This window comes from Salmo trutta, chromosome 14, assembly GCF_901001165.1.
Source record: "Salmo trutta chromosome 14, fSalTru1.1, whole genome shotgun sequence".
Classification (NCBI taxonomy): domain Eukaryota; kingdom Metazoa; phylum Chordata; class Actinopteri; order Salmoniformes; family Salmonidae; genus Salmo; species Salmo trutta.
In genome coordinates this window covers 20,615,698-20,686,992 of record NC_042970.1, presented here as the reverse complement: position 1 = coordinate 20,686,992, position 71,295 = coordinate 20,615,698, and the positions used below count along the sequence as shown (strand labels likewise).

At 42.5% G+C, this 71,295-nt stretch overlaps 3 protein-coding genes and 1 pseudogene across 9 annotated transcripts in view; 3 read left to right on the top strand and 1 right to left on the bottom strand.

Annotated features, from left to right (window-relative positions):
• The window catches only part of LOC115207603 (protein NDRG3), a 56,549-nt gene extending 47,262 nt beyond the window's left edge, over positions 1 to 9,287 (top strand). For 2 of the 3 annotated variants that reach the window (XM_029774854.1, XM_029774856.1), the window contains 10 exons: positions 71 to 157; positions 283 to 339; positions 500 to 603; positions 728 to 793; positions 1,023 to 1,074; positions 1,232 to 1,279; positions 1,410 to 1,445; positions 1,553 to 1,604; positions 7,237 to 7,275; positions 7,841 to 9,287. In XM_029774854.1, the coding sequence (XP_029630714.1) occupies positions 71 to 157; positions 283 to 339; positions 500 to 603; positions 728 to 793; positions 1,023 to 1,074; positions 1,232 to 1,279; positions 1,410 to 1,445; positions 1,553 to 1,604; positions 7,237 to 7,275; positions 7,841 to 8,013 (714 nt within the window). In that variant the 3' untranslated portion in view covers positions 8,014 to 9,287. The remainder of the gene's footprint in view (positions 1 to 70; positions 158 to 282; positions 340 to 499; positions 604 to 727; positions 794 to 1,022; positions 1,075 to 1,231; positions 1,280 to 1,409; positions 1,446 to 1,552; positions 1,605 to 7,236; positions 7,276 to 7,840) is intronic. The other variant, XM_029774855.1, reaches the window with a different exon arrangement.
• A 2,728-nt stretch (positions 9,288 to 12,015) lies between these two features.
• On the top strand, positions 12,016 to 19,377 carry LOC115207601 (src-like-adapter 2). 3 transcript variants are annotated; one of them, XM_029774837.1, is made up of 8 exons: positions 12,016 to 12,661; positions 12,995 to 13,110; positions 13,238 to 13,337; positions 13,418 to 13,504; positions 17,069 to 17,172; positions 17,355 to 17,504; positions 18,241 to 18,373; positions 18,574 to 19,377. In XM_029774837.1, the coding sequence occupies exons 2-8, from the start codon at positions 13,038 to 13,040 to the stop codon at positions 18,707 to 18,709; spliced, it is 783 nt and encodes a 260-aa protein (XP_029630697.1). In that variant the 5' UTR covers positions 12,016 to 12,661; positions 12,995 to 13,037; the 3' UTR covers positions 18,710 to 19,377. The 3 variants fall into 3 exon arrangements, with proteins under 3 accessions (XP_029630697.1, XP_029630698.1, XP_029630699.1); XM_029774838.1 differs by having other exon boundaries at positions 12,964 to 13,110; XM_029774839.1 differs by lacking the exon at positions 12,016 to 12,661 and having other exon boundaries at positions 12,804 to 13,110.
• Positions 19,378 to 19,558: 181 nt separating this feature from the next.
• LOC115207600 (short transient receptor potential channel 4-associated protein) lies at positions 19,559 to 34,861 on the top strand. Of its 3 annotated transcripts, none has more exons than XM_029774836.1 (17): positions 19,559 to 19,885; positions 22,368 to 22,496; positions 22,615 to 22,731; positions 22,934 to 22,991; positions 23,255 to 23,310; positions 23,417 to 23,545; positions 23,695 to 23,896; positions 24,251 to 24,439; positions 25,276 to 25,370; positions 25,524 to 25,655; positions 25,787 to 25,845; positions 25,926 to 26,027; positions 26,188 to 26,509; positions 26,716 to 26,827; positions 26,983 to 27,095; positions 32,312 to 32,518; positions 34,396 to 34,861. In XM_029774836.1, exons 1-17 carry the CDS (start codon positions 19,760 to 19,762, stop codon positions 34,531 to 34,533), a joined length of 2,286 nt encoding a protein of 761 aa, XP_029630696.1. In that variant the 5' UTR covers positions 19,559 to 19,759; the 3' UTR covers positions 34,534 to 34,861. The 3 variants fall into 3 exon arrangements, with proteins under 3 accessions (XP_029630696.1, XP_029630695.1, XP_029630693.1); XM_029774835.1 differs by having other exon boundaries at positions 25,276 to 25,418; positions 26,188 to 26,503; XM_029774833.1 differs by having other exon boundaries at positions 25,276 to 25,418.
• A 4,051-nt stretch (positions 34,862 to 38,912) lies between these two features.
• On the bottom strand, positions 38,913 to 70,420 carry LOC115207189 (myosin heavy chain, skeletal muscle-like; annotated as a pseudogene).
• Between the last annotated feature and the right edge of the window lie 875 nt (positions 70,421 to 71,295).

The following is a 71,295-nucleotide window of genomic DNA, read 5'->3' as shown; positions in this document are numbered from 1 at the left end:
TGAAGACTGGGATGCTCCTATACTACTTCACCTCATGTTGGGGACTGACATGTTGTTCCTCTCGCTGCAGCTGAACAACCCTACTCTGGTAGAGGGCCTGGTTCTGATCAACGTGGATCCGTGTGCCGAGGGATGGATTGACTGGGCTGCCTCCAAGGTCAGTAGTCCTCTAACCAATCACCCATCTCTGAATGCAAAGCCATAGATCCTTGTGATCTCCCAGAAGACTGTCACTTTAGCTATGCGTTATTTATAGACCTTGTCCTGTTTGTTTCTCAACAGCTCTCTGGGTGGACCAGTAACATTGTGGACACGGTGATGGCTCATCACTTCAGCACTGTAAGTATGATGGGTTGGCATCTGCCCACCTTTGACTAGGAGTTCCATTCACCTTTGATAACCTGGTTTGAAAGTGAACATTTGTATAGTTTTAAAAGTGATATAAGACGACATCATGATACCATCCACACACATTCTGACGCCTTGTGTGTTCCTCCAGGATGAGCTGACAGACAACCAGGAGCTGGTCCAGACCTACCGCCTTCACATCGCCCAGGACATCAACCAGGACAACCTGGCCCTCTTCTGTGCCTCCTACAACGGGTACGCTGGGCAGGAGTGGAGAGGGGGCAGGGATTCACTCCTGCCCACCATAGTCGTTGGCTCTACTACTGGCTGGATGAATGTGGCTTTAACCTTGTCTTTTTTTCTCCTTTTACAATAACAGTCGTCGGGATCTGGAAATTGAGAGGCCAGTCATTGGTCTTAATGAGGACACAGTGAACACACTGACGTGAGTTTCAACTGGTTTTACTGTGTTTTCGGCAGTATGCAGAGACTTCATGCCGATAGGGGGCACATGGGCGCGTGCCCCCTCAGATTTGTCCTGTTTAAAATAATTATTATAATAATACAATAAATAAATACTACTAGCCACCTAGCAGCCTCTGATGTTTGGGGTGAATGGCACTACTGGCAGTATGCATTTGTATGCTCAAGCAGAACCTCCTCTTCCCCTCCAGGTGCCCTTCTCTGTTGGTGGTTGGAGACACATCTCCTGCAGTGGAGGCAGTGGTGAGTTAGTTAGGGTGGTTGTTGTTTGGCTTGTGATTATAGATCATGCACTTCTACATGCCTGTGTATATATAGTAGGATGATGGAACTAAATGTTGAATATCACTTCCTTTATGTAATGAATTTTGTTAATTTTCTCTCTTTAAACTTGTTTCAGGTGGAGTGCAATTCCAGGTTAAATCCAACCAAGACTACACTGTTTAAGGTGAGGCGTGGCATGTTATATCCTGTGTGTGTTATGCATTTTCCTCCTGAATAATCAATATTATATGCTAAGCTATTGCATCACGTGTAGCGACTCAGAAGTTCTCTCTTTCTCCCCCTTCTCTCTGTAGATGGCTGATTGTGGAGGCTTACCTCAGGTTGTGCAGGTGAGGTTTGATGATCTGAAAGTTATTATATGCTTATATAGCTTTTTAAATCATTATCATAAAAATATATATTTTTGATAACTAACTTACTGTAATCTCCTCCACAGCCAGGGAAATTGGCAGAGGCCTTCAAGTACTTTGTTCAGGGTATGGGTTATAGTAAGTACATAACTCTCTTACTTTTCATTCTAAATGTGTGATCTCAATAACCACTCCTTTCTAGCATACAAAAAAAAAATATATATATATATAGACTCTGGCCACTTTACTCTCTGGAACTTTACTCTTATTGATTATCCACTAACAAGCTGTTGTATGTATTTGTGGTTAAGATCTGTGTTCTCTATGTATTTCCTGTTGACGTGAGAAAAATAACAACTATTGCTCAATTAAGTATTGTTTTTATCACGGTTTCCCATGAGCCTTTGCCAGACCCCCTCCTGGGTTTGGAGTGTAGCCAATAGTTTCTGAAAAGACCCTTTGTTTGTCACACTGGTCACGGAGAGGAGGCCGCCCCTCACGCCTCACAGCTGCCAATTCCTCTTTCATCTTTGCAGTGTTGCATAGCCTCAGTTGTCAGTAGGTGAGAAATTGTGATTGTAGCATGAATGACTAGCACCAAAGACATGCTGAACAGCAATTGACTTCCTGTTCAATTCTGCGTGGGAGAGACTCTCTCGACTTGCCTTGTGTACTTTTCTTTTCTACCCAAACTGTTTAAGATGCATCTCCTCCTGTGACACAAAGCAAAGCGCAGACTTAAACAGGCTCTATGTACTCTATAAATCTCAAATTAACTTAAAATTGACGGCACCTAAACGTGCCTTACAATCAGCGATTTCCCCTTCTAGAATGCTAGCACAAATTATGGTTTAGTCAGGAATAGCCATGGACCAAAAGAGAAAAGCTAACTTTTTGAAAGATGAGATCACGTCGATGGTAGAGGAGATTGAAGGCAGGCAACACGTATTATTCGGTGGACTAAATGGTGGGTTGACAAACAAAGAAAAACAGGTAGCTTGGGAGTGTGTCGCCGCTGCAGTGAACGAGGTGGGGCAGCAAGACAGAGCTGTGGCTGATGTGAAAAAGAAATGCTCTGACCTTAAATTGCAAGGGAAGAAAAGAATATCCATACATAACCAGCAGGAAAATCACTTAGGTCAAGTCTAGACTTTTTTATTTTTTTAAATGTTATTTCACCTTTATTTAACTAGGTAGGCCAGCTGAGAACAAGTTTACATTTCATTTACAACTGCGACCTGGCCAAGATAAAGCAAAGCAGTGCAACAAAAACAACAACACAGAGAAATACAATAGAAAAAGTCTATATACAGTGTGTGCAAATGTGTGAGGAGGTAAGGCAATAAATAGGCCAAAGTAGCAAAGAAATGACAATTTATCAAATTAACACTGGAGTGATAGATGTGCAGATGATGATGTGCAAGTAGAAATACTGGTGTGCAAAAGAGCAAAAAAGTTAATAAAAACAATATGGGGATGAGGTAGGTTGATTGGATGGGCTATTTACAGATGGGCTGTGTACATGTAACAGTATAGCTTCCGTCCCTCTCCTCGCCCCTACCTGGACTCGAACCAGGGACCCTCTGCACACATCAACAACTGACACCCACAAAGCATCGTTATCCATCGCACCAGAAAAGCCGCAACCCTTGCAGAACAAGGGAAACAACTACTTCAAGGACTCAGAGCACTATTAGCTCGCACCACCACTAACTAGCTAGCCATTTCACATCGGTTACATACAGCTGCAGCGATTGGTAAGCTGCTCATATAGCTGATGCTTAAAGTTAGTGAGGGAGATATGTCTCCAACTTCAGCGATTTTTGCAATTTGCTCCAGTCATTGGCAGCAGAGAACTGGAAGGAAAGGCGGCCAAAGTAGGTGTTGGATTTGGGGTTGACCAGTGAGATATACCTGCTGGAGCGCGTGCTATGGGTGGGTGTTGTTATGGTGACCAGTGAGCTGAGATAAGGTGGCCCTTTACCTAGCAAAGACTTATAGATGACCTGGAGCCAGTGGGTCTGGCGACGAATATGTAACGAGGGCCAGCCAACGAGAGCATACAGGTCGCAGTGGTGGGTGGTATATGGGGCTTTGGTGACAGAACGGGTGGCACTGTGATAGACTGCATCCAGTTTTCTGAGTAGAGTGTTGGAGGCTATTTTGTAAATGACATCGCCGAAATTGAGGATCGGTAGGATAGTCAGTTTTACGAGGGTATGTTTGGCAGCGTGAGTGAAAGAGGCTTTTTCGCGAAATAGGAAGCCGATTCTAGATTTAATTTTGGATTGGAGATGTTTAATATGAGTCTGGAAGGAGAGATTACAGTCTAGCCAGATTTGTAGTTGTCCACATATTCTAAGTCAGAACCGTCCAGAGTAGTGATGCTAGTCGGGCGGGCGGGTGTGGGCAGCGATTGGTAGAAAAGCATGCATTTAGTTTTACTAGTGTCTAAGAGAAGTTGGAGGCCACTGAAGGAGTGTTGTATGGCATTAAAGCTTGTTTGGAGGTTTGTTAACACAGTGTCCAAAGAAGGGCCAGATGTATACAGAATGGTGTCGTCTGCGTAGTGGTGGATCAGGGAATCACCCTCAGCAAAAGCGACATTATTGACATATACAGAGAAAAGAGTCTGCCCGAGAATTGAACCCTGTGGTACCCCCATAGAGACTGCCATAGGTCTGGACAACAGGCCCTCCGATTTGACACACTAAACTTTATCTGAGAAGCAGTTGGTGAACCAGGCCAGGCAGTCATTTGAGAAACCAAGGCTGTTGAGTCTGCCGATTTAGAATGCGGTGATTGACAGAGTCGAAGGCCTTGGCCAGGTCGATGAAGACGGCTGCACAGTACTGTCTTTTATCGATAGCGGTTATGATATCGTTTAGTACCTTGAGTGTGGCTGAGGTGTACCTGTGACCAGCTCGAAAACCGGATTGCACAGCGGAGAAGGTACGGTGGGATTCGTGATCTGTTTGTTAACTTGGCTTTCGAAGACTTTAGAAAGGCAGGGCAGGATGGATATAGGTCTGTATCAGTTTGGGTCTAGAGTGTCACCCCCTTTGAAGAGGGGGATGACCGTGGCAGCTTTCCAATCTTTAGGGATCTCGGACGATTTGAAAGAGAGGTTGAACATACTGGTAATAGGGGTTGCAAAAATGGCGACAGATCATTTTAGAAAGAGAGGGCCCAGATGGTCTAGCCCAACTGATTTGTACAGGTCCAGGTTTTGCAGCTCTTTCAGAACATCTGCTATCTGGATATGGGTGAAGGAGAAGCTGGGGAGGCTTGGGCAAGTAGCTGCGGGGGGTGCGGAGCTGTTAGCCGGGGTTGGGGTAGCCAGGAGGAAAGCATGGCCAGCCGTAGAGAAATTCTTATTGAAATTCTCGATTATCATGGATTTACCGGTGGTGACAATGTTTCCTAGCCTCAGTGCAGTGGGCAGCTGGGAGGAGGTGCTGTTATTTTCCATGGACTATACAGTGTCCCAGAACTTTTTGGAATTAGTGCTACAGAATGCAAAGCTAGCCTTAGCTTTCCTAACTGACTGTGTATATTGGTTCCTGACATCACTGAAAGTTGCATATCACGGGGGATATTTAATGCTAATGCAGAATGCCACAGGATGTTTTTGTGCTGATCAAGGGCAGTCAAGTCTGGGGTGAACCAAGGGCTATATCTGTTCTTAGTTCTACATTTTTGAATGGGCATGCTTATTTAAGATGGTGAGGAAAGCACTTTTAAAGAGCAACCAGGCATCCTCTACTGACGGGATGAGGTCAATATCCTTCCAGGATACCCGGGCCAGGTCGATTAGAAAGGCCTGCTCGCTGAAGTGTTTTAGGGAGCGTTTGACAGTGATGAGGGGTGGTTGTTTGACCGCGGACCCATAGCAGGTGCAGGCAATGAGGCAGTGATCGCTGATATCCTGATTGAAAACAGCAGAGGTGTATTTGGAGGGCAAGTTGGTCAGGATAATATCTATGAGGGTGCCCATGTTTACGGATTTAGGGTTGTACCTCGTGGGTTCCTTGATCATTTGTGTGAGATTGAGGGCATCTAGCTTAGATTGTAGGACTGCCGGGGTGTTAAGCATATCCCAGTTTAGGTCACCTAGCAGAACAAACTCTGAAGATATATGGGGGGCAATCAATTCACATATGGTGTCCAGGGCACAGCTGGGAGCTGAGGGCGGTCTATAACAGGCGGCAACAGTGAGAGACTTGTTTCTGGAGAGATTCATTTTTAAAATTAGAAGCTCGAACTGTTTGGGCATAGACCTGGAAAGTAAGACAGAACTTTGCAAGCTATCTTTGCAGTAGATTGCAACTCCTCCCCCTTTGGCAGTTCTATCTTGACTGAAAATGTTGTAGTTGGGGATGGAAATCTCAGAATTATTGGTGGCCTTCCTAAGCCAGGATTCAGACACGGCAAGGACATCAGCGTTGACGGAGTGTGCTAAAGCAGTGAGTAAAACAAACTTAGGGAGGAGGCTTCTGATGTTAACATGCATGAAACCAAGGCTTTTACGCTTACAGAAGTCAACAAATGAGAGGGCCTGGGGACACGCAGGGCCTGGGTTAACCTCCATATCACCCGAGGAACAGAGGAGGAGTAGGATGAGGGTACGGCTAAAGGCTATCAAAACTGGTCGTCTAGTGCGTTGGGGACAGAGAATAAAAGGAGCAGATTTCTGGGCTTGGTAGGATAGTTTCAGGGCATAACATACAGACAGGGGGTATGGTAGGGTGTGGGTACAGTGAAGGTAAACCTCGGTATTGAGTGACGATAAGAGAGGTTGCATCTCTGGACACACTAGTTATGCTGGGTGAGGTCACCGCATGTGTGGGAGGTGGGACAAAAGAGGTATCTGAGGCATGTTGAGTGGGACTAGGTGCGCCGCAGTAAAAAAAACAATGATAACTATCCTAAACAACAGTATACAAGGCATATTGACAGAGAGAGACATAAAGCGAGGTATAAAGCAATCACGTGTTGATTGGGAGAGCTAGCTAAGACAACAACGGGTAAGACATCAGCAGCTTATCTCTACTTTGCGTAGAGATAAGATAATTTCCACGTCAAAGTAAGGTTTTATAAATAACTACTTATACTTGGTTTTCTGCGTAAGTCATACTTAAGATCAAAATTGATCGTAAGTCTGTTTTATAAATGAGGCCCCAGCACAGTATTTCTATGGTACTAGGCTCTTCTGTTTCCTCCCCCAGCCTTCCTCAGTGGGAGCACAGAATCACTCCCTACAGAGGAAATGTCACAGCCAGAGTAGAGTTGATTAAAGCCTCTTCTCATGCAGAGAAGGGTTCTGAATAGAAATAACAACTCAGCATGACATCAAACACCTTTCTGTGGTTACAGTTTCTCACAGTCGTGTAGCACAATAGATATCAAGACGACATTTTTACATAGCAGTATGAATGAGACAAGATGCTGTTTATCTTTCATCATCATCTTAGTATGAGTAATTCTGCTTTGTCCCTTTGGGCTATCTCTGTCTCTCCTCTGTCTCTCCTCTGTCTCTCCTCTGTCTCTCCTCTGTCTCTCCTCTGTCTCTCCTCTACCTACCCCAGATAGAATCTGACCCAGGAAGAACACATATTTTCTTTCCTTTGTCTCTGTGGTATACAGCAGTTGTCTTTCCCTTAAAAATTACTTATATTCATTACTTGCTCTTTCATGAACCTTACTCCCTTTCAATATGTTCTCCTTTCTTCTTCTTTCAATCCTTTCCTCCCTCCATCAATGCTAACAGTTCCCTACGTTATTCTCAGTCACCTGAGCAACGAATCAGGTACCAGGTTTTAAAGCAGTAGCAGTTGTAGACCAGTTGGCCTCGTACCAGTCTCCATTCAGCCTAACACACATTAGATGAATGTCAAGGTATGCTCAGAAAGTCATGACATATTGGTATTTTCAGTCATCTGTATTGTTCAATTAAGTGGAGAACTGTCTGCATACTTTGACATTTTGTTAGGTGGTTATGTTGCTCCTGTAAGCATCGATCTGCTTCTGACTGCCCTAAGTTTGATATGTTTTTCCTATTGTTACACAAGGTGCTAGTTTTGATTAATTTTGTCTTCATTTATATGTTTTTTCTGTGCTTTATGCTCTTATTGTATTGCCTTAATTGCAAGGCATTCTTGTCAGCGTCTTTGGCTTGCATACTGTATTTAAGCTTTTTCTTTATTTTATCGGTGCCTTTATTTCCTCAGATTTGTCTGCATGGTGAATATCTTCCGTATTTGTATGATTTATTAATGTAATTCCCAAACAGAGGGAACACATCATAATGCTTCCTGCATTGCATGAAGTGCTCTACATTGTGACTGGAATGTTAACACCGTGTTGTGTTGTAGTGCCCACGGCTGGAATGACTCGTCTGGCCCGATCCCGCACCACCTCCTCTACCAGCATCACCTCCATGGACAGCAGCCGCAGCCGCAACCTCAACAACCTGCTGGAGGGAGCCAACACCACCGGGGGCCTGGACAACCAGCCTGGGCCCCAGACCATGGAGGTCTCCTGCTAAACCTCCTTATCTCTTCCACACTCCACACTGGGTAGCAGCCCTCAGTGGTGCCCCTATCCTCCTCCAGTAACTTATGTCTCCCTGTCTCTCTCTCCAACCCTGCTCCAAAGCTACTCAATGCCAGGGGGTTCTGTGATGAATTGTGTGATTAATATGAGAATATATATACAAATGCATATTAAATATTATACTGTATACACGTCAAACTTCTAGTCACAAGCGGAGGGGACAAAATAAAGAATGAGTCAGATATACATATACTGTATACTCAAAGGGTCTAGAGATGGTACGATTCCCCCACCCATCATTTGATATGTGTGCATGTCTCCTTGTGCAAAGTGAATATGGAGACTTACTCTTCCAGATTCAATTACTATATGTCCCTCCTCTTATTTTGTTTTTCCCATTATTGCCTTTCACCTATTTTATTTATTTGGTTACCCATGTGTCTGTGTGTAGAGGATTGGTTCCCGCGTCACAGGAGGGGTTGAAGAGTCCCATCTCTCACATCCACTGTAGCCCAAACACACACTCCCTCCTCAGTCCTTCTCTATTCCTCTTATCTAGAACACATTTACACTAAATACCTACATTCATTGCACATATTTAGACCACTTTTTTAATTGATATTTTTTACGTTGTGAACTGTGAACACACGCCTCCTTTGATTGTGTGGCAAAGTGTAGATGTGTGATATACTGTACTGTACCTTGCTGCACTGCTTTGTTCTGCCGAGTCACTCCATTCACACTGTAGAATGATCACTCAAGCTGGGTACAAAACATAATATTCATGATTTTCAATACATTTCTCTGCATTGTGTTCTTTTCCCAGGTGTATGTGACAAAAAACACATTAACAAATATATAGTGGCCCAAATGACAGAATGAATGCACTGTATTTTGGTTGGACTAGGACATTATACTTGCTTTTTAGGAGGAATATGGAAAAGCATAAAGAAAGGCAATAGGAAAGAACTGTGGGCCAATGTGATTGTGTAGATTAAATTCTCCTTTCATCTGTGTGTTTTAAAAATGCTTTTTCTTTTGTAATTGATGTCATCTTTTTCCTTTTTCTGTTTTACACTTTTGTAGTTTTTTTAGTCTGTTGACTCATCTCTTGAGTAGACATACACAATGAATAACAACTTCAGCCTGTTATGATGTGGAAATGTGTGTTCAGTCTTCACTGAGGTCAGTGGTGCTTCCCACTGTCTGCTGATTCAACTCATTTATACTAGTGTACTACTAAATAAAGCTAGAAGATGAAAAATAGTTCCTTTTCTTTGTTTATACCTTGTGTTTCCACGATAACACTCAATCTAATACTAGCAAAGGGTTAAGAAAAATAACCTGCATTTCAGATTAAAACAGGTGACATACTTCTGTTTTGTCTTGAATTAATCAAATTAACTACCATCTAACAACTCCAGGAATCGCATGCTGTCCAGGCTTTTGTACCTCCGTGCTATCCGAGACTTGATGTTATCATAAATTAAGGCAAACCGTGCCTTGTACAGTAGGTGTGCCTTACATCCTGAGTCGGAACTTTCCCTCTCTTTGTTGTCCTCTAAAAGTTAATTCTTGCATACCCAAAAATGCAGTGTCGATAAACCGCTTGAGAACATCACTGTCTCTTCTTACTTTCTCGTTGTGTTGTGTAGTTTGAATACGCAGATCTTCCTCCATTCCATGATCGATTGTCATACTCGAGTAAAAGTAAAGATACCTTAATAGAAAATGACTCAAGTAAAAGGGAAAGTCAACCAGTAAAATACTACTTGAGTAAAAGTATTTGGTTTTAAATATACTTAAGTATCAAAAGTAAATGTAATTGCTAAACTATACTTCAGTGTCAAAAGTAAAAGTACTAATGATTTCAAATTCCTTATATTAGGCAAACCAGACAGCACCATGTTCTTGTTTTTTTAATTTACGGATAGCCAGGGGCACACTCCAACACTCAAACAATATTCACAAATGAAGCATTTGTGTTTAGTGAGTCCGCCAGATCAGAGGCAGTAGGGATGACCAGGGATGTTCTCTTGATAAGTGCGTGAATTGCACCATTTTCCTGTCCTGCTAAGCAGTCAAAATGTTACGAGTCTTTTGGGTGTCAGGGAAAACGTATGGAGTAAAAAGTAGATTATTTTCTTTAGAAATGTAGTAAAGTAAAAGTTGTAAGAAATATAAATAGTTAAGTAAAGTAAAGATACCAAAAAAACGACTTAAGTAGTACATTAAAGTATTTTTACTGAAGTACTTTACACCACTGCTAACTGAACACAGAAATAAAGTTCTGAAACCAAGAAACCAATTCATAATATACCTCCCCGTCTCCTGTAATTAGATTTTTTTTTATTTGAGTTGAATAATATCCCCAAAATTCTCAACTATCACTCTTTACTCTCTTCTTCTTTGGTATAATGGCGTTTGCGACTCTCTCTGAATCTCTATTCAACAATGCCACCAAGCCTCTCAACACATAGAACCCCCATAATGCTCTGTGGCACAACCCCAATACAACACACTAGGTTAATTCTCTGATCCTAATCCTATGATTGGATGGACAATATGTCAGTTCATACTGAAACAACTTTGATTGGTTGGAGGACGTCCTCCAGAAGTGGTCATAATTACCATGTATGTGTCATTGCCGTGGGTGTAGGTGGCATGGAAGTCAGGCGCAGCAGAAACCAACTTGATGTAATTGGAGTAGTTTAATGAGATAAAAACAAACGTACAAAAAATAAACATGGGTAACAACCCGTTGCACACCTATACATAATCCACAAAACACAATAACACCAAACAATCTCGGACAAGGACATGAGGGAAAACAGAGGGTTAAATACACAACATGTAATGACTGGGATTGGAACCAGGTGTGTAGGAAAACAAGACAAAACCAATGGAACATGAAAAATGGATCAGTGATGGCTAGAAGACTGGTGACGTTGACCGCCGAGCACCACCCGAAGGAAGAGGGGCATCGACTTCGGCAGAAGTCGTGACAGTATGTCTATGGAAGGGGGTGAGGCCTATGAGTTTCCTAGGTTTTGTATTGATGTCAATGTAGCCAGAGGAGAACGGAAGCTAGCTGTCCTCCAGCTACACCATGGTGCTACCCCAGACAGTGCTGTTGAAGTTACTGTAGACCTTTATTGCAAAACAGTGTGTTTTAATTAATTATTTGGTGACATTAATATATTTAGTATAGTTTAATGTTTCACTATTTTAATTTTTATGAAATTTCACTGAGGAGGATGGTCCTCCCCTTCCTCCTCTGAGGAGCCTCACTGCACCATTAACAATAACAGGGGAGGTTTGCATGTCTTGGGGGTATGATCTTTGACCCTCCGTAACTTTCTCACTCATCATTATTCACGATTCATTCAGGATTATCCGTAATCATGGTAGCAACATATTATATTCTTATTTACAATAAAGTGACTCCCAAATGACACAACACATTATTTACTACTCATTTCTATTGGGCACAAAATAATCTGAAACACAACCAAAACGAACGACAAATGCATCCAACAAGTTTGTAGAATCACACACTTGATGTAGTCATTCCGTGCTAGGAAAACTGGGATCAAATACTAAACTTTTGACTAATTGACTTTTTAGGAATCTTTAGGGGTGCCAATCATTATTAAATCAATATGACTTGTTAAGCAAAATCTCTTTCTCTGAGCAATTGCATTAGATTAAAATAATATAATTTCCGAAAAATGTTGAGCATACGATATAGCTCAGTATTATAATTATATATTTTATATAGTAATTATTGCTCATCTTTATTAAGAATGTCACTAATTTCGGGCCCCACTGTACATATCCTACCCATTACAGTATAGAATAACAATATATTTACAGTGTTGTGGAAAAAACACGGATCAAATGCATCATAACATTACAGGATGTAACATTCCTCTACTTCATTTGAATCTGAACTTGTTTTCAGAGAAGTGTATACATATTACTGTAAATCTGCCACACTCAGTCCTCCCAGCTGGTTATGGTATTTTTGGTAGGCGTATGTGTTCTTGTGGTGTGTTCATGACTCAAAGCTCTGATGCTGATTGCTGATAGATTACATTAGCCTAGAAAAGTAGTGTCATTTAAGCAGAATTTTTATCTCAGGTTTTTGTGCATACTATATACACTTCTGCAGAAATGCAATTTTAAGGTCATGAAAAATGATGTCAACCCCTCGATACACACTGTTTTGTGTCAGGATGTCAGGAACTTTGGCATCACAAAAAGCTACTAGAGACGTAAAAACCTGTCCTCATCGAGTGGGCCTCTGTCTAGAGTCCTCATCTATCTACCCCCTCAGCCACAGTTGTGTAGATAGAGTACTCTCCCAAGAAACGGAGCAGAGGGAGACACCTTCTCTTTCTCACGGATTGTGATAGGACAGGGTGTTGATCCCACACTCTCACGCACATATACACGTATACATACATTTGAATGTACAGCGTTCAGGCAGACACTGAAGACAGGACACATAACACTGATGATCTTAGTTGCAGCACTGGTCTTTGCTGAGTGTATATCAGCTACACAGAGGAGGATATAGACAGCTGTGTGTGGCAACCCATCATCATCACCCAACAATTAAACACCAATTCAATAAGGTGAGTAAGTTTCAGTTTTACTTTAGAACTCATTAACATACAGTACCATGGAAGCACGTTTTATTGCATTTACACTAATGAAAAGTAATTCCACTGGTAGTTATACCTTTATAAGGCCTGTGTATTGTAAAGTGTACCTGAATCCTTTATTTTGTCCGAGTCAGTGTTTAGATCATAAGGACTATGTACAAGGCTCGTCATAACAGTTTTTGAATGGAAACTTGTCAGGTTATTGAGGAAATTATGGTTTCTTGTTTTGGTTAATTCTGTCCCTGTGTCATCTTGTTTGTGTAACCCGAAAGATAGATGACAGTACACTCCTCTCCCTCTCAGCCAACAGAGCCATCCAGACATACAGCTAGAGAAGCAGCTGGTCATGGGGAATTGCCCGATCAAAGTATGGTCCAATATGCCAACTCTGAAGAATCCAACTGAACCTGCAATGTCAGGTAAGACTAAACACCAGCTTCTTCCATAGGTCTTTTGAATTCTTGATTTGTTAACTCAATCTGAAAGAATCCTCCAGCCAGCCTGAATGCTGATTGCAACTATTAAAAAACATTCTTCTTTTTTTAGACAATAGCAGGCCCATGGTGGTATCCCTCTATGACTTCCCCTCTCAAGGTCCCTTGGAATCCAGCATCCATATAGGGGAGAGGCTCACGGTGTTATTAGAGTAAGTGTCATATCTGCATGGAGCTGTACATGTAGTGTATGTGGTAGTTTGGTTGAAAACACTGATCTCTTTATTTGCAGCGATGGGGATTTTTGGATGGTGCGATCCACAACGACAGGCAATGAGAGTTATATCCCCAGCAACTACACTGCCAAAGTAATTAACAGGTAAAATAACTACTACTTGGTCTCACTTTTTATTTCTGACTGTCACAGCTGTTTACGATGAGTGGATGTCATGAGAGAGTGGGTATTGGAATTCATCAATAGGAAAGAGAGAGAGGTGGGGACTCCACATAAGGGTGGGAGATTGTGTGTACACTAAAGGGGATACCTAGTCAGTTGTACAACTGAATGCCTTCAACTGAAATGTGTCTTCCACATTTAACCCAACCCCTCTGAATCAGAGAGGTGTGGGGGGCTGCCATAATCGACATCCCCGTCTTCGGCGCCAGGGGAACAGTGGGTTAACTGCCTTGATCAGGGGCAGAACAACAGATTATTACCTTGTCAGCTCAGGGATTCGATCCAGCAACCTTTTGGTTACTGGCCCAACGCTCTAACCACTAAAGGTGGGAGCTTCTGTGTACACTCAGAAAAAACTATTCCAGAAGTGTTCCTAGGCTTTCCCCGTACACTGCTTAATAAAAAAAATGTAAAAAATAACCATTTAAAAATAACCATTTAAAAATAACCATTTAAGTATATTAAGTATATTTGTTTTATTGAAATGTTTATCATTGAAAAAAAAGATGATATATATATATAAATGATAAACATTTCAATAAAACAAATATATATATATTATTATATATATTATATATTATTATATATATATAAATAAAAGATTCATGTTTATAAAATAAACACTAATCTAGTTGTTTCAACTAATTATTATTAAGTAACTGGTTCCACTGCCTTTTTTTTGTTTACTCAACTTTTCGGTCAAAGTGTTACCTGAACTGAACATTTTTAGTTGGCCCAAACTTAGCTCCAAGCCTCCAACATGAGAAAATGTAGGCAAAAATGCTGTTAACTTAATATGACGTGTTTGCACAATTTGTGTCCTATGTTCATTCAACTAGAAATTATTATTTTGGGCATCTTACCTTAAAAAGACTGTAATTAGTCGAACACGCAATGCTTTTAACATACAATGTTTTCAACTTATGTATTTGACACACCTTGACATACATGATTACATTGTGCATGTTCATTTATACAGTAATTACTATTCAATTATGTGGTTCATGGCATTTCGATCTTCCTGCTACGCCACCATGTCTGTGTCAATTATCAGTTCATCTGACTATTCTCTCATCATTAACTTATTTCATTTGAGTAGTTATCTAATGTTGGTAGGTCATATTTCTCTATTTTTATGTTACTCCTTAATCGCTATGATAAATAGTTTTTCTTGAATGTATTTTTAACAGAGCTCAGATTTACTTTGAAGTGCAAAGTGGAGCAATACAGGTGCGTAGCAGGAAGATTGGAATGCTGTGAACCAAGAAGTTGTGAGTTCAAATCCCAGATGAGGTCATGTTGAATGCCAATTACAGTATAAATGAACATACACAATGTAATCATGTACTGTGTGTGTGTGACTAGTTTCACAGCCTTTTCCTTTGTAAAATGCCAAAACAATAATTTTGAGTTGATTGAACATATGAGACAAATTGAGCAAACACGTCATTCTAAGTTGACTGAATTTTTTCCTACGTTTTCTCATGTTGGAGCTAAGTTTGGGACAACTAAAAATGTTAAATTCAGGTAATAATATTTAGTTGAAACAACTAGATTTTTTTTTTTACAGTGCAGCAGAACACTTTTTGGTTCCATGTAGAACTGTTTGGGATTTCATGTAGAAGCCACTGTGGAAAGGGTTCTACATGGAATCGAAAAGGGTTCTATCGGGAACCAAAATAGTTATTCCTGGTCCTAGAACCAAAAAGGTTCTTCAAAGGGTGGGGACAGCCAAGTAACCTTTTTTTCTAAGAGCGTAGGTGAACTGTGACTCTCTAGTGTCTGTAGGCAGAGTTCTTTTGTTCTCTCGCTCTGAATGACATCATCATCCCCCCTCAGTGGGGTATGATTGCAGCTGTAGTTTCAGTTGAGTTTCTTAACAGTGCGGAGAAGTGTGAAAATGATATGTACACACTAAAAACAAATGGTTCTATATTGTGCCAAATAAGGGTTATTTGGCTTGTAACCACAGCGGATCCCTTTTTGCCGCTATATATATAACATTTTGTATGTTTATATAAAGAACCATGCTCACAATGTTCTAAGTGGGACCTATATGGTGCTATAAATGACAATTTTCTATGGTTCTATATAGCACCAAAATAAGGTTTCCACTATGGTTCCAACCCCTTTTGGGGCTATATAGAACCCTTTCTAATGGTTATTTTTAGAACCTTTATGGAGAATGGTTCTATAAAGAACCTTTCTCAATCTCAAAGGTTCTTTGTAGATCATTTTGAAGGACCATACAGGGTTTTTAATTCTGTATAGCCAAATTACCATAGGTGTTATTATTATGATAATTGTAAGTTGAATCAAGTGTGCTGGGTGTGGAACAGCTGGGGGTCCATGAGATGAGAATTGAGAACCACTGATCAAATCAAATCAAATGTTTTTTTGTCACATGGGCCGAATACAAGTGTAGACCTTACTGTGAAATGCTTACTTACAAGCCCTTAACCAACAGTGCAGTTCAAGAAAGAGCTAAGAAAATGTTTACCAAATAAACTAAAGTAAAAAATAATAAAAAGTAACACAATAAAATAACAATAACAAGGCTATGTACAGGGGTACCGGTACCGAGTCAATGTGCGGAAGTACAGGTTAGTCGAGGTCATTTGTACATGGGGGTAGGGGGGAAGTGACTATGAATAGATAATAAACAGCAAGTAGCAGCAGTGTACAAAACAAATGGGGAGGGGGTCAATGTAAATAGCCCGGTGGCCATTTGATGAATTGTAGTCTACCGTTCTCAATTCACACAAGGCCATATGTAAGTCTTTCAGAAGACACCGTCACTGGCCATAGTCATGTATAACATGTAATGGCATAACACAACAGATTAGATCAACTGGAATGACAAACCCACGGTTGTACAAAGACAGCAGTGGCGGTTCTAGACCATTTCAACTGGGGGGCCAAGCTGGGGCCAGTTGTACTGTTAGAGGGGCCAGTTACATTAGACATTATTGTTGTCATAACGTTTTCTTCACTGCATTGCAGGCATTAGCAGGCAAAAGACCATGTTTCCGCGTTGCCAGACGAATAACGGATGTAAAAAAAGAACGATAGCAAATATTAGTTATGTCAAAATTATTTCATACTCCACATTTAGGGGGGCCACAAGGGGGTCCAAAATTGTTGTCACAGGGGCACTGCCCCCCCCCCCCCTGCCAGAACCACTAGTGAAAGAGAGCTGTGAGCAAACCACTTATTCTAATGAGCTGCCGCCCCTTCATTTAATTTATCGCTAAAAGAGAAAAAAATTACTTGTGAACCACAAAGAACCATTGAATGGCTCAAAGGGTTCATTATGGTTCCACATAGCACCATCACCCTTCCCAAGAACCCTAATTTCTTAGTGTGTAGGCCTACAACCGTAGGAAATTATGCAATTACTGTAGTTTCCTAGTGGTGGGAGTTTCATTGTATATTCTTCTTCTTCTGATAGTCAATATTTTAACTTTCTCATCCCGCTCTAATCAGGTGGCAGTATAATGGCATCAGCAGGTTGAAGGCAGAGGAGCTGCTGCTGCTGCCACACAATCACACAGGGGCTTTCCTGATCCGAGAGAGTCAGACAAACACAGGTTAGGTGATGTTCATGGCTTTACGCACATTTCATTAAATTCATTTTAGTGAATGTTATGTCAAGTTTTTAAAAATGTTCCCATGAGTTATCAAAAAAAAGTTGATATAAGCACAACAACTATTGTGTGCACTTTTTCTTGACTGTAGCGTGACAAGAGTCCGGTGTTATTTTTACTCACAGAAACCTACTCCCTCTCAGTCCTTGTGAAGATGGACTCATATCTGGCCACAGTGAAACACTACCGCATCTGTCTCCTCCAAAACGGCTGGTTCTACATCTCCCCAAGCCTCACCTTCTACTCCCTGGGCCAATTGGTGGAACACTACTCTGGTGGGTGCAAGCCCATCAACAGGCTCAAATGCATTATTATTAAATATGTAGCACAGTTCATACTCTAGTATGCTAATAGGGCGGACTGTATGGTACTACTGTAGCAATCTATTGCTGTCTGTTCACTAGGGTTGCAAGGGGAGGTTATATTACTGGAAACTTTCAAAGTTTAACAGTACACTACTAGCATTTTGCTAACTTTCAAGTACATTGTTTTTATCAGATGACATCTAGTGTCCTTTTGGGGTACTTCAGATTATCACAGGTGTCTTAATTATCTCTGGCTCTCTGCGGCCTCATCACATGTAACATACAATATATAAAATAATACATGAAGATAATTAAAAAAATATATATATATATTGACAAAGCTGCAAAACATTATCCTAAATATAAACCATCAACAGTGAATGCCATTGGTGTTTAATATAAGGGTTTCCACATGAAATATACAGTACCAGTCAAAGTTTGGACACACCTACTCATTCAAGGGTTTTTATTTATTTTTACTATTTTCTACATTGTAGAATAATAGTGAAGACATCAAAACTATGAAATAACACATATGGAATCATGTAGTAACCAAACAAGTGTTAAACAAATCAAAATATATATTTATATTTGAGATTCTTCAAAGTAGCCACCCATTGCCTTGATGACAGCTTGCACACTCTTATCATAATGAGTTGTTTGGCTAGAGAATGTTTTAAACATTTGGAAACATGTCTATCCACAGAGTCAGCAGATGGGTTGTGCTGTTTACTGAGGGAGCCTTGCATCATCCAAGGCTCAAACAATACTACCCTGACCACCAGACCGTATCCCAAAGCTATCAGGAGGCCCACACTCAACTGGAATGAAGTAGACAGGTGGGGCACATTCCTAAATATTCCAGCTATCATATTTTGTGTCCAAAGTGACCTACACACTATTTATTTCACTGTTCACTGTCAATATGAAATGTTATGCTATATCTATGCAATCAATTGCACTGTATACACATTGTAAGATGATGCATTCTGGTGGTAGTTAAAAGTAAATCACATTCCATATGCCTCTGTCTTTCTAGTTCAATGATCTTCAATAAGGCCAGAGTGGAATCAGAGGACTCTCTAGTGAGCGAAGGTCTGAGGGAGGCCATCAGCTCATACCTCTATATGACAGAGGCCAGCTGCCAGAACTGTGGCAAACACTGGGATACATGAGGAAAGGGAGGACTATGAGAGTAAAATAGACAGACATGCTGTCTGGTCTGCTGTTGCGCAGGTCTAATGGTACTAGGTCAGAAAGGATGATCTACATAAAAGCATAGTGGAAGTTGATAGAAGTAAGCCTACCATTTACAACCACAATGAAATAAATGAAAACTACAAGCACAATCAATGTTTTGATGGTAGAATGTGTGTTAGGGTTCAGGTAGCCACAGGGAAGCCGTGTTACGTGGCACTTCTCAAGTCTTCTAATGCTGTAGCTGTGCTTGTGCTCAAGAGCACATTTCACAGGCTAGAACCGAAAGGTATTATCTGTACTGCCTTTGGTATTATGATGTGAGGATCACTTCCTTTCAGCTCAAGGAAGGTTCCAATCTGCTTGTCCACACAGAAACGCCCATGCATTGGTCTATTTCTTTTTTTTAACCAAAGAAGGAAGATCACTGAACGACAAGAACGTTTTAATTGGTCTAAATGTTGAACTGATTGTTCGTTTCATATGCAATCTGTTACTCTGCAATCCGTTTGTATATGAATGAAATGCCATGTCTGAACTAACTTGAAACTAACTGACTTTTTAGCAGCATTTGGCTGGTGGCAGCATGGTTCTGCACGCTCTAGTTGTGAGAATTAGGAATAAATAAATGAAGTTGTATATGACAGTTTTGTTTCTTGTCATTGCCAACCTTTTCATACAAAAAAAGAGCATCAAAACAAGACACCAGATGCTATAGTTATCTGGGCCACACGGAGAAAGCGTCTCATGTCAAAACTATTTTCAAATCCTACCACTAGATGCCGCTACTTTTGAATATGTGTATCAAGACTGAACGGTCGTCACAAGCTTATTTAGCCACAAAGTCACAAACACCGCCCACTTCTACAATTGATCTTCTTAAAACCTAACAGCTAACCTTATGCCTAGCCCTAACCTAGAATTAACACAAAACAAATTGTAGCCAATTTTGACCTTGTGACTGTGGAATCTGATGAGATCTAGCTAGCTAAATCTTCCTGCTTGGAACAGTTCAGGGATAACAAATAATGGCGACGCTTCTGGGGTCGGAGTCCCCTTGGACTGGAGGAAAACGAAGTGTTCGTAATGGAAATATTATTGCAAAGATCAGACATAGTCAGATCGTTGGCCGGGGTTTCAGCCGAGGGACACAGGTAAGACACAACTAGTATGATGTCTTGACAATGAAATTATCTGAAAAGGGGGAGCAATACTCAAGCCTGGGACCTGCATTTGTAACCCTGAAGAGAGCTAGTAGTACAGTAACTAGCTAGCTACAGTACAGGCACACACAGGATGCCAGGATGAAGTAGCTGTTTGCCTGTCTTGGTGGTTAACATTAACTGGCTGTGTTCCAAAATAATGTGTTCATTTACATGACAAAGTTGGAATATACACCGTGAACTAGTTACAAAGTGCCCGTTGAGAACCTCCATGTAGCCTGCACTAGCTAGCTAACTCTTTTGTTGATCCAGGATGCCCGTTTTAGCTAACTATTAGCTAGTTTAACGTCTTTTGTTTCAGTTTGTTTCTCTCATTTATACATGAAATTGGCATCTCTAGCTAGCTATTACTCAATGTTATATTAGCTGGCTAACGTTAACATGGGTTTGCTCAACTAAAAGTGTGCACTACTAGCTAACGCCCTTAGTTTGGTTAACGAAACAGTTAGTTAGCAAGCTTGGTTATGGGTTTCATCAGCAGATTGTGAGTAAACCTTACATTGTATTCTGACAAGCTGTTTCTGCCATCTAACTAGGGCTAACAATAATTTGGGTTTATACTGGATGAACAACACGGGTGATTACGTAACGATACCAGCCGCCAAACAAAACTGGCCTGCCACGCCCCACTTTAGTTTCCATAAATGGGTGCCGCCCATTTGTGGACTGTGACTGGACACGTATAACAGCCCTTACAGTTGACTGGGGCAGCTCTAACAGGGCAGAAATTTGACGAATTGATTTGTTGGAAAGGTGGCATCCCATGATGGTGACACGTTGAAAGTCACTGAGCTCTTCAGTAAGGCCATTCTACTGCCAAAGTTTATGGAGATTGCATGGCTGTGTGCCTGATTTTAGTAACTGGTGTGGCTGAAATAGCCAAATCTACTAGTTTGACATTTGAATGGGTGTCCACATACTTTTGTGTATATATAGTGTATGTATTCCTCTTATCTAGGTGGGTGAGGGCAGTGTGGAGTGCAATTGAGATTGCGTCGTCTATGGATGTGTTGGGGCAGTATGCAAATTTTAGTGGGTCTAGGGTGTGATGGACTTGATATCTGCCCTAACCAGCCTTTCAAAGCACTTCATGATTACAGATGTGAGTGCTACAGGGCGGTAGTCATTGTTGCATGAAGCCTTAGAGTTCTTGGGTCAGTTTAAGATTACAGATTGGACAGGGAGAGGTTGAAAATGCCTGCCAGCTGTTCTGCGCATGCTCTGAGGACACACCCTAGAATACCATCCGGCCCTGCTGCCTTGTGAGTGTTGACTTGAGTGATGACTCAGGTTGGCCTCGGAGAGCGAGATCACCCAGTCCTCAGTGGGGGCCCTCACACACGGCACGGTGTTATTGTCAACGCGTACATGAAATGCATTGAGTTCATCTGGTAGAGGCATTTTTGGGCAGATCACGGCTGGGTCTTCATTTGTAATCCCTGCCACATGCTGTGGGCATTGGAGCATGTGTAATATGATTCCACCTTATTCCTATATTGTCCTTTTGCTCGTTTGATGAATCTGCTGATGTCGTAGCATGACATCTTGTACTTGTTCCTGTCCTCAGCCCTAGCCTCTGGGTTGTCTGTGATATAACTGTGCGGTAGCCCTGTCCTTTCTCTTAGCGCCAACCTCTGTGTTAATCCAGGGTTTTTGATTGGGGAAGCAGCAACCTTCACTGTGGGGGCACCGTCGCCAATGCATTGCCTAATGAAGCGTGACGGAGGTGGTTAGCTCGTTGACTTGATTGGCTGAGTCTCTGCACATATTCCAATCAGCGCTAGCAAAGCAGTCCTGTAGCATAATATCTGATTCTGATGACCATTTCTCAACGGTGTGAGTCACGGTTACTTCCTGTTTGAGCTTCAGCTTGTATACAGGAAGCAGGAGTACAGAGTCATGATCTGATTTGCCGAATTCTGTGGTGGTGATTTTTAAATCTCCTTGAATTGTATATTTGACATGAAAAGCACTTAGCTCTAGAATGACCCTTTCAGACACCCAGCCCATCGAATTCCATTGTGGTGAAATGTGACCTATTCAACTCACTGCCAACTTGCCCTAAAGGCCTTTGTGTTGCTCCACTGATTCCAATAAAAAGTCTGAAATGGAAGTTTGAGCCTCATTCATAATAATTGAGCTATGAGAACTGAACGTTATGTATTGTGTTCCATTTGTGATGGATTTCAGTTGGGCATGATTTGAAATAACTTCAGACTTAACTAGTGCCAAGAGGCAGCATCTGCAACTGGAATTAGGAGAGGATGTGTTTATTTGGCACCAACATCAAAGACCTAGACTTTTATTTAATCTGATTTGAGGTTGTGTGGGTGTGCCGAGGGTGGGTAAAATGATCAACTCTCAGTGTTGCCCATGTATATTTCCTATATTGACCATTAATTAATTGTTCCAGCTCCCAGAGGCTCTTCTCCAGGATAGGGATAAGCAGGCCAAATGGCACAGTATCCCCGAGCTGCTGCAGAAGCTCCATGAAAGCAGCCATCCCAACAGTGACCTCTCCCACACACACAGTGTACTAAAGGTACCCACATAGTATACACACCACTACATCAGTAAAGCTCCTAGGCTTTAACCTTGCCGAGTTTGGGCCATTTACTCTAAGATTAAGACTAGGCCTAATTATCAGTTCTTTATAACAGGAACTATCGTCCCTACTTTCCATGGAGGCGATGTCTTTTGTCACAGAAGACAGGAAGAGTGCTCAGGAATCAACCTTTCCCATCACATACACCTTTGACCTCTTTGGTGGAGTCGATGTAAGTTAACATACTGTTTATTATGCGCTTGTTACTCCTATGTTCTGTGTTGTGGTGTAAACATATCAGTTACCTGTTTGTATGTCTTGAATCAGCCATGTTACCTCATACTGCAGTGTCTTTGTGTATCAGTGCCTTCTGAGATATTATCAGGTGGGATATGAAGTTTGTTCATTGCTGCTTCTTTTTCCTCCAATAAAAGCTGCTTGTAGAGATCTTGATGAGGCCTACACTCACTATGCAAAAGAAGAAACCTAAAAGTAAGTAGAAAAAGTCAGGTTTGATATGTTTAGGTCTGATATAACCTCAAAGGCTGCACTTTTCACATAGGGGAACATTGATATTCATGAGTGTGTAAAAAAAGGAATACCCAAATGCACTTCAGCCCAGCTTAAATGATAAAAGGGGATCAGGTGCTCAACTGAGGGACTTGAAAATCCCCAAAACATTCCTTACCCCAGGATACTTCAACTGGTGACTATCCGGGAGAATAAAGTACATTCATTGTGTTTTGTCCCTGCAGTGAATGATGACTTGGTCAATGACTGCCTTAGTGTTCTTTACAACTGCTGCATATGTGTAAGTACACTTGCCGCAGAACATCACTTCATTAAATAAAGGAATAATGTCTGCCTTTTAATATAAACATTCATTAATCATCAAATCTCTCCCCTAATTTTCTCAGACGGAAGGGGTAACAAAGAGCCTTGCAGCCAGAGACTACTTTGTCCTGTTTCTCTTTACCTTGATGACGAACAAGAAGACTTTTCTACAGACTGCCACTTTAATCGAGGATATTCTCGGAGTCAAGAAGGTCAGAGGAACTTTACAACAAAATCTTTTACAATATTGCTCACCTCGAGAGGGTTTGTTGGTTTGTGGGTTTGCGCTGGGTGGAGATTTTATATCCATGGTCATCTTATGCCGATAGTGACACATATGTTGGTCCTCTTTCTGCCACAGGCGATGATCCAGTTGGAAGGGGTTGCTAACCTGTCTGGTCTGGTCCAGAGCTTTGACCAGCAGCAGCTGGCTAACTTCTGCCGCATCCTCTCTGTCACAGTCTCAGAACCTGATGTGGGGAATGATGACAAACACACCCTGCTGGCCAAGAACGCCCAGCAGAAACAAGACTCTAGCCTCTCGCGTGCAGAGGTCAACCAAGGTAGGACAGGGATACAGAAACACAGTGGAGAAATTACCCTTTTCCTATTCTTTAGCTCAATTACCTTATCTTTGGGTCTTGTTAAAGGATTTGTTTAATTCATCTGTTGATTTGTAGTACTTATTTGATTTGATGCCCTTAATCTGTCCAAAGGTTTTCTCAGCCCTTAACCTAAAACTGAATTTTGGTTTCATCTGACCACAACACTTTCACCCAGTTGTCCTCTGAATCATTCAGATGTTCATTGGCAAACTTCAGACGAGCATGTATATGTGCTTGCTTGAGCAGGGGGACCTGTACATGACCTGTACATGATCAATGAATGAGCCCACTCTGCTGCCTCCTTGTTCCCAGTGACCCTCCTAAACATCCCGGGCTTCATCGAGCGCCTGTGTAAGCTGGCCACTAGAAAGGTGTCTGAGGCCACGGGGGCGTCTAACTTCCTGCAGGAGCTGGAGGACTGGTACACGTGGCTGGACAACGCCTTGGTGCTGGACGCCCTCATGCAGATGGCCACGGAGGAGACTGAGCACACCAGCACAGGTCAGCAGCCTCTCTCCTGCTCTGTACCACTGCCTTAAACATCAGTTATCACTGAAAAGGTCTAACCATTCTCCTTATGAAATGCTTATTTATAGTACTATACAGAGAGTGGAGTGTGGTGCGTGTAGCTTGTTGTTGGCCAATCATAAGTAATCAAAGCGGCAATAGGCTACAGTCATAGAGCTGCCGCGTGTCAAAAGATAGGAGATATCTAGTCAGGATAGGCTACAACGACCAAGAGCCAACAGGTAGGCTGCTACTTAATATTCTAAATGGAGTTGTTGTGATTTGTAACTGTCAGATCAGAAAGCGCCTGCTTTCCTCAATTAGCATCCTCAATTAGCCTTTAGCTAGCTTAACTAGCTTCTCCTGGTTTGATGCAGTCAAGACCGGTACTACATAATCATATTGGATGATAAGTAACCTAGCTATGGCAACTATCTACTATAGCGTGAATCAGCTTGGTTGCTGTCTCTCCCTCCCTGCTCCCCATGGTATGGCCCCTCCCTGCCTGGCAGATCGGCATCTCTCTCTCACTCCTCACGCTTTATCATCTCCAGGTAATAAAGTAGGTTAAAACATGACCTTTCTGCTGCTTACCACACTCTGGTCGGAACTTCTCTGGACTCGACCAGGTTTATATGGACCAGGTCTAGTTGTCCTCTGTTCCGTTTGGAATGGGTCTCTATATTAAAAATATATTTATGCATATCGGGTGTGAGTGGGAAAGCCCCAGATCCATTTTGTGAAGACTTTTCTGTCACCTACCCTTGTACCTCTGTCGATCTATGAACATCTCATTACATCTTTTTCATCCTATTATGTCTCCTCCACAGAGTCATCAAACGAGAGTTCGTTGGCCACCAGTACTCTCAGGCACCGTTTGCCCCAGTCCATGAAGATTGTCCACGAGATCATGTACAAGGTGGAGGTGCTGTACGTGCTCTGTGTGCTGCTTATGGGTAGTCATAGGAACCAGGTGAGGGGCTGGGGGCCAAAACAGATAACTCACCCAATGCAGGGCTCTCGTAGGAGTAGCCACTCCTGTCTGTTTGCATTTATTTGACCACTGTCTCTTCCTCAGGTACACAAGATGCTAGCAGAGTTCCGTCTGATCCCAGGTCTCAACAACTTGTTTGACAAGCTAATCTGGAGGAAGTACACCTCATCCAATCATGTGGTGCATGGCCAGAATGAGAACTGTGATTGCAGTCCGGTAAGCAGTGCACTCCTCTCAAACTCCACTATCACTGTACATTTTTTGGGGGATTCTTGCTCTGAGTTCATATTACCATTGCAGTGTTATAAACATTAATGTTAATCACTCTGATTCTGTCCTTCCCTTAGGAAATATCCTTCAAGATCCAGTTTCTGAGGCTTCTCCAGAGCTTCAGCGACCACCATGAGTGAGTAACTTTCAAACACTCTTGACTGAAAGTTCCCTGCTAGCTTCACTTGAATTTAACACACATTTCATTTATTTCAGGAACAAGTATCTGCTTCTAAACAGTCAGGAGCTGAACGAGTTGAGTGCCATCTCTCTGAAGGCCAACATACCGGAGGTGGAGGCCTTAGTCAATACAGACAGGTATGCATCATCTGGTTCCATCATCTGTTCCCATCATTAACTCCACCCTCAATACTTCACACTACAGTGCAAAAGAGGCATTATGTTCTCTGAAAACTCAAATTAAATACTATATTGTGTCACCCAAATGCCCTCTCCCTGTCTCCTTGTGCTCCTGCAGGAGTCTAGTGTGTGATGGGAAGAAAGGTCTCCTCACTCGTCTCCTCACTGTCATGAAGAAGGAGCCTCCAGACTCCTCCTTCAGGTTCTGGCAGGCCAGGGCAGTGGAGAGTTTCCTCCGTGGAGTCACCTCCTATGCAGACCAGATGTTTCTGCTGAAGAGGGGGCTGCTAGAAAACATGCTGTTCTGCATCATAGACAGTGGCTGTAAGTCCAAAGATGTCCTGCAGAGCTACTTTGACCTCCTGGGGGAACTCATGAAGTTCAACATCGACGCCTTCAAGAGGTTCAACATGTACGTCAGCACAGATAACAAGGTGAAGGTGAGACACTTAGTAAATAGCAACCCCCCCCCCCCCCCACAATGTGAGAGGACCCTGTCAGTCCTCATTGTCCCAGAATGATATTGCATGAAATAATGCAACATAAATTCTTAAAGTCAACCTTTTAAAAGTAATCTCATTGTACCCAGAGTTGTGTGTGTTCTATAATGCTGGGTGTCCCATCCCTCTGTTCGGCTCGGCTGCAGTTCCAGACCTTCATGACCCAGATCAACAGTTCCCTGGTAGACTCCAACATGCTGGTACGCTGCATCATTCTCTCCCTGGACCGCTTCGAGACCCAGACAGAGGACAGAAAAGGTAAACACCCACTCATTCCCATAGCAAGTGAATAGACCAATGAGAGTGGGTCAGATGTATGATCTCAAGTTGCCAATGTTGGAATAAAATCAAGCCTTGATTGCATTATAAAGGTGTTGTTTATGATGTAATTGTTGCTGACTGTGGTCCTGCAGTGGTGGAGGTGCTGTCTGAATGCTGTCTGCTGTCCTACTTGGCCCAGGTGGAGAACAGACTATCTTTCCTCTTCAGGCTGGTCAACATCATCAACGTGCAGACTCTCACACAGGTCTTTGCTGCCTCTTTCTCTCTAACACCGAAACACACACACACACACACACACACACACACACACACACACACACACACACACATCAGCCCACGAGAAAGAAGAAGAACGTTTCCCAGTATGTTTGCTAGGATTAGACAACCTTGAGCCCTTGATCATGACTCTGTTCCATTACATTACACACAAGTCATTGGACAAAGGCGTCTTCTGTACGGGGGAGTTGTGTTATAACCCCTGTTGCTGAATCTGAACATTAACACATGTCACGGTACAGTTTTGGAAGTTTAAGGACCTTATCTTTCATATCAGTGAGAAGATTATTCTTTTGAACAAAAGGTTAAATTGATGCACACTTTGTTAGGGTTAGTGTTCCCATACGGCCATACCTCCACGTTACATCGCTTGTTTACGGAAAACAGACGGAAGACAAGACGCAACCACCTATGCTCATTAGCTACAGTTGAAGTGGGAAGTTTACATTCACTTAGGTTGGAGTCATTAAAACTCGTTTTTCAACCACTCCACAAATTTCTTGTTAACAAACTATAGTTTTGGCAAGTTGGTTAGGAGATCTACTTTGTGCATGACACAAGTAATTTTTCCAACAATTGTTTACAGACAGATTATTTCACTTATAATTCACTGTATCACAATTCCAGTGGGTCAGAAGTTTACATACACTAAGTTGAGTGTGCCTTTAAACAGCTTGGAAAATTCCAGAAAATGATGTCATGGCTTTAGAAGCTTCTGATAGGCTAATTGACATAATTTGAGTCAATTGGAGGTGTACCTGTGGATGTATTTCAAGGCCTACCTTCAAACTCAGTGCCTCTTTGCTTGACATCATGGGAAAATCAAAAGAAATCAGCCAAGACCTCAGAATTTAGACCTCCACAAGTCTGGTTCATCCTTGGGAGCAATTTCCAAACGCCTGAAGGTACCACGTTCATCTGTACAAACAATAGTACGCAATTATAAACACCATGGGACCACGCAGCCGTCATACCGTTCAGGAATGAGACGCGTTCTGTATCCTAGAGATGAACGTACTTTGGTGCGAAAAGTGCAAATCAATCCCAGAACAACCGCAAAGGACCTTGTGAAGATGCTGGAGGAAACGGGTACAAAAGTATCTATATCCACAGTAAAACGAGTCCTATATCGACATAATCTGAAAGGCCACTCAACATGGAAGAAGTCACTGCTCCAAAACCGCCATAAAAAAGCCAGACTACGGTTTGCAACTGCAAATGGGGACAAAGATCATACTTTTTGGAGAAATGTCCTCTGGTCTGATGAAACAAAAATAGAATTGTTTGGCCATAATGACAATCATTATGTTTGGAGAAAAAAGGGGGAGGCTTGCAAGCCACAGAACACCATCCCAACCGTGAAGCACGGGGGTGGCAGCATCATGTTGTGGGGGTGCTTTGCTGCAGGAGGGACTGGTGCACTTCACAAAATAGATGGCATCATGAGGGAGGAAAATTATGTGGAGATATTGAAGCAACTCTCAAGACATCAGTCAGGAAGTTACAGCTTGGTCGCAAATGGGTCTTCCAAATGGACAATGACCCCAAGGATACTTCCAAAGTTGTGGCAAAATGGCTTAAGGGCAACGACGTCAAGGTATTGGAATGGCCATCACAAAGCCCTGACCTCAATCCTATAGAAAATTTGTGGGCAGAACTGAAAATGCGTGTGCGAGCAAGGAGACTTACAAACTGACTCAGTTAGACCAGCTCTGTCAGTAGGAATGGGCCAAAATTCATCCAACTTATTGTGGGAAGCTTGTGGAAGGCTACCTAAAACATTTGACCCAAGATAAACAATTTAAAGGCAATGCTACCAAATACTATTTGAGTATGTAAACTTCTGACCCACTGGGAATGTGATGAAAGAGAGAAAAGCTGAAATAAATCATTCTCTCTACTATTATTATGACATTTCACATTCTTAAAATGAAGTGGTGATCCTAACTGACCTATGACAGGGAGTTTTTATTAGTATTAAATGTCAGGAATTGTGAAAAACAGTTTAAATGTATTTGGCTAAGGTGTATGTAAACTTCCGACTTCATCTGTATCTAGCATCCACTTAAACACAGGCCTTTCGGCGCAATTCAGGAAGTGTAGTTTGGTCAGATGGAGACACTCGTAGCTGTATGGATCTGTAACTGCTACAGTGAGTGTAGTTTAGTAGGATGGAGGCTCCGTAGCTGTATGGATCTGTAACTGCTACAGTGAGTGTAGTTTAGTAGGATGGAGGCTCCGTAGCTGTATGGATCTGTAACTGCTACAGTGAGTGTAGTTTAGTAGGATGGAGGCTCCGTAGCTGTATGGATCTGTAACTGCTACAGTGAGTGTAGTTTAGTAGGATGGAGGCTCCGTAGCTGTATGGATCTGTAACTGCTACAGTGAGTGTAGTTTAGTAGGATGGAGGCTCCGTAGCTGTATGGATCTGTAACTGCTACAGTGAGTGTAGTTTAGTAGGATGGAGGCTCCGTAGCTGTATGGATCTGTAACTGCTACAGTGAGTGTAGTTTAGTAGGATGGAGGCTCCGTAGCTGTATGGATCTGTAACTGCTACAGTGAGTGTAGTTTAGTAGGATGGAGACACTCGTAGCTGTATGGATCTGTAACTGCTACAGTGAGTGTAGTTTAGTAGGATGGAGGCTCCGTAGCTGTATGGATCTGTAACTGCTACAGTGAGTGTAGTTTAGTAGGATGGAGGCTCCGTAGCTGTATGGATCTGTAACTGCTACAGTGAGTGTAGTTTAGTAGGATGGAGACACTCGTAGCTGTATGGATCTGTAACTGCTACAGTGAGTGTAGTTTAGTAGGATGGAGGCTCCGTAGCTGTATGGATCTGTAACTGCTACAGTGAGTGTAGTTTAGTAGGATGGAGGCTCCGTAGCTGTATGGATCTGTAACTGCTACAGTGAGTGTAGTTTAGTAGGATGGAGGCTCCGTAGCTGTATGGATCTGTAACTGCTACAGTGAGTGTAGTTTAGTAGGATGGAGGCTCCGTAGCTGTATGGATCTGTAACTGCTACAGTGAGTGTAGTTTAGTAGGATGGAGACACTCGTAGCTGTATGGATCTGTAACTGCTACAGTGAGTGTAGTTTAGTAGGATGGAGGCTCCGTAGCTGTATGGATCTGTAACTGCTACAGTGAGTGTAGTTTAGTAGGATGGAGGCTCCGTAGCTGTATGGATCTGTAACTGCTACAGTGAGTGTAGTTTAGTAGGATGGAGACACTCGTAGCTGTATGGATCTGTAACTGCTACAGTGAGTGTAGTTTAGTAGGATGGAGGCTCCGTAGCTGTATGGATCTGTAACTGCTACAGTGAGTGTAGTTTAGTAGGATGGAGGCTCCGTAGCTGTATGGTTCTGTAACTGCTACAGTGAGTGTAGTTTAGTAGGATGGAGGCTCCGTAGCTGTATGGTTCTGTAACTGCTACAGTGAGTGTAGTTTAGTAGGATGGAGGCTCCGTAGCTGTATGGATCTGTAACTGCTACAGTGAGTGTAGTTTAGTAGGATGGAGACACTCGTAGCTGTATGGATCTGTAACTGCTACAGTGAGTGTAGTTTAGTAGGATGGAGGCTCCGTAGCTGTATGGATCTGTAACTGCTACAGTGAGTGTAGTTTAGTAGGATGGAGGCTCCGTAGCTGTATGGTTCTGTAACTGCTACAGTGAGTGTAGTTTAGTAGGATGGAGGCTCCGTAGCTGTATGGTTCTGTAACTGCTACAGTGAGTGTAGTTTAGTAGGATGGAGGCTCCGTAGCTGTATGGATCTGTAACTGCTACAGTGAGTGTAGTTTAGTAGGATGGAGGCTCCGTAGCTGTATGGATCTGTAACTGCTACAGTGAGTGTAGTTTAGTAGGATGGAGGCTCCGTAGCTGTATGGTTCTGTAACTGCTACAGTGAGTGTAGTTTAGTAGGATGGAGGCTCCGTAGCTGTATGGATCTGTAACTGCTACAGTGAGTGTAGTTTAGTAGGATGGAGGCTCCGTAGCTGTATGGTTCTGTAACTGCTACAGTGAGTGTAGTTTAGTAGGATGGAGGCTCCGTAGCTGTATGGTTCTGTAACTGCTACAGTGAGTGTAGTTTAGTAGGATGGAGGCTCCGTAGCTGTATGGATCTGTAACTGCTACAGTGAGTGTAGTTTAGTAGGATGGAGGCGCCGTAGCTGTATGGTTCTGTAACTGCTACAGTGAGTGTAGTTTAGTAGGATGGAGGCTCCGTAGCTGTATGGATCTGTAACTGCTACAGTGAGTGTAGTTTAGTAGGATGGAGGCTCCGTAGCTGTATGGATCTGTAACTGCTACAGTGAGTGTAGTTTAGTAGGATGGAGGCTCCGTAGCTGTATGGTTCTGTAACTGTTACAGTGAGTGTAGTTTAGTAGGATGGAGGCTCCGTAGCTGTATGGTTCTGTAACTGCTACAGTGAGTGTAGTTTAGTAGGATGGAGGCTCCGTAGCTGTATGGTTCTGTAACTGCTACAGTGAGTGTAGTTTAGTAGGATGGAGGCTCCGTAGCTGTATGGATCTGTAACTGCTACAGTGAGTGTAGTTTAGTAGGATGGAGGCTCCGTAGCTGTATGGATCTGTAACTGCTACAGTGAGTGTAGTTTAGTAGGATGGAGGCTCCGTAGCTGTATGGTTCTGTAACTGCTACAGTGAGTGTAGTTTAGTAGGATGGAGGCTCCGTAGCTGTATGGATCTGTAACTGCTACAGTGAGTGTAGTTTAGTAGGATGGAGGCTCCGTAGCTGTATGGATCTGTAACTGCTACAGTGAGTGTAGTTTAGTAGGATGGAGGCTCCGTAGCTGTATGGTTCTGTAACTGCTACAGTGAGTGTAGTTTAGTAGGATGGAGGCTCCGTAGCTGTATGGATCTGTATTTGAAGTATTCTTTCTCTCTGATGAAAGATAAGGACCATATGTTTCAAAAGCCATATTGTAAGCGATGATTATTATTGACGTTTCTAAAAGTTAAAACACAGTGTTGGGATTGTAGTTCACATGAGGTAGTCGTGAGCAAAGCTAATGGCAGAAAACTGTAGGGAGAAGGTAAAGTTTTCAAGAGCAAGACCACCTTGTTCTGCTCTTTTAAGATTAATGTAGCCTCAGTTTCTGAGGGTTTGAGGCTGTTGTTCTCCCACATGTGGTGCTCACCTGTCCTCCTCTGCCCTGCCCATCCCCTGGCCCAGGAGAATGTGAGCTGTCTGAACACCAGCCTAGTGGTCCTGATGCTGGCCAGGAGGAGGGGCAAGCTGCCCTTCTATCTCAAGGCCCTGAGAGAGAAGGAGCATGCAGAGAAGTACCCCGGCTGCCTGCTCAACAACTTCCACAACCTGCTGCGCTTCTGGCAGCGTCACTACCTCAACAGGGACAAGGACAGCACTTGTCTGGAGAACGTGAGTGTCCTCTTCTTGGCCTGATCCGTCCCAAACAAGGAAAAACCGTCAAACTCACCAATAGTATATTTTACATTCAAAATATTTTTCCTACAAATGTTATTAGCCCACCTGATCAAGCCTGCTTTCTCTGCTATACTATCTATTTGCAGCCTGTAGACTGGCCGGCCTGTCATTAACTAGCCCCATAAATGTATACTATGTTTTCATTAGGCAGTCCACCACCTTTTTGTTTATTAAAAACAAATCTGTTTTCTAATGAGAAACCATTTCTGGTGTTGTGCAAACAATGTTCAACTTGACATCTTTTAATGCTCCAAAGTAGCCCTTTCCTGACACACCGTCATCCCGAAAATGGCAGATGTTTTTATTGCTACGTGCCTAAATTGGAATGCAGTGGCTGTACAGTAACATAGTATACATGGCGTCAGGGCTCAGGCTCTGTGCTTCACAGTGCTGTATGGGTTTTGACTGACAGCCATTATAAATTTGAGCACCGTGCACGACAAGAAGATGCCCCTATTCCTTCCGCTAATTAGGCTACTTTTGTACATTTGTTGTTGTCTGAATAAGGGAAATGCTGTAAATCGAATGGAGTTGATGTGTTCTGAAAGATGAGACGTTGAGGATTATAATAAACACCGCTTTGATGTCATACAAGCAAACCACACCCATGAGTCCCAATGTGCACTTCATATTTCCACATTTCAAAACATGTAATTTACACTATCAATGTTTATGGTCGCTATGTTTGATCCACAGTTGTAAGGATGACATGGCTTCATGCCCTGGGTTGTACTGAGCAGAATGAGCATATGTTCGTCGTATTGTGAAGAAAATTAGCCACGGAACACGTACTTGAATACACTCATGACTCCATTCTATGCGCACCAAAATTACAATCGGTTTGTCTGAAGTGCCCTGTGAAAGCCTAACACTGTAAGATCGTATTTTAGAACTTCACTATCCATGTTGGCAATAGAATAAGCTTTCAAATCATTACCAGCTGACCCAGATCGCAATTTATAATGGAACGTTTTTAGATTGAACAAACAACAATAATTGTGTGATGGTGGTCGACACAGGAGCTGTGTTCCAAACAAACATCTACAAGTGTGCTTGCTTCAGTTCCTCAATTGCAAAGCTAGGAGAGCTCAAAAAAGCACCAAAAAGTTGAATGCTCTTTGAGTCATAAAAGTGCATTGAAATTGCTTAGTAACTGTGCCCAGTTTGGAGAGGTGTAGGTGTGTGTGTGTGTGTGTGGGTGTGTCCACTTGGAGACACCAGTTAGACCTCTCACTCAAACCCTTGTCATTGTTTTTTCTTATCTTGCACCTACTCAAAAATGTCAATGAATGTTCGTATGTTACTGAATGTATCTATAGTATTTTCAGATCTCGTTATTGACAAATGCTGAGAAAAGTACAGTAAATGTAAAATGCACATAAAATCAACAGTGTAATGTTTGGAGTCAAGTGAACTGTAGTCCTCACCTTTTGGTTTGATCATTTTTCCAAAATATCCAAAGTGTTCTCTTTCAATTGCTACCATGGTCATGCATATGCTTTTTATAGTTATTTTGTTTGAAACATTTAAATTTGGCTCTAGCCATACAGGACAATTTCCACGAGTGTAAGGGTTAGAGGAGCATGTAGCTAGCTGACAGCATTGAAAGGTGATAAATGTGGGGAAGTCAGTTGATCTGATCTGTCTTTGCCCGGAGACTGAGGGTCTTCTTAATAGGCGTTCTAGATGTTTGTGGGCAGAGAAGTTTCACGTCAGGATTTTTTTTTTTTACCATGAATCTATATTCCCTTCTCCTCCTTGGGGAAATTGTCTTTCACCAGTCTAACCCTCTGTTTTATTCTCTCCCTCAGAGCTCCTGCATCCCCTTCAGCTACTGGAATGAGACCGTGTCAGTGCTGCTGGGCTCAGACAGGACTTCTCTGTGTGCCATAGCCAGCTACATAGATGAGCCCTTCATGGACCTGGACAGGGACCTGCTAGAGTGTTAACCCTAGGAGAGTTTGCGCTAGGCTTGTGGGGGGTTGCTGGGGTATGGACACCTATCATGGTTGATGACCCCGCCAAAGAGCATAGTCAGATCAAGGGTCACCCAGCGACCTGGAAGTGCTATGTGACTGCGGCAGGACACCAACTTGCTGCTATGCTGTCTGTAACTTGGCCAGGGGGCCATTACTGAAGACGAGAGGGATGATTCTACGATGCTGGGCATCTTCACTCCTCGCTCCTTTTCTCTTTGTAGGAGAAAAAGAGAGACTGCACCTGTCTGTCTGTCCCAGACCCCACAGTAAAGAAATATACATTTATTGGACCTTGAAATACTCCTTGTTGGTGGTTTGCTTTAGGTGAAATCAAATGAAGCCTTTTATATATTATATAAATATATGTAAAAATCTATTTGTATGATGCAACAAAATAGATATATATACAGTACCAGTCAGAAGTTTGGACACACCTACTCATTCAAGGGTTTTTCTTTACTTGTACTATTTTCTACATTGTAGAATAATGGTGAAGACATCAAAACTATGAAATAACACATATGGAATCATGTAGTAACCAAAAAAGTGTTAAACAAATCAAAATATATTTTTGATTCTTCAAAGTAGCCACCCTTTGCCTTGATGACAGCTTTGCACACTCTTGGCATTCAACCAGCTTCACCTGGAATGCTTTCTCAACACTATTGAAGGAGTTCCCACATATGCTGAGCACTTGTTGGCTGCTTTTCCTTCACTCTGCAGTCCAACTCATCCCAAACCATCACAATTGGTTTCAGGTTGGGTGATTGTGAAGGTCAGGTCATCTGATGCAGCACTCCATCACTCTCTTTCTTGGTCAAATAGCCCTTACACAGCCTGGAGGTGTTGGTTCATTGTTCTGTTGAAAAACAAATGATAGTCCCACTAAGCGCAAACCAGATGGGATGGTGTATCGCTGCAGAATGCTGTGGTATCCATGCTGGTTAAGTGTGCCTTGAATTCTAAATAAATCACTGGCCGTGTCACCAGCAAAGCACCATCACACCACCTCCTCCATGCTTCACAGTGGGAACCACACATGCGGAGATCATCCGTTCACCTACTCTGCGTCTCACAAAGGCACGCGGTTGGAACCAAAAATGTCAAATTTGGACTCAGACCAAAGGACAGATTTCTACCGTTCTAACGTCAATGTCAGCATTTGTTAATTGAAATGCATTCCAGGTGACTCCCTCATGAAGCTGGTTGAGAAAATGGCAAGAATGTGCAAAGCTGTCATAAAGGCAAAGGGTGGCTACTTTGACGAATCTCACATATAAAGTATTTTGATATAACTATTTTTTTTTGTTGATATTACATGATTCCATGTGTGTTTTTCATAGTTTTGATGTCTTTCTTCACTATTATTCTACAATGTAGAAAATATTAAAAATAAAAACCCTTGGACACACCTACTCATACACACAGTACCAGTCAATAGTTTGTGTGTGTGTGTATAGTGTTGGTTTCATGAGCTGAAATAAAAGATCCCAGCAATTTTCCCTATGCACAAAAAGCTTATTTCTCCAATTTTATGCACAAATTTGTTTACATCCCTGTTAGTGAGCATTTCTCCTTTGCCAAGATTTTCCATCCACCTGACAGGTGTGGCATATCAAGAAGCTGATTTAAACCGCGTGATCATTTCACAGGTGCACCTTGTGCTGGGGACAATAAAAGGCCACTTAAATGTGGAATTTTGTCACACAACACAATGCTACAGAAGGCTGCTCATCATGATTCGATGCAGAGCTGGCATCAGTCTTGTCCAGTGGTCTTTGAATTAACAGCATCTTCACTGATCTGTATGGATGTTGGTCTGTCTCTTTTAGGATGGTTCTAGTTGACCAGTGCTTGTGGCTTTACTCAGCCCGTCCAGGTAGCTTGTGGATCTGTTGATGGTTTATAATCTGTGGGGCCATGTGGTGGGTGAGATGGGGCTTTGGACAGAAGTACCACTCCAAAGATGCCACCAACCCATTCATGACTTCACCCAGTGAAGAGAGAACGTTTTTCGTTTTCAGACATTTTTTTTGCTTAAGAGAATTGCTTTCAGTTCTAAATAAATTGTAGATAAAACATTTACTGTTGGAATTGTGTGCATTGTTTATTGTATTTTAACACATATTTTGATAAAATACATTTTCATTTTGTACTTTACTTTGTATCCATCAAGGAAGGGTGGTTTTATAGAATAATAAACTATGCAGGTTCTCGTGTTCAAACCCACTCTCTGTCCCAGACACTTCTCACAACGGTTTCATTTTAGTCATTTATCAGACGCTCTTATCCAGAGAGACTTACAGGAACAATTAGGGTTAAGTGCCTTGCTCAAGGACACATCTACAGATATTTCACCTGGTTGGCTCGAACCAGCGACCGTTCGGTTACTGGCCCAACGATATTAACCGCTATGCAACCTGCCGCTCTAAGGTTTCTTAAATCCTCTTAGCATGAATGGCCTTCAACCAAACAGCCACTCTGTGCTGCATCACTTGAATGTTCCTCCCCCAGTTGACCACTTAACTCTTGACTTCTCTTCTCTCACCACGAGCCTAGACTGACAATCTACATTCGTCTTTGTGTGATGGTTCTGTACTTGGTTTCACCTCTGTGATTGGCTGTAGGGGGAATGGGTGTGGTCATGTTGCTATGGCTAGAATTTGTTGATGTCATGGAAATGGGTTCTGAGCTGAGTAAGCATTTTGCATCTCTCTAACAAAAGAACGAGAATCCAAGAAAATGACTAATGATTGAGCTACTGCATTTTTCAACCCAGCACCATATGGATTGAACCACTTTGTCACTCAGTGTGTGTGTGTCGAAGTGGAACTAATCCTGTTCAAATGTTTTTCCTAAACCTTTTTGTATGTTCACTTGAATGAATGTATAAAAGCAATCCGTTCATAATGTGGTTTGCCCTGATAAACAGTTGGTAGTGATACATGACAAGGTGGTTTACTATGACTTGTGTTTTCACAGCGTTTGACTTCTTTACCTTCCTATACTTCACCACTACTTCATGTGGATTGGCTTGTGTTGATGTAAATCATGGATGGAGCCTGTAATGTTCATAAAAGTTGTATTGGTTCAGCACCATTTACGTCCTGTGTGTCCAGTTCTCTCTGCTTCTAGTGTTTGGAATAGAACTCTTACCGTGAGAACACCATGCATGTTCCACACTCTGCCAAGAGACATGATTGCCTGTGGAAGCCCATATTGTCAGTTTTCTTATATGGCATCTGGTTCAGAGTAGATTACCTACTTTAAAAATATGGTCTTAATGAATTGCTAGATATAACTTTGAAAATCAAATGCACAGTACTGTATTTGTAATACTATCCCTGCTTAACAGCCACACAGATGTATTTTTGAAACATTGTACATAGTCACTTTTGTGCAGATTTGCTTCACGCTAAGAAAGCAGGCTTCATACTCTACATCCAATACATGTTGAGAACCAGTTGGTATTTTTTGATTAAATAGCTAATTGGTGCTTAATTATTTGAATTTCATTGTACTTCCTTTACATTAGGTACATTTTATGTAAATCTTAGTTTTTTGGCGTATATGCCAAGTTAGTTTCCTTTGACTGTGTGATATAACTGAGTGACTGGGTTAAAGCATGATTGTGTGTGTACCTAGAGAAATTTGTTCAGCAAACCTTCATTTAGACTTCAACATGTTTCTGAAACATGATCAAATCATTTTTGTATGTGTAGCTTTTGCTTTGACATTGGGGTGGTGATCATATGAACACTTGTTTGTAATTCATCAATATCACACTGGAGCCATCTGTACCTAGGAAGTGTTTAGTGTGCATTGGACTTACCTTATACATACGACTCAATCCTGACGTGAAGTCCACCATCTTCCCCTAGGATTCCATTTTCCACCCTTTTTGTTCATCTAATGTTGAACTTCATTTATTTATTTAACAGTCTTTGTGAATTTAATATAAGGATAAGCATATTAAATTCTCACAACTTTCTCTCGAATGTGTGTGGTGTATTTTGTTCAGTGGTCTTATTGATGGGACACAATAACAAATGTCATCTTGCCTCAGAATGTCAGGCTGTAAAAACAATGATATTTCCTATAGATTCCACAAGTTGAATCGCTATTGTCAACACCCAGCAGATAAACTCCTGCACACGGCCGACATTCCTTATGGTGTGTTCCATCCTTTACTCAATGCATCTCTCCACACAACACTGACTGCAGACAGTAATGAGACAGATTGTACTATAAATGCCTTTAGAAGTCTTTATTGGTCTATATTGCAGTCATACCACAACTGTTGCAGCTGGCTGGCTGTGATATCTTTGGTTGGAGATTAATCCTCTGGATTACTCTGCAAGCTGAAATACACAAGTTAAATATGCTTCTATTATATGCCCTAAATATTCCAGAGCAGACCAACTTCAGTTGACTGGTTGAGTCTAGTGAATTTTTTGTTACAAATCCAAATCCAATAATATTTTCCCTCAATTGTTAGCCTCATGTTATGTGATAAATCACACCTTACTGGTATCTTCCATAAAGTGTAGTACTGACCTTAGGCCCTTGGTCCCGAGTGCAAACTGAGTTTATTGACCGGGGTCTCGGCCATTTCAGCCCTCTCTTCTGCATCATCCAGCTCATGCTGGATCTTCCTGAACTTAGTCAGGTTGGAGTTAGCTTGTTCCTCCTGAGGGGAGAGGACAGAGTGAGAGATCAGAGAGAGCAGGTAACTAGATCATACCACTGTAGGTCATTTGGAAACAGACCCACATTCCATACAGTAACACAACAGTAAACTGGAAGTGGTATGGGGACTTACCGCTTCCTCAGCCTGCCTCTTGTAGCTCTTCACCTTGGCTTGCAGCTTGTCTATGAGCTGCTGCAGACTAGCAAGGTTCTTCCTGTCCTCTGTCTGCAGGGACAAACAAACAGCAGGGGGCAGCATGAAGCACTACACCATTACATCATCACTACATCATAGAAAAATAATATAAAATCAGCAATATGATCCATCATTAAGATGATCACTTGAACCTAATGAAGTGCCGGGCAAAATCATAACATTGGGGAAGTGCATGACACAGATCTCTTCCTACATTTTCCCCATGGCTAATGAAGAAGGTGCTGTGTTTCAGTACCTGGTAGGTGAGTTCTTTGATCTTCCTCTCGTACTTGCAGACACCCTTCTGGAACTCCTGGCTCTTCTTCTGCTCAGACTCTAGCTCATTCTCCAGCCCTGTCAATAGTACACTGTCACACCACTGATCTACACTTACTGTTCAGTAATGGTAAAGAGGTGAATATCTCTAACCAAGTAAATTGCTGTGTCCTCTTCGGTTCGTACAGAGTCTTGCAAAAGTATTCACCCCCTTGGCATTTTCTCTATTTTGTTGCATTACAACATGGAGTTTAAATAGATTTTGGGGGGGATTTCATGTAATGGACATACACAAAATAGTCCAAATTGGTGAAGTGAAATTAAGAAAATTACTTGTTTCAAAAATAAAAAAAATGTAAAAAAACGGAAAAGTGGTGCGTGCATATGTATTCACCCCCTTTGCTATGAAGCCCCTAAATAAGATCTGGTGCAACCAATTACCTTCAGAAGTCACATAATTAGTTAAATAAAATCCACCTGGGTGCAATCTAAGTGTCACATGATCTCAGTATATATATACACACACACCTGTTCTGAAAGGCCCCAGAGTCTACAACACCACCAAGCAAGGGGCACAATGAAGACCAAGGAGCTCTCCAAACAGGTCAGGGACAAAGTTGTGGAGAAGTACAGATCAGGGTTGGGTTGAAAAAAAATATCTGAAACTTTGAACATCCCACAGAGCACCATTAAATCCATTATTAAAAGATGGAAAGAATATGGCACCACAACAAACCTGCCAAGAGAAGGCCGCCCACAAAAACTCACGGACCAGGCAAGGATGGCATTAATCAGAGAGGCAACAAAGAGACCAAAGATAACCCTGAAGGAGCTGCAAAGCTCCATAGCAGAGATTTGGGTATCTGTCCATGGGACCACTTTAAGCCTTACACTCCACAGAGCTGATCTTTATGGAAGAGTGGCCAGAAGAAAAACAAGCAAACATGTTTGGTGTTTGCAAAAAGGCATGTGGGAGACTCCCCAAACATATGGAAGAAGGTACTCTGGTCAGATGAGACTAAAATTGAGCTTTTTGGCCATCAAGGAAAATGCTATGTCTGGCGCAAACCCAACACCTCTCATCACCCCGAGAAAACCATCCCCACAGGGTGGCAGCATCATGCTGTGGGGATGTTTTTCATCAGGGACTGGGAAACTGGTCAGAATTGAAGGAATGATGGATGGCGCTAAATACAGGGAAATTCTTGAGGGAAACCTGTTTGAGTCTTCCAGAGATTTGAGACTGGGATGGAGGTTCACCTTCCAACAGGTAAATGACCCTAAGCATACTGCTAAAGCAACGCTCAAGTGGTTTAAGGGGAAACATTTTAATGTATTGGAATGACCTAGTCAAAGCCCAGACCTCAATCCAATTGAGAATCTGTGGTATGACTTAAAGATTGCTGTACACCAGCAAACCCACCCAACTTGAAGGAGCTGAAGCAGTTTTGACTTGAAGAATGGGCAAAAATCCCAGTGGCTAGATGTGCCAAGCTTATAAAGACATACCCCAAGAGACTTGCAGCTGTAATTGCTGCAAAAGGTGGCTCCACAAAGTATTGACTTTGAGGGGGTGAATAGTTATGCATGCTCAAGTTCAGTTTTTTTGTGCGATTTCTTGTTTGTTTCACAAAAAATATTTTGCATCTTCAAAGTGGTAGGCATGTTGTTGAAATCAAATTATATAACCCTCCCCAAAATCAATTTTAATTCCAGGTTGTAAGGCAACAAAATAGGAAAAATGCCAAGGGGGTGAATACTTCCGCAAGCCACTGTAGGTGTAGTCATGTATCATTAAGTATACCATTGTCCTTATGAACATTTATACCTTCATTTAAAAAAAAAAAAAAAAGTAAACATGGTTTAACCATAAGGGCTAAATCACTATAGGAATACCCTGAGCATGCCTATTATGTCAACAATCTAGTGATGGGAATTGAATACATGGTGTTACTTTGTATTCTCCTGAGGAACAGATGGATTGCTCTCTGGACTCTTACCCTGCCCTCCAGTTTCTGGATCTGCTTCTTGCCACCCTTGAGGGCGATCTGCCCGGCCTCGTCCAGGCGCATCTGTAGGTCCTTAATGGTCTGCTCCATGTTCTTCTTTATCCTCTCCAGGTGAGAACTGGTGTCCAGCTCCTTCTTTAATAAGTCCTCAGCCATCATGGCCGCCTGGACAATGACAGAGAGAAGAGTTTGATTTCTGGTGTGGATCCAGTTTTCCAATGTAGGATCTTTGTAATCAAATTAATTTCTGCGTCTCTCCCTTACATCAGTGATGGCCTTCTCGGCCTTCTCGTCTGCGTTGCGGCATTCATGAGAAGCCTTGTCCAAATCAGTGGACAGCATAGACAGGTCACTCTCCAGCTTCTTCTTCTGGTTGATGAGCCCTGTGTTCTGAGGGTGCAGCAGGTTGACCCTGTGTTCTGAGGGTGCAGCAGGTTGACCCTGTGTTCTGAGGGTGCAGCAGGTTGACCCTGTGTTCTGAGGGTGCAGCAGGTTGACCCTGTGTTCTGAGGGTGCAGCAGGTTGACCCTGTGTTCTGAGGGTGCAGCAGGTTGACCCTGTGTTCTGAGGGTGCAGCAGGTTGACCCTCTGTTCTGAGGGTGCAGCAGGTTGACCCTCTGTTCTGAGGGTGCAGCAGGTTGACCCTGTGTTCTGGGAGTGCAGCAGCTCGTGCTCGGCCAGTTTGTGTGTCCTGCGCTCCGTCACGGCCGCCTGCTCCTTCAGCTCCTCGTTCTGCTGCAGCGTGTCATCCGGCTCCTGGGGTTACAGAGGACATAGACAGTGTTCAGTACAGAATGCTATTGACATAACACAGCAGGCAAACAATCTGAAGTGTGGATGAGTCAAGTAGCTACCTTGAATTTATTAATTAGTCTGAACAGTTTATTACAGTGTATACAAAGCACTGTAAAAACAAAATCAGAGGAACATTGTCTGGACATTATCACAGAGGCCATAAGTGAGTGTGGAGTTGTCAGACTGGCTGCTGAAGGACTTGCCTTAATCTTGACCTGCACTTCCATCAGTTTATTACAGTGTATACAAAGCACTGTGAAAACAAAATCAGAGGAACATTGTCTGGACATTATCACAGAGGCCATAAGTGAGTGTGGAGTTGTCAGACTGGCTGCTGAAGGACTTGCCTTAATCTTGACCTGCACTTCCATCTCGTTCCTGTCCCCCTTCATCTTCTTCAGATGCACCGCCTCATTCCGGGACTTGCACTCTGAGTCCAGGGTGGCCTGCATGGATTCCAGGGCTCCTTGGTGGTTACGGCTGGGGGGCGAGGAATGGGCAGAGGGAGGGTGAAAGAGAGCAAAAATGTGGAGAGTTAGAAAGGGAGGGACATTCCTTGACATGAGCCTCTGATACTAAAAGGAGAGAAAGCTACCAGAGCCTGTACAACCCCTGACATGTTATCTAATCGTATGGTCATTGAACTCACTGGAGGTTGTTGATTTCCCGTCCTTCTCCACCAGCTTCCTGTAGATGTCAGCCTTGATCTGGTTGAGCTCCAGCTGGATACAGAGTCTTTCTCTCCTCGTGTTCCAGAGTGCCCTGAGAGAAAGAGAGAGAGCAGAATATTATACAAACAAAATACACACAATAGTTTCAGTACAGTACAGTTAAAAAGGCAGAGAGAAAAAGCGGAACAGAGACTTACCTTAATCTCCTGTAAGGCAGCCTGGATCTCACTCTTCTCCATGTTCAGATCCTTCTTGATCTGCTCCAGCTCATTCATGGATGGTCTTCCCTCCCTGGCTGATCTGATCAGACAGGTCAGCAATCTCCTCTGTAGGTGGGGAAGAAGAGGACAAAAAGGCCTTTCAGTTTGCGTTTCCATGCCATGTAAGATTGGTGTGAAATTCTCAACTAATAAACATTCATTTGAATATTATTTTATACTGAAATACAGTATGGGGGTTTGAGGGGAGAAAGTACTAATTTGGCTACAATGTAATTAAATGGCTAAATTCATGTGGCATGGACCAATGACTATAGTCTGAGGTAATCAGATGTGTGTGAGGTGGTCGTACCCTGAAGGTTCTTGTTCTCTCTTGGTGGTCTGCAGGTGGTCCAGAGCTTCGTCATAGGAGTTATTCAGCTTGAACAGCTCAGTGCTCAGGCTGCGGGACTCCTGAGAGCTCTCCAGCTCACACTGGCACTCCTCATACTTCTGCCTCCACACAGCCAGCACCTGAAATCAGTAGTTCACCTCTAGTAATTGGGTGAAGTGGGTGTATTTAGTGAGTCCGCCAGATCAGAGGCAGTAGGGATGACCAGTGATGTTCTATTGATAAGTGCGTGAATTTGACTATTTTCCTGTCCTGCTAAGCATTCAAAATGTAACAAGTACTTTTGGGTGTCAGAGAAACAATATGGAGTAAAAAGTATATTATTTTCTTTAGGAATATAGTGAAGTAAAAGTATACGTTGTCAAAAAAATAAATGGTAAAGTACAGATATTTTCTAAACTATTTAAGTAGTACTTTAAAGAATTTTTACTTCAATACTTTACACCACTGGTTACAGTCTGAATTCAAAATAGGTTGAATTGATTTATTGAAAATGAAATACAGAAATATCTTATTTAAATACAGTACCAGTCAAAAGTTCAGACATACCTACTCATTCAAGGATTTTTCTTTATTTTTACTATTTTCTACATTGTAGAATAATAGTGAAGACATTAAAACTATGAAATAACACATTTGGAATCATGTAGTAACCAAAAAAAGCGTAAAACAAATCTAAATATATTTTACATTTTAGATTCTTCTAAGTAACCACCCTTTGCCACATATGCTGAGCACGTGTTGGCTGCTTTTCCTTCACTCTGCAGTCCAACTCATCCCAAACCATCTCAATTGGGTTGAGGTCGGGTGAAGGTGGAGGCCAGGTCATCTTATGCAGCACTCCATCACTCTCCTTCTTGGTCAAATAACAGCCTGGAGGTGTGTTGGGTCATTGTTCTGTTGAAAAATAAATGATAGTCCTACTAAGCGCAAACCAGATTGGATGGCGTATCACTGCAGAATGCTGTTGTAGCCATGCTGGTTAACTGTGCCTTGAATTCTAAACAAATCACCAACAGTGTCACCAGCAAAGCACCCAAACACCTCCTCCTTGCTTCACGGTGGGAACCACACATGCAGAGATAATCCGTTCACCTACTCTGTGTCTCACCAAGATTTTTGGTTGGAACCAAAAATCTCAAATTTGGACACAAAAGGACAGATTTTGGACACAAAAGGACAGATTTCCACCGGTCTAATGTCCATTGCGCGTGTTTCTTGGCCCAAGCAAGTCTCTTCTTCTTATTGGTGTCCTTTAGTAGTGGTTTCTTTACAGCAATTCAACCATGAAGGCCTGATTCATGCAGTCTCCTCTGAACAGTTGATTAGATGTGTCTGTTACCTGAACTCTGTGAAGCATTTATTTGGGCTGCAATTTCTGAGGCTGGTAACTCTAATGAACTTATCCTCTGCAGCAGAGGTAACTATGGGTCTTCCTTTCCTGTGGCGGTCATCATGAGAGCCAGTTTCATCATAGCGCTTGATTGCTCCAGGTAGAGTACCTTATGATAAGCTGTAGACCACACTATCTATATTATTCGTAGCCGTCTATTTACCACCACAGACCGATGCTGGCACTAAGACCACACTCAACCAACTCTATGAGGCCATAAGCAAACAAGAAAATGCTCATCCAGAAGCGGGGCTTCTAGTGGCCGGGGACTTTAATGCAGGCAAACTTAAATCAGTTTTACAACATTTTTACCAGCATGTCACATGTAAAACCAGAGGAAAAAAGCTCTAGACCACCTTCACTCCACACACAGATGCATACAAAGCTCTCCCCGCCCTCCATTTGGCAAATCTGACCAAAATTCTATCCTCCTGATTCCTGCTTACAAGTAAAAACTCAAGCAGGAAGTACCAGGGACTCGCTCAATACGGAAGTGGTCAGATGACGCGGATGCTACGCTACAGGACTGTTTTGCTAGCACAGACTGGAATATGTTCCGGGATTCATCCAATGGCATTGACGAGTATACCATCTCAGTCATCGGCTTCATCAATAAGTGCATCGACGACGTTGTCCCCACAGTGACCGTACGTACATATCCCAACCAGAAGCCATGGATTACAGGCAACATCCGCATCGAGCTAAAGGCTAGAGCTGCCGCTTTCAAGGAGCGGGACACTAATCTGGACGCTTATAAGAAATCCCATAATGCCCTCAGACGAACCATCAAACAAGTAAAGCGTCAATACAGGATTAAGATTGAATCCTACTACACCGGCTCTGACACTTGTCGGATGTGGCAGGGCTTGAAATCTATTAAGGACTACAAAGGGAAACCCAGACATGAGCTACCCAGTGACGCAAACCTACCAGACGAGCTAAATGCCTTTTATGCTCGCTTCGAGGCAAGCAACACTGAAGCATGCGCGAGAGTACCAGCTGTTCTGGATTACTGTGTGATAACGCTCTTTAAACAGGTCAACATTCACTAAGCCGCGGGGCCAGATGGATTACCGTGACGTGTACTCAAAGCATGCTCAGACCAACTGGCAAATGTCTTCACTGACATTTTCAACCTCTCCCTGACTGAGTCTGAAATACCTACATGTTTCAAGGATACCACCATAGTCCCTGTGCCCAAGGAAGCGAAGGTAACCTGCCTAAATGATTACCACCCCGTAGCACTCAGGTCGGTAGCCATTAAGTGCTTTGAAAGGCTGGTCATGGCTCACATCAACAGCATCCTCCCGGATACCCTAGACCCACTCCAATTCGCATACCGCCCCAACAGATCCACAGATGATGCAACCTCAATTGCATTCCACACTGCGCTTTCCACCTGGACAAAAGGAACACCTATATTATCATGCTGTTCATTGACTACAGCTCAGCGTTCAACACCACAGTGCCCACGAAGCTCATCATTAAGCTAAGGACCCTGGAACTGAACACCTCCCTCTGCAACTGGATCTTGGACTTCGACGGGCCGCCCCCAGGTGGTAAGAGTAGGCAACAACACGTCTGCCACGCTGATCCTGAACACTGGGGCCCCTCAGGGGTGTGTGTACTTAGTCCCCTCCTGTACTCCCTGTTCACCCACGTCTGTGTGGCCAAACATGACTCCAACACTATCATTAAGTTTGCTGACGACAACAGTGGTAGGCCTGATCACCGAGAACGATGAGACAGCCTATAGGGAGGAGGTCCGAAAACTGGCAGTGTGGTGCCAGGACAACAACCTCTTTGTCAATGTGAGCAAGACAAAGGAGCTGATCGTTGACTACAGGAAAAGGCGGGCCAAACAGGTCCCCATTAACATCAATCTGGCTGTAGTGGAGCGGGTCGAGAGCTTCAAGTTCCTTGGTGTCCACATCACCAATGAACTATCATGGTCCAAACACATCAAGACAGTTGTGAAGAGGGCACGACAAAACCTTTTCCCCCTCAGGAAACTAAAAAGATTTGTCATGGGTCCTGAGATCCTCAAAAGGTTCTACAGCTGCAACATCGGGAGCATCCTGACTGGTTGCATCACTGCCTGGTACGGCAATTGCTCGGCCTCTGACCACAAGGCACTACAAAGGGTAGTGCGTACGGCCCAGTACATCACTGGGGTTAAGCTGCATGCCATCCAGGACCTCTACACCAGGCGGTGTCAGAGGAAGGCCCTAAAAATTGTCAAAGACCCCAGCCACCCCAGTCATAGATTGTTCTCTTTACTACCGCATGGCAAGCGGTACCGGAGTACCAAGTCTAGGACAAAAAGGCTTCTCAACAGTTTTTACCCCCAAGCCATAAGACTCCTGAACAAGTAATCAAATGGCTACCCAGACTATTTGCATTGTGAGCCCCCCCCCCCCGCAACCCCTCTTTTTACATTGCTGCTACTCTCTGTTTATCATATATGCATAGTCACTATACACTCATGTACATATTTACCTCAATTGGGCCGACCAACCACTGCTCCCGCACATTGGCTAACTGGGCTATCTGCATTGTGTCCCACCCACCACCTGCCAACCCCTCTTTTACACTACTGCTACTCTCTGTTCATCATATATGCATAGTCACTTTAACCATATCTACATGTACATACTACCTCAATCAGCCTGACTAACCGGTGTCTGTATGTAGCCTCGCTACTTTTATAGCCTCGCTACTGTATATAGCCTGTCTTTTTACTGTTGTTTTTATTTCTGTACCTACCTATTGTTCACCTAATACCTTTTTTCCACTATTGGTTAGAGCATGTATGTAAGCATTTCACTGTAAGGTCTACACCTGTTGTATTCGGTGCACATGACAAATAAACTTTGATTTGATTTGAAGTATGAGACAGACGCCATCCAGAGGACAGAGGAGCTGGAGGAGACAAAGTGAGTGAGACTTCTGAGGTTTACATACAATGACATTTGAATAACAGCTCTTTACTTTCAAACCTGGTATAGTAGTAACTAAATCCACGAAAAAGTGACAACTGATTGACCTTCAGAAAGTATCCCCCCTAACTTTTTCCTAATTTTGTTGTGTTACAGCCTGAATTGAAAATGGGTTAAATTAGGATTTTGTCACTGGCCTACACACAATACCCCATAATGTCAAAGTGGAATTCTGTTTTTGTCTTCAGTCAATTAGTATTTAAACCCTTTGTTATGGCAAGCCTAAATAAGTTCAGGAGTAAATATTTGCTTAACAAGTCTTGTAATAAGTTGCATGGACTCACTCTGTGTGCAATAATAGTGTGAATGACTACCTCATCTCTGTACCCCACACATACAATTATCTGTAAGGTTCCTCAGTTGAACAGTGAATTTCAAACACAGATTCAACCACAAAGACCTGGGAGGTTTTCCAACAAATTAACTTTATGTCCTGAATACAAAGTGTTATATTTGGGGCAAATTCAACACAACACATCACTGAGTACAACTCCAACTGTGCAAAGCTCTTAGAGACTTACTGAGAAAGACTCACAGCTGTAATCGCTGCCAAAGGGGATTGTAACATGGATTGACTCGGGTGTGAATACTTACATTACCAGTCAAAAGTTTGGACACACCTACTCATTCAAGGTTTTTCTTTATTGTTACTATTCCCTACATTGTAGAATAATAGTGAAGACATCACATCTATGAAATAACACATATGGAATCATGTAGTAAGCAAAAAAGTGTTAAACAAATTTTGAGATTCTTCAAAGTAGCCAACCTTTGCCTTGACAGCTTTGCACACGCTTGACATTCTCTCAACCAGCTTCATGAGGTAGTCACCTGGAATGCATTTCAATTAACAGGTGTGCCTTGTTAAAAGCTAATTTCTGGAATTTCTTATCTTCTTAATGCATTTGAGCCAATCAGTTGTGTTGTGACAAGGTAGAGTTGGAATACGGAAGATGGCCCTATTTGGTAAAAGACCAAGTCCATATTATGAGCTATACTCGGCCTTGTCTCAGGATGGTAAGTTGGTGGTTGAAGTTATCCCTCTAGTGGTGGGGGGCTGTGCTTTGGCAAAGTGGGTGGGGTTATATCCTTCCTATTTGGCCCTGTCCGGGGGTATCATCGGATGGGGCCACAGTGTCTCCTGACCCCTCCTGTCTCAGCCTCCAGTATTTATGCTGCAGTAGTTTATGTGTCGGGGGGCTAGGGTCAGTCTGTTATATCTGGAGTATTTCTCCTGTCTTATCCGGTGTCCTGTGTGAATTTAAGTATGCTCTCTCTAATTCTCTCTTTCTTTCTTTCCTTCTTTCTCTCTCTCGGAGGACCTGAGCCCTAGGACCATGCATCAGGACTACCTGACATGATGACTCCTTGCTGTCCCCAGTCCACCTGGCCGTGCTGCTGCTCCAGTTTCAACTGTTCTGCCTGCGGCTATGGAACCCTGACCTGTTCACCGGACGTGCTACCTGTCCCAGACCTGCTGTTTTCAACTCTCTAGAGACAGCAGGAGCGGTAGAGATACTCTCAATGATCGGCTATGAAAAGCCAACTGACATTTACTCTTGAGGTGCTGACTTGTTGCACCCTCGACAACTACTGTGATTATTATAATTTGACCGTGCTGGTCATTTATGAACATTTGAACATCTTGGCCATGTTCTATTATAATCTCCACCCGGCACAGACAGAAGAGGACTGGCCACCCCTCATAGCCTGGTTCCTCTTTAGGTTTCTTCCTAGGTTTTGGCCTTTCTAGGGAGTTTTTCCTAGCCACCGTGCTTCTACACCTGCATTGCTTGCTGTTTGGGGTTTTAGGCTGGGTTTATGTACAGCACTTTGAGATATCAGCTGATGTAGGAAGGGCTATATAAATACATTTGATTTGATTATGGCAAGAGCAGCTCAAATAAACAAGAGAAACAACAGTCCATCATTACTTTAACACATGAAGGTCAGTCAATATGGAAAATCTCAAGAACTTTCTAAGTTCCTTCAAGTACAGTAGCAAAAACCATCAAAATCAAATCAAACTTTATTTGTCACATGCGCCAAATACAAGTGCAGACCTTACCGTGAAATGCTAACTTATAAGCCCTTAACCAACAGTGCAGTTCAAGAAGAGTTAAGAAAATATTTACCAAATAAACTAAAGTCCAAAATAAAATAACAATTATTTAAAGTAACACAATAACGAGGCTATATACAGGGGATACCAGTACCGAGTCAGTGTGCAGGGGGTACTGGTCAGTTGAGGTAATTTGTACATGTAGGTAGGGGTGAAGTGTCTATGCATAGATAATAAACAGCGAGTAGCAGCAGTGTATAAAACAAATGGAGGGGGTGGGGGTCAATGTAATAGTCCGATGGCCATTTGATTAATTGTTCAGCAGTCTTACGGCTTGGGGATAGAAGCTGTTAAGGAGCCTTTTGGTCCTAGACTTGGCGTTCCGGTACCGCTTGCCATGCGATAGCAGAGAAAACAGTCTATGACTTGGGTGACTGGAGTCTCTGACAATTTTATGGGCTTTCCTCTGACACCACCTATTATATAGGTCCTGGATGGCAGGAAACTTGGCCCCAGTGATGTATTGGGCCGTACGCACTACCCTCTGTAGCGCCTTAGGTTAAGATGCAGAGTAGTTGCAATACCAGGCAGTGATGCAACCAGTCAGGATGCTCTCAATGGTGCAGCTGTTGAACTTTTTGAGGATCTGGGGACCTATGCCGAATCTTTTCAGTCTCCTAAGGGGAAATAGGCTTTGTCGTGCCCTCTTCACGACTGTCTTGGTGTGTTTGGACCATTCTAGTTTGTTGTTGATGTGGACACCAAGGAACTTGAAGCTCTCAACCTGCTCCACTACAGCCCCATCGATGAGAATGGGCCGTACTCGGTCCTCCTTTTCCTGTAGTCCACAATCATCTCCTTAGTCTTGGTTACGTTGAGGGATAGGTTGTTATTCTGGCACCACCCGGCCAGGTCTCTGACCTCCTCCCTATAGCCTGTCTCGTCGTTGTCGGTGATCAGGCCAACCACTGTTGTGTCGTCTGCAAACTTAATGATGGTTTTGGAGGCGTGCCTGGCCATGCAGTCGTGGGTGAACAGGGAGTACAGGAGGGACTGAGCACGCACCCCTGGGGAGCTCCAGTGTTGAGGATCAGCGTGGCAGATGTGTTGCTACCTACCCTCACCACCTGGGGGCGGCCCGTCAGGAAGTCCAGGATCCAATTACAGAGGGAGGTTTAGTCCCAGGATCCTTAGCTTAGTGATGAGCTTTGAAGGTACTATGGTGTTGAACGCTGAGCTGTAGTCAATGAATAGCATTCTCACATAAGTGTTCCTTTTGTTCAGGTGGGAAAGGGCAGTGTGGAGTGCAATAGAGATTGCATCATCTGTGGATCTGTTCGGGCGGTATGCAAATTGGAGTGGGTCTAGGGTTTCTGGGATAATGGTGTTGATATGAGCCATTACCAACCTTTCAAAGCACTTAATGGCTATGGACGTGTGCAACGGGTCTGTAGTCATTTAGGCAGGTTGCCTTTGTGTTCTTGGGCACAGGGACTATGGTGGTCTGCTTGAAACATGTTGGTATTACAGACTCAATCAGGGGCATGGTGAAAATGTCAGTGAAGACACCTGCCAGTTGGTCAGCACATGCCTGGAGCACACGTCCTGGTAATCCGTCTGGCCCCGCATCCTTGTGTATGTTGACCTGTTTAAAGGTCTTACTCACGTCGGCTATGGAGAGAGTGATCACACAGTCGTCCAGAACAGCTGATGCTCTTGTCGTGTCTTTAGTTATGCCGGATTAAGTGATATGACATGCTATTCTATAAAATAATTTCTCTGTAATTAATATTACCTGATTAAGCTATTCGTGTAAACGTAATTAACTAGAAAGTCGGGGCACCACGAAAGAATGTTTATAGAGCTGTTATCTTCCGAATAAACTCTTAAAGACCTGGTAATCTTTTACCTCAATAGCAGTCAATATTGAATCCTCACCTTATTCAGTCTCATCTGAAAGTTGTAAATTCTTGGTTATCTTCACAAACCCTGGCTAACAAGTTGAATCAGCAATTCAAAATGTGGTTTAATTATTTATTTACTAAATACCTAAATAATCACACATAATTACATCTACACAGAATGGATCATACATTGATTACAAATTATGTCATAAGGAAAACGTCCCTAGCGGACGGAACAGATATGACGGCTGGTTACACAAAGAAAGAGGGTTGGGTTTTGAATGAAAGAGCAGGAAGACTGAGGAACAAAAAGATTTTGTGTCTCTATCGGGCTGTAGGCAGCTATGCTATTGTAAATACAGTATCTTATGCATTCTAAATAACCGCCCATTTGAAAAAGGAAAATGCAATAAATATTTACTCTGAGCTGCGCTTCGGTAGATTGGTCGTAGATAGAAGGCCGGGTTGTCCAGCATGGATTTCTTGTCCTCTGAAGAATGTCCAGTGGTGAACTGGAGCATGGTAGAATGGATACTCTGTCCGTCCTCTCCTAGCCCACATTTACAGCTGCTGTTGCTAATGCAACGACTAGGAAGCATCACTTCTTTAGTGAATAAGAGTTCAAAGTTCATACCAAGTTGCCATACTTCATGCTCATGCTATATTCTGGCTGGTATAGTCGAAATTCATCCTTTCGGCGTGTTGATCGTCATCTTCAAGTTGAAATGCAATGCTAATTTTGTTAGGTCCTTGTCGTTCAACCAGAGCTCACGCTGAGGTTGGCTTAGTTCTGTAGGTGATCTTTGTCCTTTCAACGTGGGGACCGCAAGTCCTCATGTCCTTGGAACAGAAAGTTTAATTTTCATCAACGGGTTTATAAAGTGGAGAAAGAAGGTGTTTCATAGTTTACAATCAATGTCTGTTCACTTGGGCAGGGCCTCTGAGTGAGAAGAGTTTCTCTATGACAAACCATTCTCTCATTTAAGAAGCTAAAATTACATTTCATCTTTTCACAAATAGTTTCATATTTAAACATTTAAATTGCACAACAATTCCATGTGAATCTAATAACTAGAATGTGTCGACTTTCCAAGATACAGTTTATGTCATCCTGTCATTAGTAGTAATGTCTCAGACAACAACTGATCTGAGATCATATTCATTAAGTACCAATGCATATTTTCAACTGGTTGGATTACCAAAATATGGTTCCGTTTCCCACCTTTTGATGTTACCAGACTCTCGATGTTACAAAGGCTTTACAAGAGTCAACTCTATAAATTAGAGAGAGAGAAAAGGGGAAAGGTATTTATGGGGGTCATAAACCTCCCCCAACAGGACAACGTCATGACATTCTCATGCATGCCTCAGTGTTGCTTGCCTCGAAGCGAACATAGAAGTGATTTAGCTCATCTGGTAGACTCGTGTCACGGGGCAGCTCGCGGCTGTGCTTCCCTTTGTAGTCTGTAATAGTTTGCAAGCCCTGCCACATAAGATGAGCGGCGAAGCCGGTGTAGTATGATTCAATCTTAGCCCTGTATTGATGCTTTGCCTGTTTGATGGTTTGTCGCAGGGCATAGCAGGATTTCTTGTAAGTTTCCGGGTTAGAGTCCCACACCTTGAAAGCGGCAGCTCTACCCTTTAGCTCAGTGCGAATGTTGCCTGTAATCTATGGCTTCTGGTTGGGCTATGTACATACAGTCACTGTGGGGACGACGTCCTCAATGCACTTATTGATAAAGCCAGTGACTGATGTGGTATACTCCTCAATGTCATCGGAAGAATCCCGGAACATGTTCCAGTCTGTGATAGCAGAACAGTCCTGTAGTTTAGCATCTGCTTCATCTGACCCCTTTTTTATCGACCGAGTCACTGATGCTTCCTGCTTTCATTTTCGCTTGTAAGCAGGAATCAGGAGGATAGAGTTGTGGTCGGATTTACCAAATGGAGGGCGAGGGAGAGCTTTGTACACATCTCTGTGTGTGGAGTACAGGTGATCTATAATTTTTTTCCCTCTGGTTGCACATTTAACATGTTGATGGAAATTTGGTAGAACTGATTTAAGTTTCCCTGCATTAAAGTCTCCGGCCACTAGGAGCGCCACCTCTGGGTGAGTGGTTTCCTGTTTGCTTATTTCCTTATACAGCTGTCTGAGTGCGGTCTTAGTGCCAGCATCTGTCTGTGGTGGTAAATAAACAGTATAGCTGAAAACTCTCTAGGCAAGTGGTGTGGCCTGCAATGTATCACAATATACTCTACTTCGGGCGAGCAAAATCTAGAGACTTCCTTAGATTTCGTGCACCAGCTGTTGTTTACAAATATGCACAGACCGCCTCCCGTCGTCTTACCGGAATGTGCTGTTCTATCTTGCCGGTGCAGCATATATCCCGCTAGCTGAATATCCATGTCTTCATTCAGCCACGATTCCGTGAAACATAGGATATTTCAGTTTTTGATGTCCCGTTGGTAGGATATTCGTGATCGTACCTCGTCTAGTTTATTGTCCAATGATTGCACATTGGTGAGTAGTATTGACGGTAACGTTCACTGAGCCACCTCAGCGTTGGCCTTGGACCGGGCTCGCTGCAGCTCAGCCTTGGCCTCCTGCTCCTCATCATACTGTTCCCTCAGCAGGTCGCAGTCATGGCAGGAGGACTGGAAAGCATGGGCCAGGGCACTCTATGCCTGAAGACAATGATAGTGGAGATAGCGCCAAGATGGTGGAAGGAGGTAAGGTCAGTCGTATTTTAAGCACAACAACTAGGTGGTGTATGTATATTGAGATGTTTATACATTCTCATTTTGCCACCAGACTGATGCTGGAACCAGAAATACTATTATTCCCAATCCCATTAATTCCCATGTCATTCCCAATTCTGAATAAGCACTCCACTACAGAATAGGGCTGCTGACATGTTGGCCTTTTCTTCCTTCAGCTGCTTCTTAAGCTCCTCAGCATTCTGACAGAAGGAATGCTTGGTGCGCTGCAGCTGAGTGTCCACGGCTTCCCGCTCCTCCAGCTTTCTGACAAACTCGGCTACAGGGGTGGGGAGAGAGTGGGAGACCAGTCAGTCAGGGAAGGGGGATTTTAAAATGGAACCTTGGGTTTTACACATTCTGTCTCTATAATACTCTAGGACAGGGCCTCACCATAGTCGGCCTGAGCATGGGCTCTCTCCTGGTGTTGGTGTCATTGTTCTACTTCTGGTGCTCCTCCACCTTGTCCTTGGACTCGCTTATCTGGTTCTCATACAGATGACACATCTTCTCAGCATTAGCCTGGAAATACAAGTGGGATCAGCTGCAGAACCAGCCCACATATACTTGACATACTTCTGAACAGGTGTACGTATGCTCATCTCTCTACCTTGCTCTTGGAGAGCTGTTCCACGTTGGATGCCAGATCGTCCGCCTCCATCTTGGCATCACCCAGCTGCTTCTCCACCTTGGCAAAGGACGCCCGGTCAGACTCCAGCTCCTTGATACGAACCTGGGAGAAGACATGGGCATAGACGAAGAGATCAATGGATATTTTCAGCTTGTGGTCTATGATCTTTGTAATCTATTGAGAAATGTAATAGTATTATATGATAGTCATGAGAAATTGCTGTTAGTATTTCTAGACCCGGTTGTACATTCATACCTGTTATTCCTTGATATTTTTCTGGAGCTGAATGGTCAAGGCTTGTTCATCTTCAATCTTGGTGGTGATCTGGTTAATCTCAAAGTCTTTCCTGAATCGAAAGAAGAGTAGATTAAATTCATATTTTTTAATTGATCATTGACCAGAGAACTGATCAGTCTTCAATCATGTACGTAGATTGTTCTCACTTGGTCAGCTTCTATTGAAGTTGCTGCTTGTCATTCTGCAGGTCCATGACAGACTCCGTGGATAACTTCAGGTCCCCCTCCAGCTTGCACTTGACCCATTCCAGGTCCATTCGCACCTTCTTCTCTTGCTCCAAACAACCTTCCTACTGTTTTAGGGAAGATTATGGGGAATGTCAAAGTTTAGTTGTCTGGAAAAAATGTAAAACTAAGAAATCTAATAACAGACAATACGATGTGGCATTGTATCAAAACAAAAATGACCTTTTTGCAACATGGTCAGGCACTTCCTGTCAGAGTTGTGAATGTGTGCCTGAGTGAGTGCAGGGCCATGGTCAGGCAGGGTGTCAGGGGTAGCAGGGTGAATGGGTGGTCGCTGTGGTATGAGTATGATTGCATTTCAGAGGTGACTCTGTGCTCATTGCCTTTCAAACGTGAGCGTCTCTGTGTTTATTTAGAAACTAAAGCCCTCTGTTAGACGGCAGGCTATAATCCTCTGTCACCCACCACATATCCCATCTATGTGCTCACTTAGAACTGCAGGCGCCTTGAACAAAAGAGGCCAGGGGCCACGGGGCAGGCGCGGGTATTTTTAGGGTGGGCCCGAGCAGCTGCTACTTGACACATGTCGCCACCTGGCTCTAAGGACACCATCAGCATTGTTTAATTTAGGGAGAGCATAGAGGGGAGAGGGGTTGGGACGAGTGGGGAGGAATGTGTGTGAGCAAGGGGGGAATGGGGTCAATATTAACATGGGGGCCACACACTTGCATGGTAACCATACATGGACAAGCACACGCCTCACACACACTGCTAACATTGCCCTTGCATACCACACATACTAGACCATGAGAGTGTGCACAAAGGCATAATATATCACAAACTGAAACGGTGCACCTGATCACATTACTATTGAACCTGCTGGAGGAAGCAACTGGTGGAGAAGTTGGTATGTTTTTACTGATGTCTTCATATTCCTATGAAGTGTTCCGGAATTGTTCCATTATGATCTGACAATACTCCTGCACTCCAAAGAGATAATACAGTACCTCCCCAATACTCTAGGACAACTGACTTCATTTAGGTACTTTACTAGAGCACTTGACATTATCAAATCAAATTAAGCCATCATCTGTTACCTTCTGGCCATCACATTCTGGAGATCTATCCTCAGCTGACAGCCTGGAGCAGCATGAGGACCTTGACCAGATGCTCATCCCTCATCTCCTCCAGCTGCCCCAGCAGACCCGCCTTAAATGTGTTAAATAACACCTAGAGAAGGAGAACCCCATCCAGACCTAGTCAGTAAGATCTCATACTGTGCCTTGCAAAAGTATTCATCCCCCTTGGCATTTTTCTATTTTGTTGCATTACAACCTGTAATTTCAATTGATTTTTATTTGGATTTCATGTAATGGACATATACAAAATTGTCCAAATTGGTGAAGTGAAATTAAGAAAATTACTTGTTTCAAAAAGAAAATAATGGAAAAGTGGTGAGTGCATATTTATTCACCCCCATTGCTATGAAGTCCCTAAATAAGATCTGGTGCAATCAATTACCATCAGAAGTCACATAATTAGTTAAATAAAGTCCACCTGTGTACAATCTAAGTGTCACGGTCTCAGTATATATACACCTGTTCTGAAAGATTCCCAGTCTGCAACACCACTAAGCAAGAGGCACCACCAAGCAAGTGGCACCATGAAGACCAAGGAGCTCGCCAAACAGGTCAGGGACAAAGTTGTGGAGAAGTACAGATCAGGGTTGGGTTATAAAAAAATATCCAAAACTTTGAACATCCCACGGAGCACCATTAAATCCATTATTAAAAGATGGAAAGAATATGGCACCACAACAAACCTGCCAAGAGAGGGCCAGCCACCAAAACTCACAGATCAGGCAAGGAGGGCATTAATCAGAGAGGAAACAAAAAGACCAAAGATAACCCTGATGGCGTTGCAAAGCTCCACAGCGGAGATTAGAGTATCTGTCCATAGGACCACGTTAAGCTGTACACTCCACAGAGCTGGGCTTTATAGAAGAGTTGCCAGAAAAAAGCAATTGCTTAATGAAAAAAATAAGCAAACACTTTGTGTTTGCAAAAAGGCATGTGGGAGACTCCCCAAACATATGGAAGAAGGTACTCTGGTCAGATGAGACTAAAATGTAGCTTTTAGGCCATCAAGGAAAATGCTATGTCTAGCGCAAACCCAACACCTCTCATCACCCCGAGAACATTATCCCTGTGGTGATGTTTTTCCATCATCAGGGACAGGGAAACTGGTCAGAATTTAAGGAATGATGGATGGCGCTAAATACAGGGAAATTCTTGAGGGAAACCTATTTGAGTCTTCCAGAGATTTTAGACTGGGATGGAGGTTCACCTTCCAACAGGTAAATGACCCTGTTGACACCTTCCAAGAGGACAATGCTAAAGCAACACTTGAGTAGTTTAAGGGGAAACATTTAAATGACTTGGAATGGCCTAGTCAAAGCCCAGACCTCAATCCAATTGAGAATCTGTGGTATTACTTAAAGATTGCTGTACATCAGCGGAACCCATCCAACTTCAAGGAGCTGAAGCAGTTTTGGCTTGAAGAATGGGCAAAAATCCCAGTGGCTAGATGTGCCAAGCTTATAAAGACATACCCCAAGAGACTTGCAGCTGTAATTGCTGCAAAAGGTGGCTCCACAAAGTATTGACTTTGGGGGGGTGAATAGTTATGAATGCTCAAGTTCTGTTTGTGTTATTATTTAATTTTTTTCACAAAAATATTTTGCATCTTCAAAGGTGTAGTCATGTTGTGTAAGTCAAATGATACAAACCCCCCCAAAAATATATATTTTAATTCCAGGTTGTAAGGCAACAAAATAGGAAAAATGCCAAGGGGGAATACTTTAGCAAGCCACTGTACAACTTCATTTGCCTATAGATCCAATGTGTGTTAATGTGATTAATTGACCAAACAGACATGTAAAGCCTCCGCCTTCTACCTTGGTGTGTCCAAACTTGTACTGGTTGTGGTTTACCTCGAAGGACCCGAGCAGTTTCTCTGTTGCTTTCATGCTGTCCACAAACACATCATCAGGGATGGCATGTGGGTTCAGGATGCGATGGCTGTGAGTAAAAAGAAAACATTGTATTGTATATGATTGATTCCAAATTTATTTGTATGTGTGTGTTGTGGGAATGAAAGTGTGTTATCACACTCACCACTGTTTGAACTCTGCGTAGATTATGTGGTTTGGAAATCCCTTCCTGCAGATCCTGATACCCTCCAGCAAACCGTTCCAGCAAAGCTGGTGCAGCTTCAAGAAGGCATCCATGATCACTGCAGAGTACCGGAGGAGAGGGGGTTATCAATCAGAGAAAAGATACTGTAAGAGCACTTACAGTAAATAACATATGTTCCTACAATTTCCTTGGCACTCAGATTTCATTGGATCTCAGTTGAATGCTGTACCTGGAGTCTTGGTCTTGTTGGGGATAAGGCTAAGGACAAAATGAATGCAGCAGAGGTTAGTCACCAGCTTGTTATTCAGAGCGACATAAAGTAAGTGCATTTATCTATGTCACGCCCTGATCTGTTTCACCTGTCCTTGTGCTTGTCTCCACCCCCTCCAGGTGGCGCATCTTCCCCACTTATCCCCTGGGGAGTTGGTCTTGTCTTGTTTGTTCAAACCTACCAGCGTTTTGTCTCAGATCCTGTTTTTCCCTAGTCTCTCTTTTTCTTGTCCTCCTGGTTTTTGACCTTTGCCTGTCCGGACCCTTTACTCGCCCGCCTGACCACTGCCTCTCTGACCCTGAGCCTGCCTGCTGTCCTGTATCTTGTCCTCTGCTCTGGATTACCAACCTCTGCCTGACCTGACCCTGAGCCTGCCTGCTGTCCTGTATCTTGTCCTCTGCTCTGGATTATCAACCCCTGCCTGTCGTTTGCTTGGCCCTGCACTTGGGTCTTACCTTGATTCCTGATAATCTAGGTGAGACAACCACATATCACAGTCAAATATACAGGATACAAACATTCCATTTCAGCTAAACAATGGAAATATAGCGTTTTGCAAAAAATACATTTTCATACACATCTAAAATCTATTAATTAAAAGTCTGAGAATAAGAATATTTTACAAACACATGAAGATACCCATAAGCAATACTTTCTGATGAATTAACACAAATGTGAAAAATGTGTGGATATAGCGTTTTCAAAAATAAACTAGTCAATATCTAAGTTCTTGCTGCAGTTAATGAAAATATGCTCTCCCTCACTCCTTCAGTTGTTGTGCACAGCTGAAGCTCTTCCATTGACTTCAGGGAGGAAACAGTATGTGATGCATATGAGAGTGGAGCCAGCAGAGACTTAAAGTGATGTTCATGTGATAATTTCCCTAAACATCACTACAAGTCTTAACTGTCTCCTTCTCAGCACTGGATAGATTATCTCTCAATGTAGAATCAGCTTCACTGCCTAACTAGCTATGTCCTTTCTGCTTATTTATTAAACTGTAATACTTGTATAATTTTACTGTCTACTAGATAAAGTATAAACTAGCATGATTGCATTATATTAGCTATATGATCTACTTTGCGAGCAACTTGCCAAAAGATGAAGTTGTCCCTCTCACCTTATGTAGCTGTGACGCACTGGGATGAGGCAGCCTTCTTCCTCTTCTCCTTGCCTCCAGTCATTTGGTCTGAGTCAGAGCCAACATAGTTCTTATAGAGGCAGGCCAGCAGCTTGTTGGAGGGCTTCTGGAAGCACAACGCCACCGTCTTATAAAACAGGTCATTGTTTTTATCCAAGCAGCCAATGATGTTGTACGGTACCTGGAGTGTCAGGATGAAGTCAACCATTAACATCTTAATAGTTTCTGTTTTTATATGGAGTACAAGATAATTACTATGTACCCTAAATTGAAAATAGGAGGACACATGGTTTTCTGGTATAGAAATGAGATACTCGGGGTACCACAAAATCCTGCTCTGCTTTTACTGAATATCACTGATATTGATGGATTGAGAAGCTCATGTGGCTAAAAGTTGCTCTAACTACTGCCAAAAGAGTCATATTGAGAGTTGTGGGTGAAAAATGAAACCTATACTGTTTGTCTGCTTTGCTTGCTGTTTGGGGTTTTAGGCTGGGATTCTGTATAAGCACTTTGACATCTGCTGATGTTAAAATGGCTTTATAAATACATTTGATTTGATTGCTTTGTGCCAATTGTATTTTTAAGAAACAAACTTCAATTGAAAAAAATATTATTACTTCGCTAAGACATGTCATTATGGAAGTTATATCAAATAACACTATCTAAAGTAATACAATAGTATACCATTGTTACATACTTACCACTTCAGCGTGGTGCATCAGCTCATAGTGGGCCTCGTACTTGCGCTTCTTATCAGGTTGTGGCTTCTGGAAGTTAGCTGACTTTGCAATATGGTTGTCGTAAAACTTGGCTTTAAAGCTGTTGTCTGTCGCCTTGGGGAACAAATCCAATCAATTTTTATTGGTCACATACACATGGTTAGCAGATGTTATTGCGAGTGTAGCGAAACGCTTGTGCTTCTAGTTCCGACAGTGCAGCAATATCTAACAAGTGATCTAACAATTGCACAACAAATACCTAATACACACAAATCTAAGTAAAGGAATGGAATAAGAATATATACATATAAATATATGGATGAGCAATGACCGAGCAGCATAGGCAAGATGCAATAGATGGTATAAAATACAGCATATACATATGAGATGAGTAATGCAAGATATGTAAACATTCAAGTGGAATTATTAAAGTGACTAGTGATCCATTTATTAAAGTAGCCAATGATTTGTATGTAGGCAGCAGCCTCACTGTTAGTGATGGCTGTTTAACAGTCTGATGGCCTTGAGATAGAAGCTATTTTTCAGTCTCTCGGTCCCAGCTTTGATGCCCCTGTACTGACCTCACCTTCTGGATGGTAACGGGGTGAACAGGCAGTGGCTCGGGTGGTTGTTGTCCTTGATGATCTTTTTGGCCTTCCTGTGACATGCACTTATCTTCAAGGATGGACATGATCCCACAGAGGCTGGAGAAACAAGGCTCAACTTAACATACAGTACAGATAGTGAATCTGAGATGCATCATGCACTCAAATACAGTACAATACATAAAACAAATCCTGCAAACAGATACAGGTTCTTATCATAAAACATATCAGCAAACAAACACATCCTTAGGTTCAATACCTCATCTGAGGTGGGATGTCGTGGGTGACTGTTGTTGATGTGTGCAGAGATGTGTGCAGAGGGTCCCTGGTTCAAGCCCAGGTTGGGGCGAGGAGAGGGAGGGAAGCTAAACTGTTACAGCAGCATCATGTTGTGGTGTTGCTTTGCTGCAGGAGGGACTGGTGCATTTCACAAAATAGATGGCATCATGAGGAAGTAAAATGATGTGGATATATTGAAGCAACATCTCAAGACATCAGTCAGGAAGTTAAAACTTGGTCGCAAATGGGTCTTCCAAATGGACAATGACCCCAAGCATACTTCCAAAGTTGTGGCAAAATGGCTTAAGGACAACAAAGTTAAGGTATTGGAGTGGCCGTCACAAAGCCCTGACCTCAACCCTATAGAAAATTTGTGGGCAGAACTGAAAAAGCATGTGCAAGCAAGGAGGCCTACAAACCTGACTCAGTTACACCAGCTCTGTCAGGAGGAATGGGCCAAAATTCAGCCAACTTATTGCGGGAAGCTTGTGGAAGGCTACCTAAAACCTTTGACCCAAGTTAAACAATTTAAAAGCAATGCTACCAAATACTAATTGAGTGTATGTAAACTTCTGACCCACTGGGAATGTGATGAAAGAAATAAAAGCTGAAATAAATAATTCTCTCTTCAATTATTCTGACATTTCACATTCTTAAAACAAAGTGGTGATCCTAACTGACCTAAGACAGGGAAATTTTACTCGTATTAAATGTCAGGAATTGTGAAACACTGAGTTTAAATGTATTTGGCTAAGGTGTATGTAAACTTCCGACTTCAACTGTATGCACACACACGCACACGGCACACACAGGGTACACACAGGGTACACAGCTGTCATTCGCATGGGTACTCCCTGTTGCTTGGATAGCAGATTCTATGGTCTGTGATGTGTTGAGTATTTGATTGAAGATTAAGAACCTATCCCTGCTGGAATGCTAATCAAGGAGCTAAATGAACACAAATGAACCTAAATTCACCGTACAGATGCAGTTGAGTAATGTCCTTTGACTATGTGGTGGTGTTCGACGCTCTGTACCTTTACCACGTACTCGTTCCCCACCTTCACGCTGGGGTGCAGGAGCCCCTTGAGGTCAGCTGAACTGACTTCCATTAGGGAGGAGCCTTTGTCAGCACCTGGACAAACATACAGAAGATGTTCATGATGAGACACACACAAGCATAACAATCTGGTTGGAGGCTACAATGTATATGGTCCTGATGTGGTCTCTATGTATGTCTTGATTATTAGACAATAGTCAGTCCACTTTTGTGCAATGTCTCAAATTGGTAGTCCCCCTTACTTTCAGTGCCTTCAGCCTGTGGAGGAGACTATCTTTGTCAATCAAAACTCATGTGATTGGGTCAACAAACACTGCAGCACTTTCTGAGTAGTATTGGATTTGATCCTAATTTACCAATAAGTTCTGGTTTCTTCTGAGACATGATCTGATAGTAGATATGGTAGCTCCTCTCCCCAGGTTATTGAAATATCACTCTGAACTTTCCTTTTTGAAACAGTCTGTTGTTATTAACATCGTTACAGCCCCACCATTTACATTTTCTTCTCACTCCCTATTTTGATTTTTTATTTAGATTTTCCTCTTTAAACTTTTTATCAATTTTTATAAAAAGTTTAAAGAGGAAAATCTAAATCAAAAATCATTTAAAAAATGTAAAGATAACAAGCAGTAACGAAAGAGGGCTGTACACATGACAAATAAGAGCAGACTTTTAGCCACAAAGGGCAGTAAGAATGAAAATGTACATTCACTGTTTAGATGCTCAATGATGGAGTAAGACCAAGATGCCATAAAGGAAGAGGGAAAACATTGAGTGAGTTCTTATGACAAAAAAAACCCAAAACATTTTTGAAAGGGGGAGGGAAAGAAAAATTCGTAATGCCATATTGACCTTACTCCTTTTATAGCAGCTGCTTCCCCAAGAAATGCTACAATGGCAAAATACTGAATGACACGTTTTGGGTTGGCAGTTTTGCCAGCATATATGTATGTGTGTGTGTGTGTGTGTGTGTGTGTGTGTGTGTGTGTGTGTGTGTGTGTGTGTGTGTGTATGTGTATATATATATATACTGCTCAAAAAAATAAAGGGAACACTTAAACAACACATCCTAGATCTGAATGAAAGAAATAATCTTATTAAATACTTTTTTCTTTACATAGTTGAATGTGCTGACAACAAAATCACACAAAAATAATCAATGGAAATCCAATTTATCAACCCATGGAGGTCTGGATTTGGAGTCACACTCAAAATTAAAGTGGAAAACCACACTACAGGCTGATCCAACTTTGATGTAATGCCCTTAAAACAAGTCAAAATGAGGCTCAATAGTGTGTGTGTGGCCTCCACGTGCCTGTATGACCTCCCTACAACGCCTGGGCATGCTCCTGATGAGGTGGCGGATGGTCTCCTGAGGGATCTCCTCCCAGACCTGGACTAAAGCATCCGCCCTGTGCCACAGGGCGCCACTGGCGCCCTGTGCTCTTCACAGATGAAAGCAGGTTCACACTGAGCACGTGACAGAGTCTGGAGACGCCGTGGAGAACGTTCTGCTGCCTGCAACATCCTCCAGCATGACCGGGTTGGCGGTGGGTCAGTCATGGTGTGGGGTGGCATTTCTTTGGGGGGCCGCACAGCCCTCCATGTGCTCGCCAGAGGTAGCCTGACTGCCATTAGGTACCGAGATGAGATCCTCAGACCCCTTGTGAGACCATATGCTGGTGCGGTTGGCCCTGGGTTCCTCCTAATGCAAGACAATGCTAGACCTCATGTGGCTGGAGTGTGTCAGCAGTTCCTGCAAGAGGAAGGCATTGATGCTATGGACTGGCCCGCCCGTTCCCCAGACCTGAATCCAATTGAGCACATCTGGGACATCATGTCTCGCTCCATCCACCAACGCCACGTTGCACCACAGACTGTCCAGGAGTTGGCGGATGCTTTAGTCCAGGTCTGGGAGGAGATCCCTCAGCAGACCATCCGCCACCTCATCAGGAGCATGCCCAGGCGTTGTAGGGAGGTCATACAGGCACGTGGAGGCCACACACACTACTGAGCCTCATTTTGACTTGTTTTAAGGACATTACATCAAAGTTGGATCAGCCTGTAGTGTGGTTTTCCACTTTAATTTTGAGTGTGACTCCAAATCCAGACCTCCATGGGTTGATAAATTGGATTTCCATTGATTATTTTTGTGTGATTTTTGTTGTCAGTACATTCAACTATGTAAAGAAAAAAGTATTTAATAAGATTATTTAATTCATTCAGATCTAGGATGTGTTATTTTAGTGTTCCCTTTATTTTTTGGAGCAGTGTGTATATGTATGTATGTATGTATGTGTGTGTGTGTGTGTGTGTGTGTATGTGTGTATATATATATATATAGATAGATATAGTGGCGTACAGCAGGTCAGCCACCAGGGGGAGACTCGTCGAGGCTTGGTAACAGATGGAGTATACATCACGAGGCAGTGGCTCTATCTGCTGGACGTGCCAGGTCTCGACGGGCTCTCCAGACAGGACTAATTGGGGCTGATTGGGAGCTGGTGAGTAATCAAGGGTGGATTGCTCACCAGCTGTGCAAGGCCCATAAAGCTGCCAGAAGGGACACACACACACACACACACACACACACACACACACACACACACTTCCCCCAGTCCTCCCCTGTGTGTGTGTGTGTGTGTGTGTGTGTGTGTGTGTGTGTGTGTGTGTGTGTGTGTGTGTGTGTGTGTGTGTGTGTGTGTGTGTGTGTGAGGTAACTTCTATGCAGTTGGAGGCGGTGAGTGAGTGAGTGCCAGCCAAACAGGATACAGCGAGACCCGGAGCCCAGAAGACGGTATCCCAGAGAGGGTCTCATGGGGAGACCTATCCTCTTCTTTTGATTTATTATTTAATAAAAACCCTTGAAACCGAGCTAATTATACTCTGTCTGATCTGTGTAAACGTCTTGACCAAACCCCCTGGTCTGCCACTATATATATATACATACATACAGTTGAAGTCAGAAATTTACATACACCTTAGCCAAATACATTTAAATTCAGTTTTCACAATTCCTGACATTTAATCTTAGTAAAAATTGTCTTAGGTCAGTTAGGATCACCACTTTGTTTTAAGAATGTGAAATGTCAGAATAATAGTAGAGAGGATGATTTATTTCAGCTTTTATCTCTTTCATCACATTCCCTGTGGGTCAGAAGTTGACATACATTCAATTAGTATTTGGTAGCATTGCCTTTAAATTGCTTAACTTGGGTCAAACGTTTCAGGTAGCCTTCCACAAGCTTCGCAGAATAAGTTGGCTGAATTTTGGCCCATTCCTCCTGACAGAGCTGGTGTAACTGAGTTGGGTTTGTAGGCCTCCTTGCTTGCACATGCTTTTTCAGTTCTGCCCACAAATTTTCTATAGGATTGAGGTCAGGGTTTTGTGATGGTCACTCCAATACCTTGACGTTGTTGTCCTTAAGCCATTTTGCCACAACTTTGGAAGTATGCTTGGGGTCATTGTCCATTTGGAAGACCCATTTGCGACCAAGTTTTAACTTCCTGACTGATGTCTTGAGATGTTGCTTCAATATATCCACATCATTTTACTTCCTCATGATGCCATCTATTTTGTGAAATGCACCAGTCCCTCCTGCAGCAAAGCATCCCCACAACATGATGCTGCCACCCCCGTGCTTCAGGGTTGGGATGGTGTTCTTCGGCTTGCAAGCCTCCCCCTTTTTCCTCCAAACATAACGATGGTCATTATGGCCAATCAATTCTATTTTTGTTTCATCAGACCAGAGAATATTTCTCCAAAAAGTACGAACTTTGTCCCCATGTGCAGTTGCAAACCGTAGTCTAGCTTTTTTATGGTGGTTTTGGAGCAGTGGCTTCTTCCTTGCTGAGCGGCCTTTCAGATTATGTCGATATAGGACTCGTTTTACTGTGGATATAGATACTTTTGTACCTGTTTCCTCCAGCATCTTTACAAGGTCCTTTGCTGTTGTTCTGGGATTGATTTGCATTTTTCGCACCAAAGTACGTTCATCTCCAGGAGATAGAACGCGTCTCCTTCCTGAGCGGTATGACGGCTGCTTAGTCCCATGGTGTTTATATTTGCGTACTATTGTTTGTACAGATGAACGTGGTACCTTCAGGCATTTGGAAATTGCTCCCAAGGATGAGCCAGACTTGTGGAGGTAGGCAATTATTTTTCTGAGGTCTTGGCTGATTTGTTTTGATTTTCCCATGATGTCAAGTGAAGAGGCACTGATGTCTGAAGGTAGGCCTTGAAATACATCCACAGGTACACCTCCAATTGACTCAAGTAATGTCAATTAGCCTATCAGAAGCTTCTAAAGCCATGACATTATTTTCTGGAATTTTCCAAGCTGTTTAAAGGCACACTCAACTTAATGTACGTACACTTCTGACCCACTGGAATTGTGATACAGTGAATTATAAATGAAATCATCTGAAAATGTACTTGTGTCATGCACATAGTAGATGTCCTAACCGACTTGCCAAAACTATAGTTTGTTAACAAGAAATTTGTGCAGTGCTTGAAAAACGAGTTTAATGACTCCAACCTAAGTGTATGTAAACTTCCCACTTCAACTGTATATATTGTTTTGTAGAAAAATGCTATAACAGTGGCTGTGTTTGGATGCTGAATACTGTAAGATTTCTCATACGGTGACAAGGTGAACGTCACAACTTAACTTACTTCTGCTTTAGAAGTAGTATGTGAAATATCAGCAAACTATACAGGGTATACTGTAACAGTAGTTACAGCAAAACTTTCTGACATGGATTTAATTATGTGATTGGTGGGGAGGCAGGTAGCCTAATCTTAAGAGCATTGAGCCAATAACTGAAAGGCTGCTGGATCAAATCCCCGAGCTGACAAGGTAAAAATCTGTTGTTCTGCCCCTGAACAAGGCAGTTAACCCACTCTTCCCTGGTAGGCTGTCATTGTAAATAAGAATTTGTTTTAGTTAACTAAAGGTTAAATGAGCATGGACTGATTCTCATGATCTGTTTAGATATGATACAGAGTAAGCTGTTACGAAAGGCTTGTGTACGTGCTACGTGTAGTGTAGTGCTACGTCACCATGTAATTTGGTAAAGCTTTACTTGAGTCAAGTCATATTCCATTACTGTCTGGAGTTTGTAGTCCATTACTCTCCTTCTTGGTCAAACAACCCTTACACAGCCTGGAGGTGTGTTGGGTCATTGTCCTGTTGAAAAACAAATGATAGTCCCACTAAGTGCAAACCAGGTTGGACGGCGTATCGCTGCAGAATGTTGTGGTAGCCATGCTGGTTAAGTGTGCCTTGAATTCTAAATAAATCACTGACATTGTCACCAGCAAAGCACCCCCACACCATCACAACTCCTCCTCCATGCTTCACAGTGGGAACCACACATGAGGAGATCATCCGTTCACCTACTCTGCGTCTGCGGTTGGAACCATAAATCTCACATTTGGACTCATCAGACCAAAGGACATATTTCCATTGCTTGTGTTTCCTGGCCCAAGCAATTCTCTTCTTATTATTTATGTCCTTTAGTAGTGTTCTTTGCAGCAATTCGACCATGAAGGCCTGATTCACACAGTGTCCTCTGAACAGTTGAAGTTGAGATGTGTCTGTTACTTGAACTCTGTGAAGCATTTATTTGGGCTGCAATTTCTGAGGCTGGTAACTCTAATGAACGTATCCTCTGCAGCAGAGGTAACTCTGGGTCTTCCTTTCCTGTGGTGGTCCTCGTGAGAGCCAGTTTCATATAGCGCTTGATGGTTTTTGTGACTGCACTTGAAGAGACTGTTGTTTCTCTTCTGCTTATTTGAGCTGTTCTTGCCATAATACCACCCTTACCTTGTCACAACACAACTGATTGGCTCAAATGCATTAAGAAGGAAAGAAATTCCACAAATTAACTTTTAACAAGGCACACCTGTTAATTGAAATGCATTCCAGGTGACTACCTCATGAAGCTGGTTGAGAGAATGCCAAGTGTGCAAAGCTGCCATCAAGGCAAAGGGTGGCTTTTTTCTACATGATTCCATATGTGTTATTCATAGTTTTGATGTCTTTACTATTATTCTACAATGTAGAAAATAGTAAAAAATTAAGAAAATCCCTTGAATGAGCAGGTGTGTACCGTAGATAATTGACAGAGCACAGAGGCCTTGTTTAGGTATGTCAGCATGGCCATGTCCTTTATCATGTCAAATTTAGGAGGATTAATTTGCTGGATGTCCTCCTCTTTCACTGTAAGAGACTGTAGAGTTGGGGAGAGGAAGGAGGAAGAGGCAATGCAGTGAGACTGGGGCAATGGGCAAGGGTGAACTGGGGAGGTCTGCTTCTGTTGTCATATATATTCTGGTTATGTTTTCATATCATATTCAGTCACTGCAAACGATATACCATTTTATTCTTTAAAACAATTCATAATGATGTATCAAAATAAATGATTATATTATATTTATTATTAGTATTTTATTCAATCTATAAACACTTGCAAAGAAATGAAGGGTTGATGCATGGTAATATTTTCTGATTGTGTGTCAACTGTAGTGTCAAATCCCTGAGCGCAGCACTCACCCTTCTTCTATCTTTGGTCTCAACGATAACATTGTCTCCGTCGAGCTGCTTGATCTCATCCTCCTTTTCGTCTGGAACCCGTTTCACCATCAAACGAGATGATTTGCGCAGCCATCAACTCCAGATCAGTTTTTCGTAGAAAAGTACCAGGCTCTCCAAACTTATTCGCATCAAAGCAGGACATGATGGCACTGGCAACTCCACACGCAGACGCTCCCGACGCACTGACAGGAGAGATTTCTCAAACTCTTTGTATTATTTTGTAACATTTTTTGCTCATTCAAGGGTTTTTCTTTATTTGTACTATTTTATACATTGTAAATGTATAGTGAAGACATCAACATTTACAATTCGCGCGTAATATAACGAGTATATCCATTCTTGACAATATACGGAAAAGTTGTTTTAGCAGAACAGAAATATCAACATAATTTTTTTAGCAAGAATAAATACATTGTATGAAAAATTAAACATGAGAAACAACTACACATGGATATGGTACCGGTGCGTAGTGACAAAAACAACTAAAAACAGACGAGTTGGAAGTTATAAACTGACCTCAGGGTGCACACAACAGGATTACTATTATGAGAGGTTTGTGCGCGATTTATTGTCTTTCTCAAGGTCACTGTCAGAGTAGATCCGTCCCTAATTAGCATATGCCACCTCCTCCATCGCCTATTGGTGGTGACCTCGTGTCTCAATTGACACAAAAGGAAAGCAACGTCTTTATCTTCGAGTTAACTCGAGGGCTATTTTTATAGCCGTGTTATTTTATGTAGGGTACATTTTGAGTCATTGTTAGATGTGGAACCACAATCTACTTGATGCAGGATGAAAATGCGTAATTGCTATTAGCTAGACTGAAACAATACATTTTTATTTATCATCTGCTTAAGGTCCCTGCGAATTTGTAAACCCAAGGGGTTTAAAAAGTTAAAATGCAATTGAGCAGATAGGTCTATATAAGTGTCATCCTGAAATCTATTCTAAATAATTGTCTTATTACACAGTGGTTAACTCATAGTCATTTACAGTTAAATAGTTTATTAACAATTATTTACACTTATTACATGTGAAAGCATTGTCAGGTAGGCCTATATTATACAGAATACACTCATCACTATTATATACACTCCCCTGCATATTTATTTGGACAGTGAAGCTAAAACCTTCAATCTGGCTCTATAATCCAGCATTTTGGATTTGAGATCAAATGTTTTATTTTATGTTTATTTGATGGTATTTTCATACTTATCTGTTTTACCCTTTAGAAATGAAAGCACTTTATGTATCTTGTCCCCCCATTTGAAGGTGTCATAAGTATTTGGATAAATTCACTTATAGTGTATTCAATTTAGTCAAAAGTATTTGGTCCCATATTCTTAGCACACAATGACTGCATCAAGCTTGTGACTCTTACAAAC

What these genes read in the sequence shown, in the direction of transcription:
- LOC115207600 (XM_029774833.1), top strand. Translation starts at nt 19,760, where the DNA reads ATGGCGACGCTTCTGGGGTCGGAGTCCCCTTGGACTGGAGGAAAACGA. An exon ending in ACACACACAGTGTACTAAAG is followed by an intron (nt 22,497 to 22,614) that starts GTACCCACATAG and finishes TCTTTATAACAG; the next exon opens with GAACTATCGTCCCTACTTTC. An exon ending in ACGTGCAGACTCTCACACAG is followed by an intron (nt 27,096 to 32,311) that starts GTCTTTGCTGCC and finishes CCCCTGGCCCAG; the next exon opens with GAGAATGTGAGCTGTCTGAA.
- LOC115207601 (XM_029774837.1), top strand. Translation starts at nt 13,038, where the DNA reads ATGGGGAATTGCCCGATCAAAGTATGGTCCAATATGCCAACTCTGAAG. An exon ending in AACTGAACCTGCAATGTCAG is followed by an intron (nt 13,111 to 13,237) that starts GTAAGACTAAAC and finishes TTCTTTTTTTAG; the next exon opens with ACAATAGCAGGCCCATGGTG. An exon ending in AACTGGAATGAAGTAGACAG is followed by an intron (nt 18,374 to 18,573) that starts GTGGGGCACATT and finishes CTGTCTTTCTAG; the next exon opens with TTCAATGATCTTCAATAAGG.